We start from the raw sequence: 60,948 nt of genomic DNA on the forward strand, positions 1-60,948 counted from the left end.
AGCCAAGGGCCCCAAGGCCCAGACACACCTCGCACACCACTCAGTGCCTCCGTCCCCAGCCCAAGACCTCCAATCAAGCCCCATGGACACAGAAAGGAGATGTCCACTGCTAAAGAAATCATCGTCCCCCACGGAAAATCCACTTACTAATAATCCTTGAATTTTTATTAAAGCTTTCAAAGTGCAAGCTAGCACAGCTGCACATGGTGGTGCGCGGCTGTGGTTCCAGTGACTCAGGAGGCTGAGGCAGGAGGATCTCAAGTTTGAGGCAGCCCTTGGCAACTTAGCTGGATCCTATCTCAAAAGATTAATCAACACAAAGTACTGGATCTGGAGCTCTTTGACACAGTGTCCTAGTGATCCAAAAACTGACTGTCCCCATTCTCTGCCCAGGGGGAGCACCCTGGCCCCTGGTCTGCTCAGCAGCCACATGACCAGCTGGGGACAGGCAGCGTTCCAGCTGGACCCACCTTGGTTGCTGACTCCTGTCACGTGACTCCTGGGCCTGAGTTTCTGACTCTGAGCTCATTGGATTAGCTGAAAAGCTACAAGTCCCAGCTGGAGGACTGTGGCCTTTCCTTGGCCTCTGCCCTGCACACTCCAGGGGGTCCCTGTGCCCATCTCACCTGCCATCTCTTCAGCAGGCAGTGCCCACCAAGTCCTCCTGCTCAGGAGATGGTGCTGTGACATTGCTGAAAGTGGCTGGCACCCATGGAGAACTGAGATCACCTGGTTCAAGATCGGCCACCCAATGATGTCCTGTGTGGCCAGGTAGGGGACTGCCCACAGGGATCTGGTCAGTGCGAACATGAGGGAATTAGCTGAGCCCACCCCACTTTCTCCCTCCAGATTGAGGAAGGGAAGACCTTGAGGAGGGTCCCTCTGCAACCCCCAGGACACTGTTGTGGAGATGCTGAGACAGGCCAGTGTCCACGGGAGCAGCGTGGGCTGCAGAGCAAAGGGACGCTGTGGATCCTGCACAGGAGTCTCCCCGTTTGGTTCCAGTTCCCCTGTGTGCTCACCCCAAATCTCTCTTCCCAGGAGCCTGAAGAGGGCAGTGGGCTGGGCCCTCCTTCCCCCACAAGCCTGCTGAGCTGTCTCCCAGTCCCTCCCACCCCTTGCTGTCCCCTGACAGCAGGTTGTGACGTCGATGAGGGGTGTCAGAAGAGACACTTATTTGGAACTTGGGTGGGGTAGCACCCTGGTGCCTCAAAGAAGCAGCCCCTTCTCCCCAGGCAGTGAGGGTGGGGTTCCTGTGGGGCTGCAGTGAATGTGCTCTGACCTGGGGGAGAGGGAGGGAGGGTTTCTTTCCACACTTTTGGCCACGCAGGCTCCCTGGCTTTCCCGTGTGTGGGGAATGTGGCTCTGGTGGCCTGTTTCAGGTCGTGGTTGGCATCATACTGGGTGGAAATGTTCCCCTGCTCTGGAAGTTTCCTCCTCATTGTGGGGAGTGTGGTGTCCTCAGACCCCTCCCTCCTTGAAGCCCTCCCGTTGGCTCTGACCCTCCATCCTGCCTTCCAACCCCCACCAACACATCTGTGGTCATTTTTCTTCAGTTCTCAGGACTTGCTTGTTTCACTTTCTCTCCTCTCTCCCTGAATCATGGGGATTTTGGAATGTTCCCCTGACCACAGATGCCACCACATCCTCCTGAATGCACACTGAGTTTGACCTCTCTCCCCTCCAGCTGGTTTCCATGTCTAACTGTCTCTTGGAAGTGTGACCTGCACTCCTTGGAAGATGAAAATATTTATGTGAACTTTGATCTATGTTTTCCCCTCCTTGAAGCCTTGGGTAGGTGGAATTAAGGGAAAACGAAACTCAAAGCTAAATAAAAGGAGTCTGGACATCTAGCCAGCAACACACAACACTTCTGGACAGAAGGATGGCTTCGGTGAGTCCTCAGAAAGGGTTTTAAACTTTCATTTTAAAAGCAACAGTGACAGTCTGTTAGCAGGAATTATGGGTGCTGTCCTTGTGGGCCAGAGCTCAGGTAGGGAGGGACAGGGCAGGTGGGGGGCAGGTGGTCTGCAGGTCTGGGGCTCCCACACAGCAGGAAAGGAACCCTGGTCTGAGTCTAAGAGCCCAGAGGCTTCTGGGTCTCACAGCAGGTGGGTTTGGGTTCCCTGAGCGCTGGCAGCCCCTGACACCTGGCTGAAGGCTTTGCTTTACCCAAACCAGGCTGCAAGAATCACCTTGTGAAGGAGGAAGCGGGGACTGATATTCCAGCTGAGATCAGAGGGGAGTGTGCAAGGGGGGTTAGATTCCAGAGATGTAGTTCTGTTTTTAATTTAATAAATCCCACAATAATATGTGAATGTATTTTCCTTGTTGAAGAAACCAAATCAGAAAATCCAAGGGAGGTCACAGAGGAGAGGGACCAGGGGTGGGAGGAGGGGAGTGAGGGGAGTGTTGGGGAGTGACATGGGCCAAAACACACTGCACCTGGGTGTATGTGTGTACAGGCGGCGCACACGCATCATGTGTACAAGTGTAATGCACCAGTAATAACTTGTGGAAAGAGAATAAAATAAATAACGGAAAAAGAAGCCAACAGCAAGTCGAAGCCATGGGCATGAAGGACGGTGTCTCCCTGGCCTCTCCTTCCCTTGGGCAGCTGGGGCTGCGCTCTGCCAGGTGCATGTCTGTGCGGTGGCTCGTGCACACAGCTGCCTGTGAGTGCTGCTTTCTAGCTTTGCATGTTGTTGTAGTTTGTACTGGGTTCCCTGAGGACACTTCATCTAGACACGCTTCAATCTTTCCCTTTCCTTAAATGTCTTTACTAGAACCAGTTTCACTATATGTGTGCTTATTCTTTTTTTTTTTTTTCAGTACTAGGGATTGAAACCAGAACCTTGTGCATGCTAGGCAGGTGCTCTACCGCTGAGCTACCTCTGGCCTTTTTAAACTTCATAATGAGGCCATGTCTCCTTCGGTTGCCCAGGCTGGTCTCAAACTTGTGACCTCCTGTCAGTCTCTCAAGTCACTGCGATTACAGGCATTCTAGAGCACTGCCGGAAGTTATTATCATTTTGAGCTCAAATTAGCCCATCTTTGGTTGTGATGACTCTTGATCCTTGTTGCCAAGGACTTTAAATTCCACACTATCACCCACCAGACTTCCAGGGAGCTGGTATCCTCATTCTCTCTGCAGCAGCTCAGCTCCCTGGCAGGGGGCACTGGGCCCAGAGGCCTGACTCAGTTGAGTTTGAGGAGGGTACTGGTTGCCTCAGAATTTGCCAGAAATACAAATCACTCATGCAATCTTCAGAAGGGAACCGCTCTCCCTTTGACTCCCAAACACATCTTGTCTTTCTTTGCCTGACTTTGCCTGGAGCCCAGACTCCAGCTGCCCCAGCTCCTCAGGGCCCTCCTGGGATTGTTCAGGCATAAATGTTGGAAACCCTGAGATCTCGGTTTCCATCTGGCTCTTTTGATCTCTAGCCAGGTTCCCTAACCATCCTGAGACCCAGTCTTCTCATCTGTCCAGGAGGGTGGTGGTAGTTCTTATTGAAGGAGTGATGGACAATGGGGGGTCACATGTTCCCCAGTGTTTGGCATGCTGGGCTCTGTACGTGGGACTCTGGAACTCACAAGCATCACTCAGACCCAGGCCCATGACTGGTGGCCCTTAAGGAGGCCTTTTAGACTCCTTGGGAATCACATGGTCACGTGCAGATACACACAAGCTCTCTGCATGGAATGGGCTCTCTGCAGCTTGTGCACATGCCTGCCCACACTGCTGTGCTGCAGACCTGCTGCCATGGTCCCTCAAGACAACCTTGCCATCTCCTCCTTGTCCTTGAGCACCTTTCCAGACTAGCAAGCCCACGGTCAATGGAGAGGCTTCCCACTTGTGTGAGGAGAGGTCTCTCCACCATGTTTCCAACAGGTGATGAGCAGAGGGATTCTGTAGACCTGGGCTGGGGCTTCTAGTAGGTCAGGTTCTAGAACATTCCATGCGAAAGGCCACCTTCAATCTGTGCCTGCTTTTTTCTCTTGCAGGGTGGAACACAACTAAAAGTTGGAGACCTAATTGAAATTTCTCGCTTTGGCTATGAGCACTGGGCCATCTATGTGGGAAAGGGCTATGTGGTCCATCTGGCCCCACCAAGTAAGCATGGTTTCTCTGTTAAACTCCAGGGCTGAGACCAGGAGTATGAGCACAGGCACAGTTATGTGCTGGTGCTCAAGCCGGCTGGCAGAGCAGGCACTCAGTGGGCATTGACTGAATGAATCTCGCTGTCTCCTTCTGGCTGTATCTCCTGCTAGTCCTCCTCATCAGTGAGTTCGGGACAGAACATTGACCTGTGTCCATTTAGAGTGGGGCTCAGTGCCAGGTGAACCCCCTGTAGTTGATAAGCATCCCTCCAAAGATCCAATACCCTGTGTATGTGGAGTTCTGGAAGCTCACACAACAGAAGGAGTCACTCCTTCCGAGGGTTCACACCTGGCTGCAGGTGCAAAGGGCAGTGGTGTGGGCCTCCACCTCCCCAGCACCAGTCTGGAATCCCGGCCCCTCTGCCTCCTGACTGTGGGACCTGACGAGTGGCTGCACCTCACTCAGCCCAGCGGCACCTCAGAGGAGCAGGGTAGGACTTCCTGTCCCCAGGCCACGAGGGAGTGACATGAAGGAGGCCGTGGAAACCTGGTGCAGGGCCTGGCGGGTGTGGAGGCCGCCTCCCTTCTGTCTGAAGCATCCTGGCTTTAAGGGGCACGCTGAACCCCACTCACCTGCACAGAGGGTCACTGTCCAGTCATCAGACTCCCAGCAGAGCTGGTGTGGATAGCCCCTGGGTGTGTGAGCACAGGCAGGTTAGAGGATCTGAGCGTCTGTGGCACCTATGCCGTCCACACACTCCAGACTCTGAACGGAAGATGACAGAAGCTCAGCTCACAGCAGTGGTCACAGCCCGGGGTGGACAGCGTCATTGAAGGAGGGCATTCTCCCCGAGTCTGGCCACCAGGAGCCCGCCCTCCTTAGGCCGTGCTGCTGCCTGGGCTCCCTGGTGGGCCTAACCCTGGACAGCAGGTCCTGCTCACAGGAGAGGGAGGGCTGTCCAGCTTAGAGCTGGCTGTGGGGAATCAGGACAGTTCCCTGTTAGGGCTGCATGTCGTGGGCCCTTTGTTCTTGTTGGTTGCAGCCCTGAGGACTGAACCTGGGTGCTCCAACACCGAGCCCCACCCCCAGCTCTTTTTAAGATTTATTCTGAGTCAGGGTCTCACTGCATTGCTCAGTTGGCCTCAGACTGGCATCCTCCTGCCTCAGCCTCCCGAGTGTCTGAGATTACAGGTAGGTGCCCCCACACCATGCCTGACTGTGGGGTTTTGGTCTACATTCCGTCTTTGGTCTTATTTCCATTTCTGTTAAAAATCCCCAAGGTTACTCTTGATCCCTGGATCCCTGACCCCTGGATCCCTGGATGTTTGTCCTTCAGGGGACTTTGTAGATGGCAATCCAGGACTGACAGATCCTTCACATGGTTCAACTGAGTACAGTTTTGGTGGCTTAGTGCTCGTAGAGATCATCTGAAGAGCAAGTGGCTGCTGACAAACTTCATGTCTCTTGAGAACACACCTCATGTAGGGAATGTTATTAGTGCAACTAGGTGGAGAATAATACCAAGTGTGGAGAGAATATTCCAAACCAGGTCTGCAGCAACCCAGAGTTAACCAGTTGATTTGGGATCTGTCTTCACTGATTACATCTCTTTGCTCATACAAAGTACCCAGATCCATCCCTTAGATCTTTAACATTCTGGGTTATGACCCTGGGTTCATTTTCCTAGAAGCAGCGTTTGTCCTCAGTAAAGGCTTCACTTCCTTTCTGTTGAGCATTTAGGCTATGGAGGACCTTTTTGTTATGGAATATTGAAGCTCAACTGCTTGTGTTGGGCTGCCTTCCTGGCAGAGAATTTAATGTATTACTAGAACTTTACTGAGGCCTTATGGGATTATTGGTCAGGGATTTTTCTACTTCAGAGACTCTCTCTCACTTGAGTGAAAAGTGTACTAAAAAAACAATGGCATCCAGAGTTTCTCCTCATACTCCACTTTGGAAGTTTTTGAAAAACTCACTTACAGAGGAGTATTTTATGCAAAATGATGTCAAGGTGAAATTTGTTTGGCATTTCAAAGTCATATGTTGTTATTAGGGGTGAGTGATATCCCAGTCTGTAGCTGCCAGATCCTTAGATTGAAATCTTTGTACATCTGATTACCACAAATAATGAATAATCCAACGAGAAAGAGAGAGAGAGAGAGAGAGAGAGAGAGAGAGAGAGAGAGAGAGAGAGAAAGATGGATTCCAGTAGGTCCCATCACCCACCACCAACTGTATTATTAGTATCGTGATTATTTTGGCATTGGCACAATGTCATTTTGAACAACTGTGCTTTAAACCAGGGTAAAAGCTGGATACATTGTTACAAAGTTGATAGGCTTTTCCAAGAACTCTCCCCCAGTTAAATACGATTGATGCATTTGCCAGACAAGCCCTGCCCGTTGGTCTGTCCAGTGTGCACAGCTGCCATCTGCCTCCTCTGTAGGTCCTTCCACAGAAACACGCCATGTGCTCACAGAGTTCCATTGACTCTAACTACGGGTTCAGTGAGGGTCTTCATAGTATATATGAAGGAATCATTTTCACTTTCTAATTTTAGTTCTGCATCATCCAACACTGGACTCTGTATCTGCCACATGAATCTCATGGAAGGAACTAATGATAGAGTAAGTCCAGGACCTGCCCAAGTCAGGTCCCATGACCAAGATTTCCCAGGTACAGGGCAGGCAGGAAGTCCTTACAGCCACCTGAGCCAGGCCTGGTGTACTGCTGCCCTCCAACGCCGCCCCAGGGGGAATGAGGCTGGTCGAAGACGCCATCAAGGGAGGAGGCCAAAACTTTCTGAAAACCACTTACTTACTCTCCCCTTTTGGCAGTGAGCTGTCTGGCTCAGGGCCTGCTCTGAGCCACTGTGTCCCTGCCCAGCCTGAGTGCACTGTTTCCACAGGTGAAGTGGCAGGGGCTGGGTTGAGCAGCAGCATGTCCGTCACGGCTGACAGAGCCATAGTGAAGAAGGAGCTGCTGTCCGTGGTGGCCGGAGGAGACAAGTACCGGGTCAATAACAAGCACGATGACAAGTATGAGCCACTGCCACCCAACAAAATCGTCCAGAAGGCAGAGAAGTTGGTGGGGAAGGAAATCCCCTATTCAGTGACCAGCCAGAACTGCGAGCACTTTGTGAACGCGCTGCGCTATGAAGTTTCCCGCAGTGACCAGGTGTGTCCTCAGTCTGTGTCCCCCTCCCTGCAACCAGACCATTCCCCAGCTGACAGGGGCTGGGCACCTGCTGTGGGATGGCAGTGCCACCTGGGATGGAGATGCCAGAGGTTGGGGATCCGGGAAGCTGGCAGTGAGCAGTGGGATCCAGGGGAAGAGGAACCTGGTCATGTCAGGCATAGGAAACTCTTCAGATTTCTTGGGCCGCTGCTCCCTCTCCTTCCTCTGCCAGGGTAGCTCTGCAACCTGAGAGCAGCCACAGCCTCTGTGTAAATGAACAGGCGAGGCCGTGATAACACTTGGTTTATTTTTTTATTTATTTTTGTACAACGATGTGGCAGGCTAGATTTGACCAATGGGACTAGTCTTGGATTAGCAAGTCTTTGTTTAAAAGGACTTGAAGTGCTGGGACCGTAGGTCAATGGTAGTTCACTTGCTTAGAGTGCATGAGACTCTGAGTTCAGTTCCCAGAACCACAATAATGAATGAATGAATAAATAAATAAATAATAAAAAAACAAAACAAAAACCAAAATCTTTGACAAATTATGTTATACATTTTCAGGTGACAATCAAACATTTCAAAAATCATGAATGTAAAATATTTATAGGTGATGTAACATTGTGTATTTTGCATCCATAATTCCAGTACAGATTTTTCTTGACAAACCTGGTGTTGCACAATTGGCTTATTTAACATGAAAAGTGTCTTCTGCATAATTTTAATGGGCAAGCCTGTGTTACTGTAAACCTGTCAGTCAAAGCAGACAATTGTTCTGGTCAAAGACTGACAATTTGCCAGGGATATTGGGGCAATGTCCTTTCCGCAGCCTCCCCATGAGTGTCTGATGCTTTAAACACCCTCGGGTGTGTCTAGTCTTCCTCCTCCTCGACTCCCACTTCACGCCTGAGGCTCAGTCCTGCGTCCATTCCCTCTGACCAGGCACCTCCTGCCCTCTTTCCTAGGTGGGCTGACCTTTGGGATTCCCCCTCCCTGCCCATGGCCGTTCCCTCTGTGATGTGGATGACGAGGACAGGGCCCTTGGGTCTTCCCTGAGCTGCAGGTTCCTTGTACAAGTATCTCTGGTCAGCGTCCTGATGTGACCCCGCCCCCTGTCTTCTGTTGCAGGTGACTGACGCACTCACCATCGGTGCTTCCTCACTTCTCTTTGGTATTGCAGGATTTCTCGGGACGATACTGACCAGAAGCAATCACTAAAACTAATAAGTCCATGGCATTATCTTGGTGGCACCAGTTAGCTTGGGGGAGTTTGAGCAAATCGGTGAAAGTAGTTTGGCCTAGAGAGTTAACTCTTTGTAATCACGAGCACTTGATTTCATGAAGCTGAATCAAAGCACAGGAAGCTTTTTCCTGAGGGAGATGCTGCATCGCCCAAAATCTATTAAAGAACTGGTTGCACAATGTCATAGTCTCAATGTTTGTGTCCCCTGCCACCCCAAATTCATTTGTTGATGCCCTCACCCCCAATATGATGGTGTTTGGAGGTGGCGTCACTGGGGGGGGTCACTAGGTTTGGAGGAGGTGGTGAGGGTAGGACCCCTGTTGTGGGGACAGTGTCCCTGTAAGAAGAAGAGACCAGAGCTCTCTTTCCCTCCCTCTGCCATGTGCAGGCTTAGCGGAAGGGGGCCAAGTGTGAGCCAGGGAGGTCTCCAGACACCAGACCTGCCACACCTTGGTGTTGGATTTTTCAGTTGCTGTGGCTTCAGTACAGTTCGTCCCTTAGGAACCCATGCTGTAACACAATTCCCCTTAAGAGTTGGGACCAGATTAATATTAAGAGGCGGGACCAGGATCAATCCATTCATATGGATTAATAGGTTAATGGGTTGGTAGTCTGGTGGGTTATCTCCAAATGAGTTTCCTATCAAAGCCACCTTGGCTCCGTGTCTTAGCTTCTCCGTGTCTCTGTCCATGTGATTCCCTGCAAAGCCTCAGGACTCTGTCAGCCAGAAATACATCTCCAGATGTGACCTGTTGTCCTGGGACCACACCATGAGCCAAAACAAACATCTTTTCTTTATCTTTTACCCAGTCTGTGGTGTTTTGTTATTAGCCCCAGAAAACAGACTAAGACACCAGCCTCCAGAATCGCACTGCAAGCAGAAGTCTGTGGTTTAAGCCACGCCACCTGCAGCACACTGTCACAGCCTGTGCTGTAAACACGGACTTGGCCCTTCACGCTTTCCTGCTTCCTTCCTCTTGGAGGGTTGTTTCGTTTCGTTTTGTTTTGTTTCAATGTATTTAATGCTGTGGAGACATGCAAGGGACAGAGGGGAGACCGAGCTAACTGATGGGTAAGAACGGAAACCATCCGTTCAGCCAGGGCTGGAACCTTGTTGGCTGGAGTTGTGTGGAAGAGGCTTGGCCTTGAATGTGACCCCATCACCAGTGCCCCCTTCTTCTTGCCGCTCTTGATTTCAATAATGGTCGGCATCACTCTTCCCCTCCACTCTCCATGTCTCACTCCTGCCTGGTCTCTTCTGCCCCTCGGAGCTCCTGCTTCCTGCCACATCTGCTTGCCGTGACTCTTGGGCTCGGATCCCACACTCCCGTCTGCTCTGCTCTCCCTGCCCTAGACCAGCGCCACTGTGCTCGGCTACCATGTGCTCCCATGCTAGTTCCTGGGACTATCTATTTGGCCAAGTGCAACACGCAGCTTTGCCTACCCATTGGCTGCTCTTTCATCACATGATCCCCTGGGCAATGAGCTCTGCCCACTGCGGTCTGTCACATAATTCCCACCTGGCCACAGAAGCAGTTTCACTAGGAGAGGATTGCGGGTCAGTCCAGGTCCATGGCTAACACTCCTGGTACAGGGGCAGTGGAGAATCAGGTAGTGGGGTAAATCTGACTCCAACTTTGGCCCCTCAACAACTGCAGAGAGCTTCGATCTTGTACTAGAGGAGATTCATTGTCTGGAATTAGCAACTGGAGCTCACAGTCATAAGATCTGATTCCCCAAGGTAACACTGTTATTTGTAAAATAAAAAATGTGTGAATCAAACTTATTTCCTTTTTTTTTTTCATGTATCAAACGCTCCTTTTCTTAGCAGGTATCAGGAGTGGTGAGACAGAAGCAAAAGTGCTATGTCCCCCCCAGCTCATTCCTCCCCTGGCCAGACCCCTCTGTCTGTGCCTGTGGTGTGGAGAAAGAAGATCAGCTCCTGTGACTACTGTGCTTGCAGAGCCAGTTGTCATTTTTTCTTTTTATGCAGTGTGGGGATTGAACCCAGGGCCTTGCACATGCTAAGCAAGCACTCTACTACTGCGCCATATCCCTAACCCGACAGACCCAGTTCTGGGAACCTGAGTTTGTCACCCACTATAGCAAATTGTCTCGACCCACAGGACTACAACGGGAACCTGGAAGGGGGAGCGGGGATTGGGAGAGACAAGAGACACGAGAAATGGAGACAAGACAAAAACCTGATCAAGTCTCGTTTATTAAGGAAGTGAGTCCAGTTTATATTAAGTACAAAAGCCAATCAGAGGAAAGTAAGGAAGTATACTTGGCCAATCATGAAGCACCACGCAATCTAGCCTGATACACGCATAGTATTGTCTCACAGTTACATGTGCAGGAGAGGCACGCCCTGCCAGTATTTGGCAGGCGCCATCTTAGCTCAACATGTGGCAAGGCGGGGGTGTGGCCTGCCGGCTCCGGACAGCAAATCACGGTGAGCTATCACAGGTCACACACACAGCTCTATAATAATACTGATCCACCCGTCTGAATGAGTTCATGTTAGCTCTTGCCCAAATCTTGCCCTCAGTTAGTGAAACCATATTTCAGAGCCATTTATTGAACAGGTGATCACCAAGGAGTCACTGGGACATTCATCCATTTTGTCCTGAAAGCTGAATGAAGATACAATCCTCTGTCCTTCTGGGTGCTGTAGCCATACCTCACATGAAAGCTTCACTCAGTGCAGATTCTGTACTCAAATATCAGCATTAGGCAACTGGAAATCCATACAGATGCTGGCCACACCAGATGCATTCAAATGCCAATCCTAAAGGCACAGCTCCAAGCCTGACTCCTGTTCTGTCACCTCAGAGTTGGGGAGTCTCTACAATATTTTAGCCAATCCACATTTTATAACTAATAGTAATTTCACCTGGGAGATGTCATTTTCAACCTCCAACTGTGCTGGGTATCAAGTCCTTAATTTTTCCAAAGAAATTCCATCTCCAAAATTCAATTTACTAACTAGAAAAACATCTGGTGATCAGATGTTGCTATAGTTTGGATAAGAGATGCCCCTATCCCAGGAATGTGTTAATGCAGGAATGTTTGGAGGCACAATGATTAGATTGTGAAAGCTTATTCAATCCATACTGCTATGACAGAATTGATGGTGCTGTAGCTGTAGACAGGTGGGGTGTGGCTGGAGAAGGTGGGTCACTGAAGTCATGCCCTGGAAGGGTTGTTCTTCCCTGAGAACCCTTCCTTCTTCTCTCTTTCTCTGCTTCCTGGCTGCCATGAATGGAGCAAAGCTCCTTCATCATACCCTTCTGCCATGAGGTTCTTCCTCGTGTATCAAAATTAAGCGCGTGTAAAATTAAAATTTAAAAAATGGATCCAAATACTTTTAATTCACATGATTTAAAAAGGTTCAACTTAAATTGGGTAAACTAATAGGAGTAAAATGCCTTTGAAATTAACTCGCAAGTTTCTAGGTGGTCAAACTAATAAAATGTTGATGTTTATAAGTGTCTAATATCAATTGTTTCTAGGACTTTTCTTCAACAGGAAAGAACTGGCAAATACTGTTCAATACTGTTCATATAGACTCATGAAACAATATATGTAAGCTTAAAATGATATTTAAGGAAGTCAAAGATCAACATCAGAAATAAAACACTTAAGATTTGTGAGGGGCCACGCCTTACCTCAGATAAGGCTCTGCCTCCCAACTTGCTGCATGTTAGAGTTGCTCCAAAATGAGCCAGATTCAGGTTATTTAAAGTTAAGGTCAAAGGATTGGTTCTTGCTGTGGAATCACTGTGATCTCAAACAGGGGATATAATATAGAGCTGAAATGCTCAGCCAAAATTCAAGATAGCTATTATACAAGCTAAACGTACTTTTGCTCTTGCTAATTTCATTTTGTAAAACTGTTACCTGCTAGTTTTACAGAGGTACTGCTTCAAGAACACATAACCTAGGTAACTTGTGATAATAAGCCATCACCTCCAGAACAGATAGTATGTAGTGGTAACCTTTGGTACTAATACAGACTCCACTTAAAGAAAAGGGTAAATAACTTGTAAAGTTAAAGCCCAGTACTCTTACTTTATGACTGGTGAGACTGGCTTGCTGGATGGTTAAGATCAAACTTAAAGATTGAAATTAAATACAGAGACCAAGAAAAACCACTATTTGGCTCTTGCCCTCAGTCAGCCTGAACCCAGGGAACAAGAGGACTTTTCTAAGGAGTTTTGCAACTCTGGGTCACATGACCTCCCGATCAGGGAGATTGATGAGACCTCTGGAGGATGAAAAGCCAATCAGTGGCACCTGCTGCAGAGAAGGGTCATTGGAAAAGGGTGACATCCCTGATGCTTCCAAGGGAAGCCATCACATCAAGGAGACCCTACCTAGCAAATGGCACTATAGGAGCTAAGAAGCTGCTCTCAAGTTCCCCACAAGTGACCCCTGTGGGAACTCAGCTGACTCTTAACAAGACAGGAACAGGTCAATTTGACCAGCTTGATCTTAGACACCTAGCAAAAGAGTTAAAACCAAAATATAGCCATTCTTGGGCATTTAAAAGAAGCAACAGTTTCATGTAGCTTAAATAATACACTTGTGTTAGCCCACTAGAATAAAGACTGGAAGCTACAAAAGAGAGATTCTTAGGCAAATGTGCCTGATAACTACCAAGAGAAACTGCAAGAGTCACAAATTTTCAGTCAGCTTAAGACCTACAGACCTTCCTAAGCTACACAGGTAGGCTTAATTTACGTTTGCTAGTATGATTATCTAGCCCTAAGTAACAAGTATAGAAATCTCTACTAAAAACAGGTCATACCAATAAAAGGATATTTTACAAAATCAGATGACAATAAGTAGCTTAGTTATATTTTCTGGGGACATCTATGACAGTAAGAGTTAAATGTTGTGTTTACATTCCTGATAACTTGGACAATGTTAAGGTTCCCACGTGAAGGCCTTGTCCTCTCCAGCCTTTGTCAGGCCTTGTTATGGAAACAATTTCTCAGTTCTTCCACCTCCTGGTGAGGGATTATTGACTTCTGTCATCTTCATGATATTCATTGACATTTTCCAGATTCCACAACATTTATTATGTATTAATCTCATTTCAGTACGCATGTCTTTTTGTTCTTCTGTCATAGAAGCAACCACTCCCAGATGACTTTACAACCGGCTCTTCCCCAACCAGACTTCTACCATGGGCCCCTCCATTGACTCGGTTTCTAAAAGGGAACTCCAAACTGCTTGCCCCATGCTGCCCTCTTCCAGCTCAAAGCAGCCAGAGCAGACGTTGCCCCCTTTCCTTTCAGCAGTAAAGAGTTCCTAAGGCAAAAAGGAGGAATGAAGCCAGAATTGGGAATAGGCAGTTAGTGTAGAAATAAGGGATCAAGTCAAATGGAGGAAATGGAGGCCATGAAAGCCATCTGCCTCTGGAAGTTGGAGGCTGCCCCTGGGAAAATGTAATGTCAAGGATTGCAGAGCCCATTGATTACCAGACTTACCTGGCTGAATCACGTTGGCCCTTCCCCTGCCCGTTCACTTCTCACTTTATGCATCTCACCTGCAAAACTAGGCCTAATCACATAGGCAAGAAGGAGAGATAAGGGGTAAAGAACTGGAGAACAAAAGAGACCTTAACCTATAAAAGATGTAAGGTGTCCTCGCTTCTTGGGACTTTAGAACATCAGACGTGGTCCTCTTCTCCCTCCCGGGAGAGGTCTGTGTTATCACCTTTAAATAGAACCTGCTTAATCTGTTAAATCCTATACAATGTTAGGATTAGTCTGCATATTCTTCCTTTTAATTCTTACAGTTCTTAAATGTTTGTGGTCCATTTTCAACAAGAAACTCATGAGGATTCAGGTCAATCAGGTCCTCCTGAAGGAATCCCTTGTCCAAAGTAATAAAAATGGGGGAAATGTTGGGAGAAATCCTAGTTCTTGGCTTTCAGCAGTTACTGTCTATAAACTTGCAGAGAGGAGCATTCCACTCTGACCACTTAGGAAAGTAAACAACTGCCCCCAAATTGACCTAGTGTATAGGGGAAACTGTATAGGGGTCTGGTGGTCTGATCCCCCGTGGCACATTGTGATTGGGCAAAAAGTTTATAAAATATATGGTTTTTCCTGCAATAAATGAGTTTGCAGGCTGCTTGCCACAAGCCTGCTCCTACCCAACTCCCGGGGTCTGGGTCTTGACACCGCAGCTCTTACCTGCACCTGAGATAGCCTAGCACCCCCTACAGGGATATGGAAGTATTTTGACACCTTCCCTCAAGAGTGGATGGAAGCTCTTGGCTTCTCTGTTTCATGTTTCAGATATGATATAAAAATATATCTAAAATCTGTTGGACCCATTTCCCAGATCCACTTTTAATACACCCAATGATGTGGACTGGAGAATCGATCCCAGTATTTACTGATGATATTCATATGATGAGAGGTTTTACAGATACTCACATTACACCCATCCATGTGACCGAATTTGACTATATTGGCTGCAATGGAAACTTATCTATATGCTGGTCCCATGATAGACTCTGGCTGTCTACAGGTAACCTTTGAGGAAAAGACAGCATAGGGAGCTCTTAGGCCAACCAATCATACTTGCCCTTGGAACATAGAATTGATGTTCAAACAGTTATTAGAATAGGACTTTCTTATAAAAAGCTAGTCATTTCTATAAAATATCCACCAATATCTTACTGCTTTAATTGTTCTGCAATAGAATCTGGCACCTTTCCTAAATGGATAGAATATACAAATGTCTTGCCAATACTACATAATATTTTTAAAGGTGGTGAATATGTTTTTGGATTGATCTTCAAAAATTGATAAAAGACAGTTATATCAAATATCTTCCTCTAGAAGATTCAAAGCCACAAAGGCCTAAAGTGGCAACATTACCACCAAATGTTTCATTTTTACTTCTTAAAAAGAATTTGTAAGCAACCATGTTTAATCTAAATTTTTAATATAATGAAAGAGCTAAGGAACTAAGCAAATAATTGAGTTATTTAAAACTATTTTCAGAATGCAAAATAAGATTAGATACACAATCATTCTGATTTTTGAAACTCCATGTAATTTGGACTATTCCCTATTGTTTGGATATTACTTTGCATTGATGGTAGCCATATACTAAAGACCAAATTAGAATCCAACAGACTGATTGATATTATACTATAAAGATGAATAATTCACATTTATATTCACAGTTATTTCTTATTTGATGATAATTTGGGTCCTATATATATTTTTCTTTTTTTATTTAATTATTTATTTTAAATTTTTTTAAAGGCTGCATTTTCATTCGTTGTACACAAATGGGGTACATCATTTCGTTTCTATGGTTGTATACAATGTAAATTCATACCATTCATGTAATCATACATATACATAGGGTAATGATGTCTGTCTCATTCTACCATTTTTAATACCTGCCCTCATTTTAATGTGTTCTTTTAGGTTTCTATCTGTTCCCACATTAATTATATCTAGGGGCATAATTCCTTCTGTTAAGATACTATGACCCCTGAAAGTTGAGTATTAATAAAATGATTGAGATCAAATTAAATGCTTCAACAGCTATTATTAAAAATATCAGTGTTTAAATATCTCCAATTTAAACAAAGGCTTAAATGCCATAATGATTGTAATCATGTCTGTGTTGCTACAACTAAATATCATGCTTCTCAATGGGACTAAGATAATTAAGAATCATCTAATGGACATTTGAAATAGCAGTAATAATAGTTTGGATCTTATAAAATCACATCACTACATCCAGAATATTCAAAAGGTAGAGTTGATCTCATGGACTCTGTAATTCTGGTTGATCAAGTACTTCCTAAATTGAATGGTATGTTATTGAAATGACTCTTTTGCTACTAATTCTTTTTGTATCATGATAAGAGGTTGCCATACCCTCAGAACCAAGATCTGGGACCTTTAAGCAGCTCTCAGAACCAAGAGGTGGAACCTCAAAATAGCTACCCATCATTTATATTTTAAAAAATAAATAAGGGGAAGACTTGGGGAGCCAACCTTATTTAGCAGAATCAGATGTGGTTGAGCCATGGGACACAGAGGCCTGACTTCTAGGAATTGGCAACCACAGAGGACTGTCCCAGATTGCTGGTGGGTATGTGGCACTGTGTGGGAGTGGTTCCCTGTGTGGTTCCATGGTAGCTTCCCTGGGCAGATGGTTCCCCTAACTCCACCTCAGCCTGTTCATCACAGAAGAGGCCCCTCCCCATTCTGGGCCCTTTACCTGTGCAACTATAAATAAAAGAGTTGGGCTACTCCATGTTGTTAGAGGCCAGATCAGGTATGGCCAGACCCTTCATGTTCCCTCTCATTTAAAAAGAGTGTTGACTCTTGTGTGTTTATTGATTAGATAAGTTTATGGGTAACTGATTGATTGGTTATCATCCTCCAGTGGTTAACCCTTTTCTCATCCACATGGGACATGCTGAGAGACCCCCACAGATACAGGCTGGAAAAGCTTTACAATGTTGTAGAGTGATTCTGGTGGGAGCTCAGAAGACCCTCAGAAGGGACAGATGGATATTCCATAGACTCTGGAAAGTTGCTAGATTTAGATCCTCCTTTAGTCATGCGGTAGGGCTTGTGAGAAAAGATAGGGACTGGGAACTGTCATGGCAGACATCAAGGATCAGGAGAGCAGAGGAACTGTGTGAGGGGTGGTGAACTGCATCTCTACTAGAGTCACCACGGCTGCTCCTAACACAAGATCTCTGTGGCTACTTCAAGGAGTCACTGTTTCCTGGTGTCTGCTCCTCCAAAGAGAGCCTGCAGTTAATAACTTGGGGTCCTTCTGTCATCATGAGAAATTCCACCTGAAAGCAAGCACTTCCAGTTCAGAGTTCACAGCTCTCTCACCCTCCAGGGCCTGGCCTGGAGGTCCTCCTCACTGTCCTGTCCCCAGTGGATAAGGACCCAGCCTCTTCCTCTTCCCTCCCCTCCCTTGTGTTCAGTTTGGAGTTCTCAATCCTGAGGGCTCCATTTCCTGAATTGTGGCCACTTCTCAGTTTTGGGCTTATCTGGGCTCATCCTGACGAAGGGTCGCAGGAATCCTTTTGGGTCAACTTCCTGGATCAGGACATCTGTTCCTGATATGGGGTTAGTAGCAAGAGTGTTTGTGCCTGGCTTCCTGGGGTCAGAGATCTGAGTCCTACTTGGTCCTGTCTTTCAGTCTGGGTTCTACCTGAGCTTCACCCCTGCAGGGGGAGGACCAAGGCAGAAGCTGAGGGGAGACGTAGGAGCCCACAGCCACAGGGATGCTCTTCAAGTCCACTGTGCTCTGCTCACAAGTGCAGCCTGGAAACTTCTACCTCCAGCCCGCCTCAGACCGGACTTCCGGTTCTTGTCTACATTGCTACCTGGATTTTTAATGGGGCACCTGAAACCTCCCATAAACTGTATGAGTTCTTCGTTTCTTTCCTTTCTCATTTCCCCTCCCTCCTGGTTAAGGGATGACCTAAATCTAGCAACTTTCCAGAATCCGTAAATGTACCTATCTATTCCTGCAGAAACTCTGCATGTTTTCTGGATGTCTGGATCAGAAAGGAGGAAAGTAACAATGACGGAGCCCCTCTTGGGTGGTTAGGGTAAGTTCCAGCTCTGTGACCTTGAAAAAAGTGCATGACCCTGAGAGCGCACTTCCTTCACCTGTAACAAGTGGTAATGAGTCACTTCTGGTGGTGCATCCCACTCAGCAGGGGGGTTAGCCTGGATAGGGGAGCTTTGGGAAGAGGAGAGAGATACAGGGACTGAAGGAGGAGGTCGTCAGAGTGAAGGTGGTCAGGAGGTCAGCCTCGGGTGGGTTCCTTAGCACTTCCTCGAAGCCCTTCCCTCAGGGAAAATGTTGGCACCAACAGATGGCTCACTTTATGTCCCCCCTCATGTTTTTCTCTCTGGGAAGCTCCTGCCAGACGCCTTCAGACTTTTTCAGAGGATAGACTGCTCTGTCCCTTTGCACATCTCTCCTGCCCAAAAAAGGTAAGAGGCTAATGTCCTCTGAGAAAGCTGCCTGATATGGCAACTTTCCATTAGGGGATATTTACCCCAAGGGCAGTCAGTTGACTTGGTGCTAAAAGAGGTGGTTCCTATAAGCCATCTTTACCTCTGAACATCAGATATTTTTCTAGTAAGCCTACTGAGTGCTGGGGATGGGTTTTCCGTGAAAAAATTAAAACTTGATTATCAGTATAATTGGAGACTAGAAAGACTAAAATGACCACTGACTAGTGATATTAGTGTTAGTCACGAGATCTGAGTTGGCTAAAATATTTTAGAGATCTGATGTGTTAGCTTTTCATTGCTGTGACAATTACCTGAGAAAAATAACGTAGAGGAGAAGAGATTTATTTTGGCTCAGGATTTCAGTCGGGGACAACTTGCTCCATTGCTTTGGGCCTGAAGTGAGCAGATCATCATGGCAGAAGTGCATGGCAGAGGAAAGCGTATTGGTTCATGGCATCTAAGAAGGAGACACAGATAGATAGATCAATGGAGAGAAAGCAGAGGGTCCCTAGAAGAGCACACCCAGTGATCTACTTCCTTCAACTAGGTCTGATCTAGTCCACTCAGTTACCAATGGATTAATCCACTGAGGAAGACATAACCCTCAAAATCTAATCACGTCCCCAGAGTTCCACCTCTGAACATTGCTGTGTTGAGGCACAAAACTTCAACCCATGAGTTTTGGGGGGATATTTCATATACAAACCACAGAATTATGCCCCTAGCTCTGAAAGGCCCAGATCCATCTTAAATTGCAAATTTATTTCACTTCTAAGAGTCACCAAAATCTCCACAGTTTCAGCATGCCTCAAAAGTCCAAGAAAACTCTCCTCTGAGACCAAAAACAAACTCCTAGCTGTTATGCTCCTATAAAAATAAAAAATCAAGTTACTTACTTCTAACATACAATGGTACAGAGTGAATGCTCCCATTCCAAAGACAGGAATAGTAGTAGCCTAAGAAGAAGGAATGGTACCAAAGCAAGATGGAAACCCAGCAGGGCAACATTCAATCCTGAGGCTCCATGTTCAGCATCTGCAGCATACTGTGGGAAGATATGCACTGGAAAGGGCTTTGGCAGCTACAGTCCTTGCCTGCTGCAGACCACATAGGCTCTCTCTTGGCCTGGCTCTGCTCACTGCCTGCAGCTTTCCTAGGCAGATGTTCCACAATCCTGGCATGTCGAACTTCCTGGGGACTGTTCTAGCCAACTTTATATTGTTGTGACCTAAATATCTGACAAAACAACTTAGAGGAGGAACCACCCATTTTGGCTATAGTTCAGAGGTTTAGTCCATGGTGGGCTGACTCCATTGTTCTGGGCCCAAGGTGAGGCAGGACATCATGGTAGAAGGTCCTGGTGGAAGAGTGCAGTTCCATTCATGGCAGCCACCAAGCAGAGAGAGCAGGGAGAAGGGGGTTGCAGGAAAGAGCACCCTTTCCAAGGCACACCCCCAATGACCCACCTGCTCCACCATGCCCCACCTGTCTACACTTACCACTCAGTTCACTTAAACTAGAACAGACTGATTAGGTTACAGCGATCAGAAGTCAATCATTTCATCTCTGAATATTCCTGCATTGATAGAGAAGCTTTTGAGGAACCCCTTAAATCAAGCCATAACATTTTACCCCAGGCCCCAAAAGTGCACATCCATCTCACAGCGCAAAATGCATTTAGTCAATCTCCAAGGATCCCATAGTCTTTTCCGTCCCAGAATTGCCCAAAAGTCCAAGTCCAAAGTCTCCTCTGAGACTGAAGGCAAACTCTTGGTCGTGAGCCCCTGTAAAAAATCAAAAGCAAGTTCCACATATCCAACATACAGAGGCACCGAGTAAACATTCTCATCCCAAAGAGGAGGAATGGAGACCCAGAAAGAAGGAACAGGACCGGAACAAGACTGAGACCCAGCTGGGCAGACAGGTCTTGCAACTCCAATATGGTACCTCCAGTGCGCGGTGGCGATATGTTCACATGAGACTTCAGGGACCCTTTGGCCTGCCTGGTGGCAGCACGCACGGGCTTTCTTTTAGTCTTGCATCCCAAACGTCTTGGGGTCTGTTTCAGGCAGCTTGGCATTGCTGAGATCAAAATATCTGACAAAAGCAACTTGGAGGAGCACCAGCTCCTTAGGCTATTTCACTGGGTCTGCAGGACATCATTTCTCGGCAGCAGCCCATGGGACTGTTAATCCCTGGGGTTTCCATCCCAGCTTCGGTTTCACTTTCACATACCAACCTCTCAGAGGCCGCCTGCAGTACTTTTCCTGTCTCCCAGGCCTTCCTCTGAAATCTCTGTGGAAACCTCCGTGACCCCTGAACGCCAGCCTCTTGAATTTCTGCAGAAGTAGCACCACGAGGATGAGGCTAGGATTGTGCAGTGGCTGAGGTCCTGAGCTCACGGCTGCAGCAGCCTCTAAGGGCCTGGTGACTGAGGACAGCGAAACTTCAGCTTTCTAGGCACCCCGTGCATGCAGGGCACCCTCATGTTTCTTCTCTAAGGAATTTCCTTTTGTGAGAAACACGCTCACCTGTCCAAGCCCAAAGAATGGACTAAGAGACTCCAGAACAGCAAAAAGCTAGGCTGGACTTTAATGACAGTCTTGCAAGATCGGGTGCCTGGTGCTCAGGGATTCACAGATTGGGCGCAACCAGCGTTTTATCCCCCAGAGCTCAAGATCCCTCCCTGGCTCCTCCCTGGCTAAGTGCCACGGGTGCACAATCTTCCCCAACATCACCTCCGTCTTATTGTCCCTCCTGGGTATTCAAAGAAATATTCCTGTAGTTGTCCCTACGGCCCTTCGTTCTCTTGAGGAGGGAAAACTCCCTTGGATCCAGTGCCTTCTGGCATGCACACACTTTATCTCTGTTGTGAGTCCCTGTAAAAATCAAAAGCAAGTTCCGTTGATCCAACATACAGAGCACAGAGTAAGCATCCTCATCCCAAAGGGGAGGAAGAGAGACCCAGAAAGAAGGAACAGGACCAAAACAAAGACTGGACCCCTGACCTGCTACAGGTCGGGTTCCTTCCTTCTCACCTCCTGTTTGTCAAGGAGCTACCAATGTGTACACTCTGGTGTTAACTGCTTGTCACTTTCCACTCTGGTGGCCCCTCCAGCTGCCTTTCTTACCTCAAAGCATTTTACACTTAAAGCTAAATACTGTATTCTGAAAATGGACTAGTGGATGGTTATTTCTCACACCTCCTCAGCCCTTGAGCTGCAGTGAATGCCATCTTGCCAATTCCTGAGATGCCCGTCAGGTATCTTTCCTATTGTCTCTATGTGAAGTATGTAGCATCTCTTTAGTGCCTATAATCTCTTTGACAACCACTTTATTGGCCCCAGTTTTACAAACACTTTTCTGGTCAACTTGTAAGTTTTAAAATCTCTCATCTGTGCTTTTGAAATCTCCCGAATCTCACAGTACACCTAGTTAAAGCTGCCAGCAATATCCATGCCCCTGACTGAATGCTGTGCTGCCTTGAAATTTCCTCCAGTAAATTAATTAGCCCATCACCCTTAAATTACCTTCCTGCAGAGTCTCAGGACATGGGTAAGATGTAGAAAAATTTTTACCAGAAAATAACACAAATGGCCTCTAGCCCAATTCCCAGTGGAATCCTTCTTTCCCTCCTGAGCACAGGCTGCGTTCCTTCAGGGCTCTGTTCTTCTGAGTGCCCAGCAGAATCATCCACGAAGCTCTGCCGACAGCATTCTAGAGCCTTCCCATCCTGCATCACTAACCTTTTCAAGATTCCTCCTGCAATCCAGCTCCACAGTTTTCTGAACCACACGGTCAGGTAAGTCACAGCAATGGTCTCAGTTCTCGGTACCAAGTTTTGTATTAGTCGGCTTTGTGTCACTGTGACCAAAGTATCTGACAAAAACAACTCAGAGAAGGAACAGTCGATTTCCCCTCCTAGTCCAGAGGTTGAGTCCAGGGTGGGCTGGCGCCATGGCTCTGGGTCCCAGGCGAGGCAGGAGATCACGCAGAGGTGGTGGTGGAAGAGCACCGCGCCATTCGAGGCAGCCAGCAAGCAGACAGGGGAGACGGGCTGGCAGGGAAGCGCACCCTCCAGGGCAGCCCCAGCGACCCACCTGCTCCACCAGGCTGCGCCTGCCTCCAGTTCCCACCCGGGTAGTCCATTCCCTGCAGGATGGACTGATGGAGTGAAAGCTCTCACAGTCCAACCATTTCACCTCTGCATATTCCTGCAGGAGCACGGAACTTCTGGGGGACCCTCATGTCCAAATGACAACGGGGTCTCTGTTTCAGCTTCAGTGTGGCTCCCACAGCTACCCACATCCTCCTCCCCAACCCCAGGGCTCCCAGCCTGGCCTGCCAGGCTTTCCTCTGAATCTCAGTGGGAGCCTCCTCCGCCCATCACTCTTGCCTTCTTCATTTCTGCAACATGAGCACCAGACAGATGATGCCAAGATTTGCCAGCAGCAGGAGCAGCAGCTGGGCCCCCTCCAACCATGGCGGTACCATCCCCTGCATCCCTGGATGCCTGAACAGGGAAATGATCCTGGGGAAACAACCTCAGAGGCGGCCCTGAGGGAGCTGCCCTGCGGAGACCCTGCCTTGAGTCTCTCCTCAGAGGAGAGTCTTCCCCGTTAGTTGACACTCCTACCCTTGAGCCTGGGGTGGGTGGCCTCTTCTGACTCCTGAGATGCCCCCAGCGCATCTGTCTGATTTTCAGGATGCAAAGTGTTTGATTCCCCTTTCACAGGGCTGGTACCTTCACGAACCACACACACCTTCCTTGGCCTGGATTTAACATGCACTTTTCTGGCCAAACTGCAAACTTTTCAAACGTTCTGTTCTCATGGTAAACCTGGCTCAGTCCATGAGTCCCTCTGTGGTGTGGGCATGGGCAGCAGTTCGTTCTCCCAATTGAAAATGGATGTGCGTTTATGGCAATTGGCTGTATTTTTCATTTCCAAGATTTCTGATCTTGTTTTGTGTGTCATTATCTCCATCTCACCCAAGGCTCCTTTGTAAGATGAAAGTTGTTCTTTCATTTATTTCCTTCAACACTCTAAAATGGCTTAAAGATCTAGTTGGTCTGACTGCTCAATGCAGTTGTGACAGTTTGACATATTTGACTCCATGGAAATGTTGTAGGCCAGGCTAAATGGGCATTGACTAGACAGACATCATTTAACCTTGAGACTCCATGTTATGCAGGAACTGCTTCTCCCATGGGAACGCCCCACCTCTGTACCCGTCAACAGTTGCTTAGCATGACTTGATTGGCGATACAAAATGAAGAAATGGCAATTCTTGTATAATGAAAAATTGTTCTCTTTTTGATTCCTAGTTCCCTAAACAATATACCATGTTAACGGTGATGTCAACAGTGATTGTGTGGATGTTAGTAACCATTCTTTAGTTTGTACCTAAGTAAGGTCATTTTGACCCACTTCCCCCTCTGCTAATGATTTCAGATCCCATGACATTAGTTTGTAATTTTAAATTATAGCAACAGACCCTTATGATTGATGTACTGATTTATGGTATAAAAACCCCTGCAACCCTATGGTCAGGGCTGTTCTCCCAATAGCCATTTTTGGGGCACGCTGTGAGACAATCAGCCAGCTGGCTTAATAAAGACTCTCACATTTGGACTTGTCATTGGTGATCGGTCTATTCTTAAGTTGCACCCCATAACACAGTTAGCTTCATCTGGAATGAATTCATTTTCTGATTGCTGGTTTGATTTCTGTCTTTCTTTTTTTTCTGTAGTATACTTTCTATTATTTTAAAGTACATTCCTGGAGCTGGGGTTGTGGCTCAGTGGCAGAGCACTTGCCTAGCATGTGTGAGGCACTGGGTTTGATTCTTAGCTCCACATAAAAATAAATGAATATAATAAAGATCTATCAACATCTAAATATATATATATATATGTATATTCCATCAACTTATTTTTTTTATTGATTCTTTTTAGTTACACATAACATTAGGATTCACTTTGACAAGATTATAAAAGTTTAATCCCCAGTATAGTTAGAGAAAATAAAAAGAGCTTGGTTTCCTTCTTAACAGCAATTCGCGAGAAGCCCGCTGCCTCAAATCCAGCTTCACTTCTTCCTCTTACTCCCTGTGAGATCCTGACCCTGTTACTTGGTTAAAATGGAGACAATGATAACATCTATTTCTTTGGCCTGTCACGAGGTTTAAGTTAGCTTGGACACATTTCCCTTCTGCTGAAGCAGGGCTGCGGGTGTGTTTCTGTGACCCACTGCCCCACCTGTCACCTCTGTGACTGCCCCAGTTTCCGTCAGGGAGCCCATTTGCATGACTGACAGCGGTTTTGCTTCTGACCTTAGAGTTCACAGCTGAAAGTCCTCAAGAGTGGTAAAGGGAAGTACTTGAGAGGTGCTTCTTCCTGAGGCTTCAGATGAGTGCCTTGTGTGAACTCTGAGTTACTTCTGTATTGTCACATTTTGGGGAAAACGTCACTTTTGGAATTATTTTCTTTTTACAAAACTGAGGCAGAGTGGGAAGCAGCCCCTGCCCTGCCACCTGGATGCTGGTCTAGCCCTTAGAACTAGGCCATGCTATCCTCTTATTGAACGTTAATTATCTCAGGGAACATCAGTCTCAGGCAAGGCCCCTCTGAGACTCTGATAAAGTGAGAGAAAACAGGAACACTTCATAATTTTGTCTAAGCACGGATTAAAAACAAGTTCACTGTGTGAACCACCAAACACCAGCATGGCTCTCTTGGCCAAAAGGAATGATTGCTTTTGTTTTTCTTTTTCATCAACTGAAATGTCATCCTCAGGCGAGTTTGCCTCTGGCTCAGCAGAGCTTATCGAGTCCCCTGTTAGAAAGCGATCTGACAGTTCCCAGGCTAGAGCACACCCAGCTTCCTCCCCAAATCACCCATCGAAACCCAAACCCCAGGATAGGCTTCCCAACACCCACTTACTGAGACATCCACGGTTTCTCCATGGAATTTCCCCTCGTTGCAACGAGCAATAGAGCCAACTACAGGTGTGTTCTCAGTAGGGGCGACTGTCAGGGATGATTTACACACAGGGCAACTTCCCCTAATTTTCAGTCTGACTGTATAATCATGTAATCACCACTTGCCCCAAACAGTCCACACTCACCTCCTGAAAACCACTGAGCCGATTTCTGTTCCCATGGTTTTGCCTTTTCTAGAATATTGGCTCATGGAATTACCAGGGTGCAATTTTTCGTTTGTAGCTTCTATCCAAACAGGGAAACTTAGAAGGGAATTGAGAGCAGAAGTTATGACTGATGACCTTCGCTGATGAGATTCCCACAGTTGGCTAATGCCTCTCTACCCAGAGGGTAAGAGAAAGAGACACATTAAAAATGTAGTTCAGCAGCCAAACATTACAGACGTTGAAGCTGTGTGTGTGTGTGTGTGTGTGTGTGTGTGTGCATGTGTTCACGTTTTCCAGATAACAGCTCAGACCATGAGATCTGTTCATCTCTTCAAGTCAGGAAACCACATCTGTCACAGCCGCTATGACCTGAGTCACAACTGGGTGAAACTTAGGACCATGCATGGCTCTCCTCCCAGATGTGCTCATCTTCTGCACAGACCACATCGGAGGGTCAGGAAGGGCTGGTGGGAATCTCCACCCTGCATTTTTCTCCTTTTTTGGTTCCAGGGATTGAACCCAGGGGCACGTCCCCAGCCCTTTTATAGATTTGATTGAGAGACAGGGTCTCTCTGAGCTGCTCGGGGCCTCACTAAGTTGCTGAGACTGACTTTGAACTTGCAATCCTCCTGCCTAGGCCTCCCGAGCCGCTGGGATTACAGGAGTCCACCACCAGGCCTGGCCACCCTACATTTCTCAGGTCCTTGATGGTGGCCCTCATCTCTGCATCTCTCCAGGGATGTGATACTGCTTCGGATTTTTTATTATCCTCCCTCAGGTAGAGGCAGCTCGGACAGCTTTCATTTGGCCTTTCCCATCAGAGTAGCCCTCCTTCCCCGCCTAGGAAACAAGCGTGGGAATTCTACCAACTACGAGGCAGGGCTATCCCAATTATGCATTCTGGAACAGGAAAAATTATTATGAGAGATTTGGGGACCTACCAGACCCACTCTGAGTGGGACCTGGGCTAAAACTCCATTCATCATCTGACTGCTATAAGCCCCTACTGGCTGGGGGCCACAGTGATGCTCTGGATTTCCTGAAATCAATGTCAGTTTAGAACCAGTACATTTAAGCTGAATAAGGTCCCCTTACGCAAGTCGGTAAGGTCCTCTTGGGGAGTCCTCTCCTATCTGTGGTCCTTCTTGGTGTGGGATTACAGGTGGGGTTTGGGGAAGCTACCACGGGAGCCCTCTTGGCATTTTATTTTAATACAATACACTAATGCTGCAGTATTAGCACTACATACAGATTCAGCTTTCTCACATTCAGACCGCGGTACTGGTGACATTTCTGCAGTTTGCACATGGGGACCTGGCCTCACAGAGTTTAGGTAATATGTCCAACACAGATGAGGAGTGAACTCGGGCATGTCCCATCCCTGATGAGCACCTTTAAGTCTGGAAAAATCTTCCAGAGGATTATCTGCATGGGACCGTGGGTAGGAAACTGGGTCTAAAATTCCCTTCAGCCAGTTTAGGTTCTAACACTGCCCCTGGCCAGCTGGGACACCTTCACAGAGCCACTCTACACAATTTAGACTCAGTTATCTTATCCGGAAATATGGGACAGTTGGCCCTGATTGATCTAAACCACAGGGTTCTTTTGAAAATTAAATGAGAGGGAACATAAGTTGTCAGGAGCAGTGAGTAAGAGAGGAACCAAGTTCAGTTCCAACAAGTGGATTTTATTCACGCAATGCACACTCACCTAACATTCCTAATAACAGCAAGTCACAAATAAAGATTCACTCCTTGTTCACCTAGAGTCCAATCCCATAGACTCACTCAATGCAACTTCTCTTAGCCAAGAGGTCGGTCAGCAAGACTGAGGGGACTCTTCTGAGCGGTAGCCTCTCTCGGCTCCTCAGATGTCCTCGGGTGTCCAATCAGCTGGAGCCTGGGTGGCAGTCGTCGATATGGGAGAGGTGGTCAGTCGTTGGCCTCGGTGACAACAGTGGATCAGCAATCAATGATAGTGTGGACAGCAGCCAGGGCAGTCAAGAGACAGAGCGACGTGGAGTCCTCTGGTCACGGTGCTGCTGACAGTTTGCTCCAAATGTCCAGGGGTGTAAGTAGTGATTTTCAACCCGGTCATGCCCGGGTCTTCATTGATAAAGACCAGAACACGGCTATACTAGGAGCCCCCACTCAGATCATAGATAAGGGTTCATGTCGGCATTGTTCTGGAGTGTCATCCTGCCACACAGCAAGTTTGTCACCAGGCACCTTTTATGATTTTAGTTTTACAAGTCCAGGCAAATACCAAATACAGCTTCTTATTACTACATAACACACTGCTATAGCAACCCTATCCTTTCCTTGTCTCATGACACAGGTAAAAACTGGGAAACTGCTGATCTGAGGCTGGTTGGCACAGTTGCTCCTTCCCCAAACCTGTGGGGTGATCAGGGCCGTGTATCCATCCCACCCCTGCTCTGTGGAGGCTCAGAGGGGGCACGTGACCTACACCCACCTCATCCTGGTTCTCTTCCCACATGGCTGCACACGGCATGGTCCCACCAGATGGAGGTATGCATGGGTCCTACTCCCTAGTTTGCAGAGTGCCCACCTCCTCCTTCTGCCCGCTATCATCTCCTAGGTGAGCCCCATCTTTTAGACCCCCTCCCTCAGCTGGCTGGTCACTAATTTTCACCATGGCTGAGCAGTTGAGGCTTGGAGGGTTAGCCCTCCTGCTATGCCCGTAGTATGGGGATGAAAATGAGACCCAGTTCTGGCCAGTGAAAGGTGGAAGCAAATCAGTCGTGGGAGGAAGGATTTTACTTCCTGAGAAAGGAGTCAAAGGGGGGAAACATCCTGCTCTCCTTTTTGTGGACACTGCTAGGTGAAATGTGCCACCCGAGGCTGCTGCGGCCATAGTGGCCCATGCAGGGTAGCATGGTAGACACGGGTCAATGTGACTGGAGGAGCTGGTCTTTGGTGGTGAGCTGCTAATGGGCCTGCTCATCAGATTCCCGCCTTCTCTTAGAGACAAGGAAAGCCCAGGTGCTGAAGCTCTTCTCAGTTTACTCCTGTGTCTGTGCAGCCAGATGCCTCCGCCTGGGCCCAGGTGATCTGCGGTGCTCCCTGCCTGCAGTGCCTTTTCTGTGGGGACGGGGCCCTCGGGTGGGCCCCATGCTCTCAGCCCAGCCCTGCTGGTGGTTTTGGGAAGACAAGGTCCCATGTGAATGGAGACGGGGAGACAGCATCCCCTGCCTCTGAGTCACCCTGGACTAGGATCGGCTGCCAGGGCGTCTCTCTGGAAAGATCTTGGGTTTCTCGAAAGAGGGCAGAGTGCAGGACCTCTCTTCCTGGTGGTCAGCTCCTGCTGCTCCCAAAGTGGCTTTGAAACACCAAGGATTCCATGATTTCATTAATCCTTAAACCTTTCCACTTACGGCCAATATCGAATTTTTAAATAATCTTCTACTCTCCTGGTCTTCCTTCTATTTATTTATTGTTTCTCCTTGATGCTTTATAGATACACATAAAGGCGAAACTCACGGTGGTATATTCATAATTTGGTCCATCTCATTCCATAGTTTTCCCTTGTCCAGGTCCTCCTCCCTCCAGCTCTGTCCCCTTTCCTCTCCACCACTGATCTCCCCTCTATTTCCATGGGTTCTCCTTTCCCCCCTTTTCTTTTGATTTAACTTCCATGTATGAGAGAAAACTTTCCAGCCTTGACTTTTTGAATCTGTCTTGTATTACTCAGCATGATGCTCTTGCAAGGCATCCATTTAACCAGCAAATGCCAAAATTCCAGTCTTCTTTATGGTACAGCAGAAGAGGAACCAGGGAGAGGAGGAGGGAGGAAGAGGAAGCACTGGATCTGGGAAGGAACAAGTTCCACCCCCGCCTATGGGATCACGTTCACAGGAACCCGACAGTGAGCATGACTGTAACGTGTTAGCAAAAGCACTTCTAAAAAACCAGAGTTAATTTTAAATATAAACAAAATAACAACAATAGTAATGAAATGGTCAGAACCAGAGTCTGAGGCACTCCCTAGGTGGAGCCTTCTGGGTGCCCTGCTGTGTCCTGGTCCATGATGAGCTTCTGTCAAAATGGAGAAGGAGCTGAGCGGTGAATCCTTCTGCCCAGATCCCACTAGTCCCAAACAGATCTGAAGCCCAGGTGGGCCCAGGGAGGGGACAGTCAGGGTAAAACCGCCTCCTCTAGGGATGCGTGCACGGAGGCGGAGGGCGGCCTGGGGATCTGCAGGAGGGCCAGCTGGGAGAGAGCGATCGGCCGGGAGGGAGGGAGGCCAGCAGGGGCTGTGTCACCAGAGTGTTAGTGGAAGGCCAGATGCAATGAGCTGATGAATTCAGGAGAGGCTTCCTGAGCCAGCTGGAGGGGACGTGGGCGTTGAAGGCAGCAGGGAAGGAGAAGGAGGGTGACAGAGCCCAGGGTTGATGGAAGAGCCAGGACTGAGTCACGGGGGAGGGGGTGCGTGCACTGAGGACTGGCCCTGGAAAAGGAGGGAACAGAAAGAGGAGAGGGGACAGAAGGCAGGCTCCATTGCGCGGGGAGGAAGGGGATCTGCATCGGGGCTCCCCCAGTCCTGGGGAGAGAGTGGCCATGGAGAGAAGCAGCGACCACAGCGTGGCCATGGCGTGGGGTGATGTGGGCTGCTTTCTGGCTGGGGGTCCGGGTTGAGGCCAGGAGAGCGGAGGCTGGGCTGTGAGAAACAGTGAAGCCCGTGTTAGGGAGTGTGGGCTGCCGATTGTTTAGTCTGCATCTGAAAAGAGTATTTATTTATGGGGGGTTGTGTGCCAACTCTAGGAATTGCATATCCCGGGGTGGGGCGGGGACAGTCTGTTCAGTCAGCAATGCCTCCATGTCAAAGCCTTGGAACAAGAAATGAAAGGTACACAACAACCACGTGGCCTGAGGGTCAGCAGGCGAAGAGGGTTCAACAGTCCACGTTGGACTTTGGCCGCGTGGGGTGAGTTTCTCCAGCACAGACGATGCCTCTTGCTGATTCACGTGTGCTGATCTTTCATGCAGGACACATGCCGCTAGAAGCATTTGTAAAAATGCCATCATAGCCACAACCTAAACGTACACCAGGAACAAACCCTGTCTCAGGTGCCCCTTAAAGGGGTCCTTGGATAGTGACAGCAAAGCTGGTGATCTCACCAGTCACCCAGTCTCTTCCATTTCAGGTACCACCTGTCGCCATGGGGTAGTTCAGAAGTTCCCAAAGGTCTGTGGTTTCTTAGAACTCTGTCTATTTCTTAGAACTCTGTCGACACTGTCTGTGGTTTTCTGTTGCATTTATGTGAACACCCACAACCTGGAAACCTGGTTGGTTGAGATTGATTGCGTTTCTACAGACACTGGGCTGTCTATGGAGGTGACGGTTATTGTGGTCCACTTCACCACAACAGGTACATATGAATTATTTGTTTAAACACTAGTTTTGAGAAGAGTGAACAAATGTGCAATTAATGACTGTGCTTATTAGCTTCTGTTTCCCTTCAAATTATAATACTCCAGATTTTTATTCACCAAAGAATGGAACGGGACTCTACTCCTTGACAACTCTGTTGACCTTCTCTTACGTGTCCAGGATCACACCAGGTGACAGGAAGTAAGATAATGGTAAGACCATTCTCACTTGCAATTGAGTCATAAGGTTTCTGCATAATAGCACAGAAATAGCCAGACTTTGGAAGTTGTTTCAGATCTTGCCTTACAACTTCTGGTTCTTGGTTATGCTAACTTTTCTGTCTCAAAATTTGTATTATACAACAGAGGTAAACCTTTGAAGCTGGAAGGTAAATTTTCAAAACCTTGTGTGAGTGAGATCTGTGCCCAAAGATTCATAAGGAGCAAGTATTGTATAATGTCATTGTCTGTAATGAATAACAAGGATAAACAACTTAAGTGTCTAAAAGGTGGAGTTTTGTCAAATGAATAAAGGCACCTTGATAGAGGGGACTATCATGGTGGCCATACACTGCATAGCCTAGCCTCACTCTTGTTGCTATGGGAACGTATTCTCCACATACCGTTAAGTATTTAGGTGATAAATGTTGTTTATCAAATAAGTGTGCACATGTTAAATTTAATAGGAAATGAGAGTAGAAGAGAAGTTTGGGAAGGGATGGTCACACTCAGAAACTAATAACAAACTCTTTGTTCATTCTCCTTCCCCTCTGTTGTCAGCTTTGTGTCACTATAACAAATACCTGAGGAAATCAAATTATAAAGAGAAAAGGGTTATTTTGGTTCACAGTTTTGGAGAGCCATGATCAATGGGCCTAGCTGCCTTTGGGCCTCTGTCAGGTCAGCACAGTATGAGAGAATGGGACAGAGAAAAACTGCTCCTTCAGTGGGCAGGAAGTTAAAAAAAAAAAAAAATAGGGAGAGGAAGAGACTGGGAACTTGTTCTCCTCTTCAAAAGAACATTCTCAATGACCTAAAGATCTTCCACTGGGTTCCATCTCTCAAAATTGCCATCACACTAGCACCTCCAAGATGTGGGCCTTTGAGAAACTGTTAAAGTCCAAATCATAACATTCTGTCCCTGGCACCCAAAAGGTCATGACCATCTCACAATACAAAATGCCCGTGGTCCATTCCCAAGAGTTCCCAAAATCTTAACTACTCCAGCGTTGTGCAAAAGTCCAAGAACATAGTCTCCTGAGACTCAAAAGGCAAACTCAGCTCTGAACCCCTGTAAAAATAAAATAAAACAAGTTCCAAACTTCGGAGAAACAATGGTGGAACAGGCATAAGGTAGGCATTCCCATTCCAAAAGGGAGGACTAGGGGACTAGAAAGGAGAGACCTGACAAAACAAGGCTGAAACCCAGCAGGGTAAACTCTTCATCCTGTAGCTGCTGGCAGGCATCCAGAGCCCACAGCAGTGGTGTGTGGACTCCCAAGGGCGTCGTAGCCCCTCCCCTGGGGCTCTGCTGGCTGCTGGCCTCTTGGTCACTCTCGTGGGCTGCTACACATGCTGCCTGCGGCTTCCCTTGGCAGGTGGTCCTCACTGCTGGCACCTCTTTCCGCTTGGGATCTCCATTGTGGCTCAGCTTCACTCTCTCCACCCCACATGTGTCCCTGTGAGGGGCTGCTTGCAGGAACTGTGCTCTCTCCATACTGCCTGGACTCCCAGGGTCCTTGGAAATCTTGCTGGGAGCCTGCATGACCCCATGCTTTACTCACATTTCTAAAATTGTGACAAAATGCCTGAGAGAAGCAACTTAAAAGGAGGAATGTTCTATTTCGGCTCACAGTTTCAGAGGATTCAGTTCACGGTTGGTGGGTTACATTGATTTGGGGTTTGGGCAAGGCAGAGCATCGTGGTGGGGAGTGGCAAACAGAGCAGAAGAAGCCAAGGTCCCAATAGCCCCTTCAAGGACATACCCCCAATGACCTAACAGACTTCTACAAGGCTTTTCTCTTAAAGGTACCACCACCTCTCCATAGCGCCTCCTTGTGGATTAAGACTGAAAAACGGGCATTTGAGGGACATTGAAGAGGGTTTAGCACCCTCCTTTCCCTAACTTAGACCACTGAGCATGACATCTTTTTTTTTTTTTTGGTGGAGCTGGGGATCGAACCCAGGGCCTTGTGCTTTGAAGGCCCTCGAGGCTGGTTCCCACCCACTCCCAGCTGCATCTCAGGTGCACTAGCATCCTCCTTCTCAAACCTGGACAGCACCTCCTCATCTAGCCTGTCTGCTCTCAGCTACCTAGATTTCCTCCAGATTCTGAGCCAACGGTGGCTTGGGAACACTGAACTCAGCCGACTGAGCTATCTCCCCAGTCCGCATGACATCATCTTAAGGAGCATCTTTCTGTGACCCCAGGTCAGTCTGCCTCCTCTGAATCTTGCAATAAGAGACAACATGAAAATGCAAAAGTCAAGGCCAAATGTCAGCTTCTGAAGGAGGTGGCGGAAACACACAGTTACATGGTCAACAATTACTTGGACTCAAGTTTGGGCCACGGCTGTCCACGAGATCATCAGTTTGGAGAAGAAGAGAGTTGGTGAATCATGTCACTACAAACTTTCATTTTCGAACTGTGAACACCTTGCCACTGAACTGAGATATGGCAAGCGCGTCAGCAAGCAGGTAAAACCCCAATGGGGCAATTGCTTTCAGAGCTGTGTTTACAGAGAGATGAAAATAACTGTTGGCAAACCCCAGAGGTCCCTCCCGACATCTCTTACATAGATTCCAAGGGTTAGGCATTCAAATAGTGGGCTCATTCATAGAGAGAATGCGATTCCCTTGATTTACTCCTGGGCACTGGGACCCAGAGAGTCCTGATAACTTGTCCAAGAGGACACTTCAGAATCTGAACCCATTTGTTTTATCCCCAGAATCCATGCCACACCCACTGAATCCCATTGTTTTCTCTTCTCTGTATTTTTGGTGGGTAAAATCCTTTATTCAAGACTACGCAGAGTAGTCCAGGGGATGCTCGTTGCCTACAGATCAGGGAAAACTGCCTCCGGTCTGGCACTTACGCTGAGCAGTTAGAAGATCTGCTGCACGATCACCTTATTGGCTGAGATTTGCTTTTCTCAGGTAGGAAGTGGGCACGTGGCTTTGTCCCATCCACTTAACAGGTCACCGTGAGGATTGAAGGAGGGAACAGAGCTATGGAAATTGGGAAGCTCTGCTCAGATGTGAGCTGATGCACTAACAGTTGCTCCTCCCGCAGCCCTGCAGGCTGGTCAGGGCGAGCACTTCTTATCTGCATCCTGAGGAAGATGAAGCCAAGGCCAGGCAACTCCTCCAGTCACATGATTTACTGAAAGCTGAACGGCACAGGCCTCATCACCTCGAGGCTGGTTCCCACCCACTCCCAGCTGCCTCTCAGGTACACTAGCATCCTCCTTCTCAAACCTGGACAGCACCTCCTCATCTAGCCTGTCTGCTCTCAGCTACCTAGATTTCCTCCAGATTCTGAGCCAACGGTGACTTGGGAACACTGAGCTCAAATCACCATTTGTTTTCTAACCTCTGACTGTTTTCACACAGGCTGATCCCTCATTCCAGGTCAGGTACCTTGGGTGCAGAATGGGTAATTGGAGGATGGATCTCTGAGATCCCAAGTTGCTCTGACGACAAGAGAACCTTTGCTTCTGAGCCCAGCTGTGAAGGCAGCTCCTCAGAAGTCCTCTGGGCTGTCATGGAGAGTCAGAGCTGAGCCCAGATCCAGAGAATGTTCCTTGTCCCCTGAGGGATATTTCCACTATTTGATTGTAGACTTATGAATCATTGAAAAGGAAGCAAGCACTGTTAATTGGCCACTCACTGAGCTCTTTCAACTTCACAACCTGGAAAAAGACTCCCAAAATCTGAGATTCAATTCCTCCCTCTTTAGTTAGGGGTAATAATGACTGATTCACCATGTTTGCTGAGATGATATAAGTAAGATACCTTAGAACAATCCCTGCCCCATAGCAGATGCTCAATAAATTTGTTCAATGTATTTTACTTCTACCTTGCTTTAATCTATTCTTGAGGTGGGTAGAGGACTAGAACTCCTGGGTAATTCCAACCTCTTTTACATGATTCCAATATCCCTGACGACAGACATCTTCCACCAATCTCCAGTGCCCTTTTCTGGTCAGCTCTTGTAACAGAGTCTAGGCTTCACCTACCTGTGACCATTATGTGAAGACACAGTCACTTGACATGTCCAAATTTGGGTGAATCAAGTTGGCCCTTGTTTGATTCCAGTGAGTTATGTTTTCCTCTACCCAGCTCCTTGCAATTTTCCTTTCATGCTTCGAGTGTGTTTTCAGCAGTGGCAAGTCCCCTGTGATCTTCCAGGCTCATCCTACAGGCTGCTGGTTTGCTGCCTTTACCACCAGCAGCTTTCCCAGAGAGCACCCAGATGGAGTCCTCCTCCAGAGGCTTCGCTGTGGCCTCGCCATTCTGGCTCTGGGAGAGGGGTCATGTCCATACATTGCTCATGATCCCAAAGATGCAGCAAGCCCGTTCCTTAGTTCCCATAACACAGCACAACCAACCTGAAGTTAATGGAGAGAATTTACTAGAAGCACTGAGCTACCAGGAAGGAAAAACAACTAAAGGAATACATTACTTTGGCTACCGCTTAATGTAAGTATGCTCTGAATCCCAGGCCCAGATCAGGTAGTCTGTTTCCAGTCCTGAAGGTGAACCTTGAATGGTTCCTGCTCTGCCCACGTGTCCAGGGGCCCAGCTCACCTTCCACGACCCAGTGCTTCCTGCCATGGCTGTGTCATTGGAGTCAGGGCTCCATGGCACCTGGCCACGTGGAGAGGAAGACCTCTTCTCTTTCAGTACCTCAGCTGCTCCAAGGCCTGATATTTCCCAGGGCACCTACAACATGAGTATCTATTTTCCTCATTGGAACACTAAGTCCTTCCAAAGAAAATTCTGTTCACTCCATGATCGGATCAGAGCTCTCAGTACTCCAAGTACCTCTTTTATTTGTAGCACTTACCATATTTGTGATTTAATTTTTATTGTGTTTTTGTGAGTTACATCTCTTCTTCCTACAGAATTGTTCTTCCCTCTAGTCAGCTATTCAGACTCCTTTCTTCACTGTTGTAGGTCCAGAATCTACTGCCTTACATATAAAGTTATTCTAGATAAAAGCATCTAGAAAGGTTGAACAAATCTACAATTGAACTTAAGAGAAAAAAGAAAAAGGAAACAATCAAGTGCCAGGAATGAAGAAAAAAATAAAAGTCAAAATATTAAGCTTATGAGCTGGACCCTGGGTATCAGAAAGGCAAGGAGGCGGATGAATGTTAGTCTAGATACTGACTCCGATATGCAGTTTGGAATTAGGCTTTGATTGTCTGTGTGAGGGAGGAAAACCAGCTGTAGACAAGGAGATTTACAGAATGAGAACTGAGATCTCTAAATAAAGCTGGGTTCCCCCTCCCAAAAAGTTCTTTAGTGGAAGGAGAGGAGGAAAAATGCTCACAGAGTTCAGGGAAGAAAAACGTACAGGTCTTTTATGATAAATTGCAAAACCAAGCTTTTTCCATGTGCAAGAGGGAAGTCTATAATTTCAGTACCCACCGGAGGATCCCCCAGTAGGTAAAGCCCTCAGTCATCCTACAGATGTAAGTACAGGGCATTCTGCACTCCCAGAGAAAAAAATCCGATGCACATAATGAGAAGTACAAACTACACCTACATAAAACTGAATAATGGGAGACAGGAGAACAAGTCAATGGGGAATTCATCCCTCATTAATTTGAGATAAAAGGACGTTCTAGCATATGTACATCGATGGCTTGTGCATTCATATCTCTATATGACAGCAGAACTGCTGGGCCCCTGTGGAGGGGATGTACATTTAGCTCTAATGTACATAGACAAACCATGTTCCAAAGTGTTTAAATTGATTGACATCCCTGCAAGCAATCTCCGTGAATTCTGGATGATTCATTTTCTTTTCTTTTTACCCATTTTTAAATTAGAACTTCATAGTCATACATAGTAATTGGGTTCATCCCGACAAACTCATAAATGCATTGAGTTCGATTTCAGTTCATGATCCCCCATCCCCTCTCTTTGCCCTCCTGGCCTCCCTCCCCTCCCCATTCTCCTTCCTCTACTCTGCTAGACTTCTTTTTCCTCCTCCACTTATTTGTATTAGGTTCATTGTTTTTACTTACGCATGATGGTGAGATTCCCTGTGGTGTATTTAGATATGCACATGATTTTTAAAGAGTTCACTGAGCGTTACCTCCCCTCACCCATCCCACCACTCTGCCTCTCAATCTCCTTCTTCTACACTAATGGTCTTCTCTATATCTTTATGACATCCTATCCTTCCCTCCTTTTTAGTATAAAGGCATTCCACTTGTTGATTGTTAGTTTCATGTCCTTTGCTTTGTGGGTTGTTAAGGAAGTCTGTGCCCACAACCTATATGATGGAGTGTAGCCCGACGCTTTCTTCTAAACTAATTCCTGATCCATTTCAATTTGTCTTTTGTGCCTGGTGAAACATAGGGATCTAGTTTCATTTTCCTACATGTAGATATCACAGCACCATTTGTTAAAAAGACTATCTTTTCTCCAAAATATATTTTTGGCACCATGTGAAGTATCGGATGGCTGCGGGTATGTGGATTTAACTCTGTCTTCTGTTCCACGGTCTTCAGGTCTATTTTGATGCCAATACTATGCTGTTTTAGTTACTACAGCTCTATAGTATAATTTCAGATCAGGTAGTATGGTGCTTCCTGCTTCACTTTTCTTGCTCAGTATTGCTTTTGTTATTTTACGTCTCTTATTCTTTCAAGTAAATTTAAGAATTGTTTTTTCTAATTTGGTGAAGAATGTCATTGGTATTTTAATGGGAGTTGCATTAAATCTGTATATTGCTTTTGGTTGTATGCTCATTTTGACTATATTAACACTGCCTATACAAGAACCTGGAAGGTCTTTCCATCTTCTAAGGTCTTCGTCAATTACTTTCTTCAGTTTTGTATAATTTTCATTGTAGATCTCTTGTACTTTCTTGGTTAAATTACTTCCCAATTATTTCATTCTTTTTTATATTATTTTTATATTTATTTTTTATATTATTTATTCTAATTAGTTATACATGACAACAGATGCATTTATACATTTTGATAGATCATACAAAAATAGAGTGTAATCTCTCATTTTTCTGATTATACATATCGCAGGATCACATCAGTCATGTACATATATGTACATGAGGTAATAATGTCTGTTTCACTCTACTATCAGTCTTTCCCCCATAGCCCTCCCCTCCCCTTCACTCCCCTCTATCTAATATAAAGTAACTCTATTCTTCCCTATCCCCTCCCTCCCTTATTGTGAATTAACATCCACATGTGAGAGAAAACATTTGGCCTTTGGTTTTTTGGGTTCGGCTTACTTCACTCAGCATGATATTCTCTAACTCCATCCATTTATCAGCAAATGTATCCATTCTTCCATTGGAGGGCATCTAGGTTGGTTCCACAGTTTAGCTATTGTGAATTGAGCTGCTATAAACATTGATGTGTGGATAGGATGGTTTTGCTGATTTCTTCCTCAGCTGAATCAGTGTTGGAGCATAAGAAAGCTATTGGTTTCTGGATGTTGATCTTGTACCCTGCTATTTTGATGAACTCATGTATAAGCTCTAGAAACCTCTGGTGGAGTTTCTTGGTCTTCTAGATAACAGATCGTGTCATCAGCAAATGGGTAGTTTTACTTCTTTTCCTATTTACAGTGCTTTGATTTCCTTTTCTTGCCTGATTGCTCAGGTTAATGTTTCAAGAACTATATTGAAAAAAAAAAATACTGAGAGTGGACAGCCTTGTCTTCTTCCCAATCTTAGAGGAAATACTTTTAGTTGTTCGCCATTCTGTATAATGTTGGCCTTGAGTCTGCCATAAATAGTCGTTATTATATTGAGGTAAGTTCCTTCGATTCCTAGCTTCTCTAGTGTTTTCAATATGAATGGATGCCGAATTTCATCAAAGGCCTTTTCTGCATCTATCGAGATGATCATGTGATTCTTGTCCTTAATTTTGTTTACGTAGTGAAGTACATTTATTGATTTGTTTACGTTGAACCAAACTTGCAACCCTGGAATGAAACATGGTCATGGTGTATAATTGTTTTGATATGGTTTGTGAATATTTTATTAAGGATTTTTACATTTATGTTCATTAAGGACATTGGTCTGTAGTTTTCTTTCCCTGGTGTGTCTTTGATTGGTTTTGTTATCAGGGTTACACTGGCTTCATAGAATATATTTGGGAGTGTTTCCTCTTTTTTCTTTTTTCAATGCTTCCCAGAAGTCCATTCAGCCATCAATGGATTAATCCACTGTTGAGGACACTTCCAAAAGCTCCTCCTCTGAACATTAACACATTAGGTGCCAAGCCTTCAACCCAGGAGGCTTCAGGGACCCTCCATGTCTAAACCATAATACCTCTGAAACCTGAGGAAGAGAATATGAGAAATGGACTGGAGCCCATGTCTTAAGGGATGGCACCTGAATGCCCCTGTGGCGGTTAGCCTCTGGGTTGGATTCAAGTTTCCTGATGCTGACCTTTGAGCAAGGGAATCCTGCCTTGAGTGGACCTTTCATGCAAGCTGTGCACACAGCACCCAAAAGGTGAGAGGCTGGGTCTCCATTAGCCTCCCAAGACAGGCTGGATAAACAGCCCAGTGCCTCCTTGGTGATCACCTGTTTAACAAATCTCCATGTGTTTAGTGGAAGTTGATCTGAGCTGTGCTTTCAGTGTTAACTGAGGGTGAGGCTGGGGCACTGGCTGACATGAACTCGTTCAGATTCTGCAGTGGGTATCAGCATTTCCAAACAGAAAGCCAAGAGCTGCATGTGCACCAAGATAACTCAGCTTGATTTTACCTGAGTGGGTTACAGACACAGGCTACCAGAGCTGAGTGTGCAAGCACAGTGGCCACTCACAAGTGTTTTTAAATCTTGAGGAAAAGACCATCTGACACCGGGAAGGTTTTCATCAGAGGAGAAATCTCAGTACATTCAGAAAACATGTTTATAACATCCACTCCTCTTCCCCTGTCCTTTTTTTTTTTTTTTAAACAAAAGAAGTCAATCTTTACTGGCTACCAAACTGCCAGAGGAATGCCCGAATGGAGACCACTGCATCCTTAGATGATGAGAGTGATTCTAGGAAAGAGAGCAGGATCTACACCCAATGAGGAAGACCAAGCAGAACATCCGTCAGCACTAGTGCATGAGTTACCTCTTCCACTCATCAGTTCAGTGGACAGACAGGACGGGAACAAGGTGCAGAGGTGGTAAACAGAAGTAGCACAGACTCCGGGCATGGCGACACACGCCTGGAATCCCAGGGGCTCAGGAGGCTGAGGCGGGAGGATCCCAAGTACAAAGCCACCCTCTGCAACTTAGCAAGGTCCTGAGTAACTCAGCAAGACCTGTCTCTAAATAAAATATTACAAAGTGCTGGGGATGTGGCTCAGTGCTTAAGTGCCCCTGGGTTCAGTCCTCGGTACCTATAAGAAAAGAAGTAAAACAGCCAGTGAAGGGATTTGAGACACGGTTTTAGGATCAGCATATATGAAGGGAAGATGGCAATTAAGGGACATTTAATAGTAGGCAGTGAGAGTTCATCTTTCAGTTTACTTTGCAAGTTAGAGCAATGCTTTAAGTTAAACTTGACAAACCTACTCTCATGCCTTAGTAATTTTTAAATTACTCATACCATGAAGTAGTAGGGGAGGGAAAGGAAATAAAGCAGCTTTCAGGAAGAGGACACACAAGGAAAAAGTGTCCAAGGAGAAGACCTGGTGGCAGGTAAAGTTTTAAATATCAAGGCCACTGCAAATGAGACTCAGAAAACTGAAGTTATCATGTCTGCATCCCCTTTGTCCTCAATTAGCTACTGTGAACATTACAGTCCAGCCAACCCAGACACGGCAGTGGTTTAGGGTTGGATGACGAGTCTCCCGTACTTGCTTCAACCACAAGAAGATGGAAAACCCAGAGTTCCTTTCCACGTAAAGCACAGGACAAAACTGACCCCATTTGCATATTCAAGGAGACAATGAGTGTTTTCCTGGCTTTTGGATTTTGCTATCCATATCCATAGATGACGGGGATCAAGCTCGTTATCCCTGGGCAGGCAGGAATCTTGGGTTCCTTCAAGGTCAGGCTTCTGCAGAGCAGCACTGAGAAACTAGACCCGAGCCAGACCTCATCAAGGTCAGGCTGATTCCTGTGTAAGCAGGAAACCTGACAGTGACACGTCTGTGGCCTGGTACCTAAGCTCCCACCAAAAAAAAAAAAAAAAGAAAAATCCCAGAAACCTGGAGGACCAAAGGGTGCTTGAGGGGCTGTGGATCTGAGTGCCTTCCCTGGGCTGGGGGGCCAGCTTCCCTAACCCTGTAGGTTCAGGCAACCCTCCAGACAACAGCCTCGCTCTGGTTCCCTCTGTTGGGGCCTCCTCCCTGTTTGAGAGCTCCTCTTTCTTCTTTCTGTTACTCTAATAAATCCTGTTACTGCACAATCACCCTCGTGTCCAAGATTTCATGCTTCGAATTCACGAGACAAAGAACCCAGCCCCATGGTCCTTGCTACACAGCCTTTTGGTTTTTTTCGATGTTTTCGTTATGCATGGCGATACGCTGGACTATGACATAATTCTAGAAGCAGGGAACATGAGTTGCTCTAACTCAGTCCCCAGTATTCCCCTTCCCTTCCTCTCCTCCAACCCTGCATTCCCTTCCCTCTATTTTACTGACCTTTCTGCTCTTTACCTAGAGTCTTATTTTATCAGTGTCTCGTGGATGTACTTGGTGGTGGGATTCACTGTGGTGTATCCACAGCCTACACGGGAACGTCAGGTCAGACTCGCTCCATGGACTCTCCCTGCCCTTCTCTTTCTTTCATTCCCCTTTGTCCACTCCTCTGATCTTTCTGCTGTTCTCTTTTTAAACCCCCCACCCCCACCATTTTGGATTACCCCCTGCATCTCAATGACCTTTGACCTGTGCCTCTTGGGGGCTGGCCTCCTTCACTTGGCATGGGAGCCTCCAGCTCCGTCCATTTACCTACGTGGGTTTCATGCTGATGAGAACTGGACCCTGTACAGCTGAGATGCAGAGGTGAGCAGGGCAAGTCCACTTAGCAAAGTCATAGAAAGGACTCTGCTTTACATTTTTTGTTGGAAGGAAATTACAGTAAAGGCAGCAAGGAGTCACAGATGGAAGAACAAATAAAACAGTGGATTGGATAGGGAGGATGAGAACAAAAATATCTGTTTAAGAGTTAAAACTGAGCAGAGTGGTTTATTTTGTAGCAAGAAAAGAAACGGGTGGTAGGGGGCAAGGGTGGAACAGGAGAAAGCTGGGCAACTTTTGCCCTTTCCCCTGTCCCCCCTCCTCTGCTAACAATCTGCTTGTCACTATCAGGTTCTTGTACCGCGTCTTCAGAAGGCTCTCCTCAGCTCAGGTGAGCGACGCCTCTTCATGGTTTGTATTAGAGTTTCTCATAGCCTCCAAAATCAATACGAGGCTCCCTTGCATCTGTGCTCCTGTGAGTACAAGGCTTTTGTCCTTCCTAGCAGCCCCAAACCTGCAGGCCAGCAAGCCCTCCAGGGCAGCCAGTCCACCTGTTTCATCCCTCAGGCAGCACTGTCCCTGGTGCTGACAGCCAGAGCCAGGGTTACAATCCATGCAAGTGGCTAATTTTAAAATCGGCGGGCAAAGGGAAGGACCATAGTTCAAATGGCTGCAGTCGGATCTTATATCCCAAGTAAGGCTGAATACTGTGTTCTGAGAATGGGCTTCGGACCTCCCTCTTCTCCCGACTCCTTTCCTAGCCCCAGTCTGTCCACATCGGCACTGACGTGCCATCTGTTTCTAAGCCACATCCTGATGTTTCCCAAATGTTTACCTTTGTCACATCATCTCCTCCTCCTGACCTGCTGCACCGTATCTGCAGCTCCGTCCTCTCACCTTGTGACTCAAATGGTTTGATCTTATTTGCTTTTGTTTTATTGTTTTGTTTTTTAATGTGGCGCTGTGGTCTCACAGTCGGTTGCTATGGAGGGAATAAAGGTGGTGAAAGGCTCCCGGGGAAAAGGGAAGAGCTCGCAGGTCTTCCCCACTCCTAGTCCCGCATCCTGAGCAGCTAGAGAAGCAGGCGGCAGGTCCTCGCCTTCGGGAGGAGCGGCTCAGGGTCTCTCCCCGGCCCAGGAATGGGTCCCTCTCTCCAAGGCCAACTCCTCACCCAGTGGTCTTGTGCTGGAGGACCCGGGAAGCTTGCGGAAAAGGAGGGTGGCGAGGACGCAGGCGACCTGGGAATGTCCTGGGGGTGGCGGCGTCCCAGGGCGACCGTGGCTCAGCAGCCTCTCCCAGACGCTTGGCCCGCCCGGTGCGGGGAATCCGTGGAGAAGAAATGGCCTCTTGTCCCCGCTCAGAACTGCTCAGCCCACCTTCCCATGGGCCAGGGAGGGGGCTCCTGGATTGGGACAGGACAAACCTTCCAAATTGAAGCCGCAGCCTCTGAGAAATCGAGGATCAGGCCGGCAGACCTGGGTCTGGAGAAGTTCTTCCTGCAGGCACTGGCCCCCTCCTCGCTGGGGCTGCACATGGCAGAGGGAGGGAGAGAGAGCTCTGGTCTCTTCTTCTTCTTCTTAGAGGGACACTGTCCCCACAAGAGGGGCCTCACCCTCACCACCTCCACCAAACCTAATGAACCCCCAATGACACCACCTTCAAACACCATCGCATTGGGGGTCAGGCATCAACAAATGAATTTGGGGTGGCAGGGGACACAAACACTGAGACCATGACATGGTGCCAACACCTCTTTAATAGAATTCATGCTCTGCAGCATCTCCAGCATCTCCCTCAGGAAAACGCGTCCTCGGCTTTGATTCAGCTCCACTAAACCAAGTGCTGTGATTACAGAGGAGGTAACTGTCTAAACCAAACTGTCAGGGACCAAGAAGTTCTCATTCTGAGAACATTCTGACGTTTACAATAAGCAGCAGCGCCCCTCCTCGCCTCCTGGCTGATAATTCTGACAGTATGGTGCCTATGGCGCCATCCCTGCTTCTCTTCCGGGACTACACCTTCCCGACGGCGCGAACTTCAGCCTATCAGGAGCCCAATAGAAGAACACAGCCAACCAGCCTGCACCTCGTCATACCCCTCATTCCCTCAGCATAAATACCCGTGAGAACAATAAAAATTTGCAGCTTGACCAGAATTCCTGTCTTGCTGTCGCTCCCTGTGTCTCTTGTCCCTTTCATTCCTTCTCTCTTAGGTTCGCCGTTCTCCCGTTGATGTCCCGTGGGTGGGACAGTTGGTGCCCAACGTGGTTGATTGGAACCTTTGAGAAGCGAACGCCGCCCTCCGGGGAAGCCTTGGCCAAGCGGGATTCGGGATCGCCTCAGTAAACGCGACCGGGAGTCAGATCCAGGAGGAGAGTGAGGCTGGCGCAAGGTGAGTGACGCACCATGGGACAAGCAGTTTCGTCACATGATTTGTTTCTGACGGGTCTCCAGGAGGCCCTCAAGACTCGGGGAGCGCGTGTTAAGAAAAAGGATTTAAGATCATTCTTTTCATACATAGAGGTTTTGTGTCCTTGGTTTCCCCTCGAGGGGTCAATTGCTGGTAAAAGGTGGCTCAGAGTAGGAGACTGCCTCAAAGATTATTATGAGACTTTTGGTCCTCAAAAGGTACCCGTCACTGCCTTTTCTTATTGGAATTTAATTAATGAGATTCTTAAAAGTTCACCCTTTGACAGTGGTACTTTAAAACTTGTAAAAATTGGGGAGCAGGCAATGCAATCCACCTCTCGCCCCCTCTCGGCATGCCCTTTGGTTAGTATTCAAATGCCCCCTACTCAGCCTTTTCAGGACCCTGGGACCCTCCCAGACCCCAGGAACCTCCCAGACCCCACCTTACCAAAGGAGTCCCCTAAAAATCCCCCTAAGATTTATCCGGTTTTAAATCCCCATACCAAAGGAGTCCCCTAAAAATCCCCCTAAGATTTATCCGGTTTTAAATCCCCATGATGAGTTGACCCCAGAGGATGAGGCTACCCTGGAGGAGGCAGCGGCTCAATACCATTCTCCAAACCTGCCACCTCTTAAAAATCCACCTCCCTCTTATACACCCCCTGCCTTTTGTGCTCCGGCCCTTCAGGGACCTACTGCCCCCCCAGACATTTTTTCCCCGCTTCCCTTGCCTAATCTAACCCCTTTACGCAAGTCTCTCCAACATAGGTGGGAACAAATCCAACTTTTAAAATAACTAAAAGCCCTTGGTGCCGAACTTCGCTCACTGGCCTTGGGCATGGAGTTAACACAAACTGGCCCAAAACCCCTCAATACTCGTAAGGTGAAGCCACGTGGTCAGCCTGTTCTTGCCTTTCCAGTTACTCGCAGTCAAGCAGATCAGCCCGCCCAAACTGAGGGAGAGAATTTAAAAGGAAGTCAGGAAGAGTAATCAGGGGAGGAACAAGAGGTAAAACCAGAGGGAGAACAAGAGGAGGACCAGGAATCAGGGGATGAGGAGGAGCCCACCTCTGGACAGAGTGGAGCCCTTGGTTCTTATAAAGGCTGAGTCTCTGCTTTCTTGAAAGACTTAAAAAGGCTTGTATGCAGTATGGCCCCACTGCACCTTATACACTGGCCTTGCTAGAGAACCATAGTACACAATGGCTCACCCCTAACGATTGGAAATTTTTGGCCCAAGCCACCCTCAGTGCGGGTGACTTCCTGTTGTGGAACGCAGACTTTAGGGAATACTGTCGGAAAACTGCTCAAAAAAATTCAACCAAGGCTTTCTCTAAATCCTGGACCTATGTTAAACTAGTGGGTAATGCGCCACTTGATACTAACCTTAAATAGGCCCACTTCTCTACTGGGCTCCTAGCACAGGTTCAAACTGCTGGTTGGCATGCTTGGAGACAGCTCCCTCAAAAGAGCTTGGCCACCACCTCCCTAGCAAAAATTCGTCAGGGTCCTGACGAGTCTTACAGTGACTTTGTTGCCCGGCTTAATCTAGCTGCGGAGCACTTACTTGGACCAAGTGAAAGCGAGAGCTCCTTTGTAAAATATCTTGCCTTTGAAAATGCCAACCCGATATGTCAAGATATTCTTCGGCTCCACAAAGATAAAGGGGACCTTTCTGACTTCATTAGGCTGTGTGCCGGGGTAGGAACGGCCCATGCCATGGGTCTCGCTATTGGCGCTGCCTTCACCAAGGCCCTTCACAACCTTGGCCCACGTATTTGCTTTACTTGCAAACAACCTGGCCATTTTGCACGAGACTGCCCAACAGGGAGACTGGGTCAAGGACCCATATCTCCTCAAACAGGGCTAAACCACCTCCGCTCACCCTTTGCCCTAAATGTGGTAAAGGTCGCCACTGGGCCAAGGAGTGTAGATCCAAGACCAATGCCCTTGGACAGCCTATTCCCTCTAACTTCTTGGGAAACTCCTCTCGGGGCCAGCCCCTGGCCCCAACCACCCCCAGAACAAACCCAGGGGCAATAAGGTTTGTTCCCTCTCAGACTCCCAACCCAATCCAGGCCCCCTGTCCTTCTCCACAATCACCTCCCTCCAACGCGCTACCCCAGGCAGCGCAGGATTGGACCTCTGTGCCTCCACCGATACAATATTAGACTCTATGCAAGGACCTCAAATAATACCCACTGGGGTTGTAGGCCCCCCTCCACCTCATATGTGTGCTCTTATTCTTGGGAGAGCTCCTACCACCTTACAAGGTGTTCAGGTCTTCCCTGGCATCATTGATGATGATTACACTGGAGAAATTAAAATACTGGCCACAGCTGTTAACGGAGTAGCTGCCATCCCTGCAGGAACAAAAATTGCACAATTAATACTCCTTCCCCTCAATTCAGGAAACACTCCCGCCGCCCCAAATTCACCATGAAACACAGCCTCTTTAGGTTCCTCTGATGTGTATTGGGTCCAACCTATCTCCCACAAAAGACCCACTCTTACCTTATTTATTGAAGGAAAGAAATTCCAAGGAATCCTAGATACTGGTTCAGATGCCACAGTTATTTCTCAAAAATATTGGCCATCAGAATGGCGCCTCACCTCATCACTAACTGACCTTAAAGGAATAGGGCAATCAAAAAACCCCATAGTTAGCTCCAGGGTGCTTAATTGGACTGACACAAAAGATAACACAGGAAATAAAGGAACTGTTACCCGCTTCGTTGTTCCTGATCTCCCTGTCAACCTTTGGGGACGAGACATTCTAAGCCAAATGAAAGTTATTCTTGCTAGTCCCGACTCTTTAGTCACTCATCAAATGCTTCGTATGGGCTTTATCCCTGGTACAGGCCTTGGGAGGCTAGGACAAGGACAGGTTGAGCCTGTACAGCCCATACAAAAAACAGACAAATTTGAACTTGGGTATTTGGATTTTTAGTATCGGTCCCTGACCCTCCTGTACCCCATGCAGACAAAATTATTTGGGAAACTCAAACTCCTGTGTGGGTGGATCAGTGGCCCCTTACCCAAGAAAAATTAGAGGCTGCCTCCATGTTAGTACAGGAACAGTTGACAGCCGGCCATGTGGAACCCTCAACCTCACCCTGGAACACTCCTATTTTTGTTATTAAGAAGAAATCAGGCAAATGGCGCCTTTTACAGGATTTGCGCGCTATCAATAAGGTTATGCGCCCGATGGGGGCATTACAGCCAGGCATCCCTACACCAGTAGCTATTCCTAGGGACTATTATAAAATGGTCATCGACTTAAAACATTGCTTTTTTACTATTCCTTTACATCCTGAGGACAGACCCTATTTTGCTTTCAGCCTTCCCTGCTTCAATTTTCAGGGCCCTATGCAAAGATTTCAATGGAAGGTCCTTCCCCAGGGTATGGCTAACAGCCCTAGTCTTTGCCAAAAATATGTTGCTCAAGCAGTAGACCCTGTGAGAGAGCGGTGGCCACAAGTTTATATATTACATTATATGGATGATTTGTTAATTGCTGCACCTAATACCTATGATCTTAACAATTGTTATTTGGATCTCTATAAGGCCCTCACTGCCTTGGGACTTCAGATAGCCCCTGATAAGGTTCAGACATAGGACCCCTACACCTACTTGGGCCTCAAACTTCAAACTAATCAAATTCAAATCCCTAATATACAATTGCGTGTGGACCATCTCCACACTCTTAACGATTTCCAAAAACTACTAGGGGATATCCAATGGCTAAGACCATATTTAAAACTACCCACCTATGTGCTTTTGCCTCTTAATGATATTTTAAGGGGAGATTCTGACCCTTCTTCTCCTCGAGAGCTTACTCCTGAGGCGCGGCAAGCATTAATTCAAGTCACAGAAGTCATTGCTCAACAATTTGTTACACAAATATCTTATAACCTTCCTTTGGTTTTGGTTATATTACACACCCCTCATACACCCATGGGACTATTCTGGCAGCGGGATCCACATTTTAAAAATAAAGGTTGCCCCTTGCTTTGGGTTCATTTGCCTGCCACATCCTCTAAAGTTATTGCTGTCTATCCTGCTCAGGTAGCTTCTATCATATCCAGACAATTGATCTCTGATGTACAGATACTCTCGAGCACCATACAAGATCTTCAAGATCAGGTGGATTCCTTAGCAGAAGTGGTCCTACAAAATAGGAGAGGTTTAGACCTTCTAACTGCCGAACAGGGAGGCATTTGTCTGGCTTTGCAGAAAAAATGCTGTTTCTATGCCAACAAGTCAGGAATTGTTAAGGACAAGATCAAACAGCTGCAGGAAGACTTAGAAAAACGCCGACGAGCACTGGCTGATAATTCACTAGGGACTGGATTCAGTGGACTCCTTCCCTATCTCCTTCCCTTCCTAGGTCCCCTCCTCTGCTTGCTGCTTATCATATCTATAGGTCCTTTGATATTCAACAAGATCATGGCTTTTCTTAGAGCTCAAATTGAGGTTATACAGGTGAAACCTATTCAGGTTCATTACCATCGACTGGAGATGATGGATCGTGATGGTGATCTTAAAAAACCATCACCCCTGTGAGCTGAACTGGACAGCCAATGACGGTTAAGATTCATGAGAGCTCATTCCAACCTAAGACAGGAAATGAGGGCTAGAGCCTCATTATCCAATGACGGGTAAGGATGTTGCTCTATCACGGACAACCTAAGACAGGCGCAGTTCCCGAGGGATTGTCACTCCAGCTCTGTACCTGTTCAGGCAAGCCATGCCCCTGCCTCACCACATAGCCTCTATTACTCCCTTAAAATATGGCTATCGAAATATGGTCAATAATTTTATATAAGAAGCAGCAAGGACCATGGACTCCCTCCAGTCACCACTGCCACTGAGCAGGGCTCTGCTGCAGTTGTGCAGAGGTGACAGGCACTTCAAAGGAGATGAGGGAGCAGGGATGGGGGAGCGGGGGTCCCTAGAGTCAGGAAGGTGAAAACTGAGGAAGGGTGGTCCCTGTCAATGCAGCGAGGGCGGCTGAGTGTGCCCCCGACAGGCGTTGAAGTCAGATCCTACCGTCCTGCAGAGATGGCAGGAGGCCCTGGCTTTTCCGAGGAGTACATTCCAAAGGCATGACTCCCAGACCTTGGAGAAAGACATCGTGAAGTGCAAGGCCTCTATGTCTGCGGGATCTTGCTTCCTACCAATCTGCCTCTCGCAGAGTCAGAGGAGGATCCATAATTACAAGGCCATTTTAGTAAATGCTCAGATGGGAGGTCTTGGGTCTATCATCTGTTGTTGGTTGGAAAAAATAGTACATTCTCTTGACAGGCAGAACTTTGTCAAGCGGGCAGTGGAAAGGGGATCGGGGCTCCTCAGGACAGACAGAGTTCCACGTTGCCAGAGGCCATGCTAGAGTCTAGAGGCCTCTCAGAGCCAGGGGTGGACAGTCATTAGGGGCCCAGAGTTCTGCAGTTCTCCCAGCCCAGTCTGTAGAGAGGAAGAAGGAGAAAGAGAGCTGGAGACGGACCCAGGAGGACCTTCCTACAGAGACAGATCAGAAGAGAAGGGAGGAGAGAGCGGGAGAAGACAGGCTAGTCACTGCGATACCCGAAGAAGAGGGTCACAAGGAGGGACCCTGGCCAGGCAGAAACTCAGTGGAACAGCCAGCACGAGGCCCAGCCTTGCTTGGTTGAACCCTCAGAAGCACAGCAGAGCCCACCACCCCTGAAACACCTGGGGGCGGGCGTCCTTGGGGCTTCTGTACAGCCTGTGGAAGTGGAAGCAGCCCACCCACCCCTCCTCACAGCACACCACCCCTGGGTCCAGACACACGTCCACCCTCCCCTGCTGACTGAGGGGAACCCACTCAAGCTGGGCTCACTGCACCCCAGTGCCCAGGGCTGATCGGCAGGTCTCAGTTCTCAGCCTGGGCTCAGGCTGGGCCTCACTTCCAGAAGGCATGGATGTTCCCTGCCCACCTCCCTCCTCACCACAGCCCTCCTCCTGTCCTGCCAGAGGAGAGCCACAGCCTCCCCTGTCCTCAATCTGTGGGGCCGTGGTCAGGGGCAAACACCCCTGGACACCAAAGAGGAAGGATTCTAGAACACACAGCTCTCCAACAAGAGGCCTCCAGAAACAAATACACAGGCCTGTGGAGGGAGGTCCCCTGCAGGTCCTCCTCCCACTGAGGATGAGGACTCCAAAGTGAGGTGGTGTCATGGCGATGGGCATTGACACCTTCAATTGAACCGAAAAATTGCCAGCTTGTTGTTGTTGTTTTGTTTGTTTTTGGTATTAGGGATTGAACCCAGGGGCTCTTAACCACTGAGCCACATCCCCAGCCCTTTTTTGTATTTTATTGACAGACATAGTCTCACTAAGTTGCTTAGGGACTCAACAAGTTGCTGGTTTTGAAATTTTGATTCTCCTGCCTCAGCCTCCTGAGCCACTGGGATTATAGTCCTACACCAATGAGCCTGGTAAATTGTCTATTGGACTGAAATAATTATCTGATTTGACCAACAGTGTTACAGAAAGAATCTGGCTTGACTCTTTAATTTATGCAGAAGACATTTTTCACTCATTAAATAAGCTAACTGTGTAACACCAGGTTGTCAAGAAAATAGGTACTGAAATCATGGATGCATATGCACAGATACATCATTTGTAAGTGTTTTACATTCATGATTTTTGAAATGTTTAATTGTCACCTGAAAATGTCTAACCTAATTTTTCTAAGTGTTTGTTTGTTTGTATTTGAGTTACTGGGACTTGAACTCAGGGTCTCATGCACTCTAGACCCCTGTTCTGCCGCTGAGCTACGGCTCAGCCCTTCAAGTTCTTTTGGACCAACACTTGCTAAACTCCGTCCCATTGGTCAAATCTAGCCTGCCACCTGTTTCTACCAAAATAAATGAATGAAAAGAAATCAAGTGTTATCGGAACACAGCCTTGCCTGTTCATTTACACAGAGGCTGTGGCTGCTCTCAGATTACGGAGCTCCCTGGCAGAGGAAGGAGAGGGAGCAGCGGCCCAAGAAATCTGAAGAGTTTCCTATGCCTGACATGACCAGGTTCCTCTTCCCCTGGATCCCACTGCTCACTGCCAGCTTCCCGGATCCCCGACCTCTGGCATCTCCATCCCAGGTGGCACTGCCATCCCACAGCAGGTGACCAGCCCCTGTCAGCTGGGGAATGGTCAGGTTCCAGGGAGGGGGACACAGACTGAGGACACACCTGGTCACTGCAGGAAACTCCATAGCGCAGCGCGTTCACAAAGTGCTCACAGTTGTCGTGGGTCACTGAATAGGGGATTTCCTTCCCCACCATTTTCTTGGCCTGTTGGATGATTTTGTTGGGTGGCAGTGGCTCATACTTGTCATCGTGCTTGTTATTGACCCGGTACTTGTCTCCTCCGGCCACCACGGACAGCAGCTCCTTCTTCACTATGGCTCTGTCAGCCACGATGGACATGCTGCTGCTCAACCCAGCCCCTGCCACTTCACCTGTGGAAACAGTGCACTCAGGCTGGGCAGGGACACAGTGGCTCAGAGCTGGCCCTGAGCCAGACAGCTCACTGCCAAATGGGGAGAGTAAGTGGTTTTCAGAAAGTTTTGGCCTCCTCCCTTGATGGCGTCTTCGACCAGCCTCATTCCCCCTGGGGCGGCGTTGGAAGGCAGCAGTACACCAGGCCTCGCTCAGGTGGCTGTAAAGACTTCCTGCCTGCCCTGTACCTGGGAAATCTTGATGTCATGGGACCTGACTTGGGCAGGTCCTGGACTTACTCTATCATTAGTTCCTTCCATGAGATTCATGTGGCAGATACAGAGTCCAGTGTTGAATGATGCAGAACTAAAATTAGAAAGTGAAAATGATTCCTTCATATGTACTATGAAGACCCTCACTGAACCCATAGTTAGAGTCAATGGAACTCTGTGAGCACATGGCGTGTTTCTGTGGAAGGACCTACAGAGGAGGCAGATGGCAGCTGTGCACACTGGACAGACCAACAGGCAGGGCTTCCAGAGCTGAGTGTGAAGGGAAGCTCTGGGTGACGTCATTTGTCAGCAAACCCATGTCTTACGTCAGAGACTGTGCATTACAGAAATCCCTGACCAATATCTCTACAGGGCCTGGAAAGAGCTCTAATGAAACAATACCTTCTCTGTAAGGAAGGCAGCCTGACATAGCAGGTTAGCTTCAACAGTCCATAACAAAGCAGCTTTTGATCACCTAACTGTTCAACATGAAGGAACTGAAGCCTTTACTGAGGAAAAATGCTGCTTCTAAGAAAATAAAAGCAGGGTTGTTGCCCAGAACCTAAATATCTAAAGGTTGGATCCAGGTACTTCTTGTGAACAAGGAGACGTGAACAGTGGACACAGATCCCAAATCAGCTGGTTGACTCTGGCTCCCAGAGACCTGGTTTGGAATGTTCTCTCCACACTTGGTATTATTCTCCACCTAGTTGCACTAATAACATTCCCTACATGAGGTGTGTTCTCAAGAGACACGAAGTTTGTCAGCAGCCACTTGCTCTTCAGATGATCTCTATGAGCACTAAGCCACCAAAACTGTACTCAGTTGAACCATGTGAAGGATCTGTCAGTCCTGCATTGCCATCTACAAAGTCCCCTGAAGGACAAACATCCAGGGATCCAGGGATCAGGGATCCAGGAATCAAGAGTAACCCTGGGGATTTTTAACAGAAATGGAAATAAGACCAGAGATGGAATGTAGACCAAAACCCCACAGCCAGGCATGGTGTGGGGGCACCTGCCTGTAATCTCAGACACTCAGGAGACTGAGGCAGGAGGATGCCGGTCTGAGGCCAACTGAGCAATGCAGTGAGACCCTGACTCAGAATAAATCTTAAAAAGAGCTGGGGGTGGGGCTCGGTATTGGAGCACCCAGGTTCAGTCCTCAGAGCTGCAACCAACAAGAACAAAGGGCCCACGACATGCAGCCCTAACAGGGAACTGTCCTGATTCCCCACAGCCAGCTCTAAGCTCCACAGCCCTCCCTCTCCTGTGAGCAGGACCTGCTGTCCAGGGTTAGGCCCACCAGGGAGCCCAGGCAGCAGCACAGCCTAAGGAGGGTGGGCTCCTGCTGGCCAGACTCGGGGAGAATGCCCTCGTTCAATGACGCTGTCCACCCCGGGCTGTGACCACTGCTGTGAGCTGAGCGTCTGTCATCTTCCGTTCAGAGTCTGGAGTGTGTGGACGGCGTAGGTGCCACAGACGCTCAGATCCTCTAACCTGCCTGTCTGCTCACACACCCAGGGGCTATCCACACCAGCTCTGCTGGGAGTCTGATGACTGGACAGTGACCCTCTGTGCAGGTGAGTGGGGTTCAGCGTGCCCCTTAAAGCCAGGATGCTTCAGACAGAAGGGAGGCGGCCTCCACACCCGCCAGGCCCTGCACCAGGTTTCCACGGCCTCCTTCATGTCACTCCCTCGTGGCCTGGGGACAGGAAGTCCTACCCTGCTCCTTTGAGGTGCCGCTGGGCTGAGTGAGGTGCAGCCACTCGTCAGGTCCCACAGTCAGGAGGCAGAGGGGCCGGGATTCCGGACTGGTGCTGGGGAGGTGGAGGCCCACACCACTGCCCTTTGCACCTGCAGCCAGGTGTGAACCCTTGGAAGGAGTGACTCCTTCTGTTGTGTGAGCTTCCAGAACTCCACATACACAGGGTATTGGATCTTTGGAGGGATGCTTATCAACTACAGGGGGTTCACCTGGCACTGAGCCCCACTCTAAATGGACACAGGTCAATGTTCTGTCCCGAACTCACTGATGAGGAGGACTAGCAGGAGATACAGCCAGAAGGAGAGAGCGAGATTCATTCAGACAATGCCCACTGAGTGCCTGCTCTGCCAGCCGGCTTGAGCACCAGCACATAACTGTGCCTGTGTTCATACTCTTGGTCTCAGCCCTGGAGTTTAACAGAGAAACCATGCTTACTTGGTGGAGCCAGATGGACCACATAGCCCTTTCCCACATAGATGGCCCAGTGCTCATAGCCAAAGCGAGAAATTTCAATTAGGTCTCCAACTTTTAGTTGTGTTCCACCCTGCAAGAGAAAAAGCAGGCACAGATTGAAGGGGGCCTTTCGCATGGAATGTTCTAGAACCTGACCTACTAGAAGCCCCAGCCCAGGTCTACAGAATCCCTCTGCTCATCACCTTTTGGAACCATGGTGGAGAGACCTCTCCTCACACAGGTGGGAAGCCTCTCCATTGACCGTGGGCTTGCTAGTCTGGAAAGGTGCTCAAGGACAAGGAGGAGATGGCAAGGTTGTCTTTAGGGACCATGGCAGCAGGTCTGCAGCACAGCAGTGTGGGCAGGCATGTGCACAAGCTGCAGAGAGCACATTCCATGCACAGAGCTTGTGTGTATCTGCACGTGACCATGTGATTCCCAAGGAGTCTAAAAGGCCTCCTTAAGGGCCACCAGCCATGGGCCTGGGTCTGAGTGATGCTTGTGAGTTCCAGAGTCCCACGTACAGAGCCCAGCATGCCAAACACTGGGGAATACGTCACCCCCACCCCATTGCCCATCACTACTTCAATATGAACTACCACCACCCTCCTGGACAGATGAGAAGACTGGGTCTCAGGATGGTTAGGGAACCTGGCTAGAGATCAAAAGAGCCAGATGGAAACTGAGATCTCAGGGTTTCCAACATTTATGCCTGAACAATCCCAGGAGGGCCCCGAGGAGCTGGGGCAGCTGGAGTCTGGGCTCCAGGCAAAATCAGGCAAAGAAAGACAGGATGTGTTTGGGAGTCAGAGGGAGAGCGGTTCCCTTCTGAAGTTTGCATGAGTGATTTGTATTTCTGGCAAATTCTGAGGCAACCAGTACCCTCCTCAAACTCAACTGAGTCAGGCCTCTGGGCCCAGTGCCCCCTGCCAGGGAGTTGAGCTGCTGCAGAGAGAATGAGGATGCCAGCTCCCTGGAAGTCTGGTGGGTGATAGCGTGGAATTTAAAGTTCTTGGCAACAAGAATATAGAGTCATCACGACCAAAGATGGGCTAATTTGAGCTCAAAATGATAATAACTTCCGGCAGTGCTCTAGAATGCCTGTAATCCCAGTGACTTGAGAGACTGACAGGAGGTCACAAGTTTGAGACCAGCCTGGGCAACCGAAGGAGACATGGCTTCATTATGAAGTTTAAAAAGGCCAGAGGTAGCTCAGCGGTAGAGCACCTGCCTAGCATGCACAAGGTTCTGGTTTCAATCCCTAGTACTGAAAAAAAAAAAAAAATAAGCACACATATAGTGAAACTGGTTCTAGTAAAGACATTTAAGGAAAGGGAAAGATTGAAGCGTGTCTAGATGAAGTGTCCTCAGGGAACCCAATACAAACTACAACAACATGCAAAGCTAGAAAGCAGCACTCACAGGCAGCTGTGTGCACGAGCCACCGCACAGACATGCACCTGGCAGAGCGCAGCCCCAGCTGCCCAAGGGAAGAAGAGGCCAGGGAGACACCGTCCTTCATGCCCATGGCTTCGACTTGCTGTTGGTTTCTTTTTCCGTTATTTATTTTACTCTCTTTCCACAAGTTATTACTGGTGCATTACACATGTATACACGATGGGTGTGTGCTGCCTGTACACACATGCTCCCAAGGTGCAGTGTGTTTTGGCCCATGTCACTCCCCAACTCTCCCCTCACTCCCCTCCTCCCACCCCTGGTCCCTCTCCTCTGTGACCTCCCTTGGATTTTCTGATTTAGTTTCTTCAACAAGGAAAATATATTCACATATTATTGTGGGATTTATTAAATTAAAAACAGAACTACATCTCTGGAATCTAACCCCCCTTGCACACTCCCCTCTGGTCTCAGCTGGAATATCAGTCCCCGCTTCCTCCTTCACAAGGTGATTCTTGCAGCCTGGTTTGGGTAAAGCAAAGCCTTCAGCCAGGTGTCAGGGGCTGCCAGCGCTCAGGGAACCCAAACCCACCTGCTGTGAGAGCCAGGAGCCTCTGGGCTCTTAGACTCAGACCAGGGTTCCTTTCCTGCTGTGTGGGAGCCCCAGACCTGCAGACCACCTGCCCCCACCTGCCCTGTCCCTCGCTACCTGAGCTCTGGCCCACAAGGACAGCACCCGTAATTCCTGCTAACAGACTGTCACTGTTGCTTTTAAAATGAAAGTTTAAAACCCTTTCTGAGGACTCACCGAAGCCATCCTTCTGTCCAGAAGTGTTGTGTGTTGCTGGCTAGATGTCCGGACTCCTTTTATTTAGCTTTGAGTTTCGTTTTCCTTTAACTCCACGTACCCAAGCCTTCAAGGAGGGGATGTAGATCAAAGTTAAGATAAAAATTTTAAAGTCAAACAAGAGCAGGTCACATGTCTAGGAGACAGTTAGAAATGGAAACCAGCTGGAGGGGAGAGAGGTCAAACTCAGTGTGCATTCAGGAGGATGTGGTGGCATCTGTGGTCAGGGGAACATTCCAAAATCCCCATGATTCAGGGAGAGAGGAGAGAAAGTGAAACAAGCACGTCCTAAGAACTGAAGAAAAATGACCACAGGTGTGTTGGTGGGGGTTGGAAGGCAGGATGGAGGGTCAGAGCCAACGGGAGGGCTTCAAGGAGGGAGGGGTCTGAGGACACCACACTCCCCACAATGAGGAGGAACCTTCCAGAGCAGGGGAACATTTCCACCCAGTATGATGCCAACCACGACCTGGAACAGGCCACCAGAGCCACATTCCCCACACACTGGAAAGCCAGGGAGCCTGCGTGGCCAGAAGTGTGGAAAGAAACCCTCCCTCCCTCTCCCCCAGGTCAGAGCACATTCACTGCAGCCCCACAGGAACCCCACCCTCACTGCCTGGGGAGAAGGGGCTGCTTCTTCGAGGCACCAGGGTGCTACCCACCCAAGGCCCAAATAAGTGTCTCTCTTCTGACAGCCCTCATCGACGTCACATCCTGCTGTCAGGGGACAGCAAGTGGTGGGAGGGACTGGGAGACAGCTCAGCAGGCTTGTGGGGGAAGGAGGGCCCAGCCCACTGCCCTCTTCAGGCTCCTGGGAAGAGAGATTTGGGGTGAGCACACAGGGGAACTGGAACCAAACGGGGAGACTCCTGTGCAGGATCCACGACGTCCCTGCAGACCCTTTGCTCTGCAGCCCACGCTGCTCCCGTGGACACTGGCCTGTCTCAGCATCTCCACAACAGTGTCCTTGCAGAGAGATCCTCCTCAAGGTCTTCCCTTCCTCAATCTGGAGGGAGAGAGTGGGGTGGGCTCAGCTAATTCCCTCATGTTCGCACTGACCAGATCCCTGTGGGCAGTCCCCTACCTGGCCACACAGGACATCATTGGGTGGCGGATCTTGAACCAGGTGATCTCAGTTCTCCATGGGTGCCAGCCACTTTCAGCAATGTCACAGCACCATCTCCTGAGCAGGAGGACTTGGTGGGCACTGCCTGCTGAAGAGATGGCAGGTGAGATGGGTCAGGGACCCCTGGAGTGTGCAGGGCAGAGGCCGAGGAAAGGCCACAGTCCTCCAGCTGGGACTTGTAGCACTTCAGCTAATCCAATGAGCTCAGAGTCAGAAACTCAGGCCCAGGAGTCACGTGACAGGAGTCAGCAACCAAGGTGGGTCCAGCTGGAACGCTGCCTGTCCCCAGCTGGTCATGTGGCTGCTGAGCAGACCGGGGGCCAGGGTGCTCCCCCTCGGCAGAGAATGGGGACAGTCAGCTTTTGGGTTCACTAGGACACTGTGTCAACGAGCTCCAGATCCAGTACTTTGTGTTGATTAATATTTTGAGATAGGATCCAGCCAAGTTGCCAAGGGCTGCCTCAAACTTGAGATCCTCCTGCCTCAGCCTCCTGAGTCACTGGAACCACAGCCGCGCACCACCATGTGCAGCTGTGCTAGCTTGCACTTTGAAAGCTTTAATAAAAATTCAAGGATTATATGTAAGTGGATTTTCCGTGGGGGACGATGATTTCTTTAGCAGTGGACATCTCCTTTCTGTGTCCATGGGGCTTGATTGGAGGTCTTGGGCTGGGGACGGAGGCACTGAGTGGCGTGCAAGGTGTGTCTGGGCCTTGGGGCCCTTGCCTCACCCTCAGTCCACGTTCAGCCCGACTCTGGCTTCTGGCTGCTGAGCTGATTCTCCCTTGCCTGCCTCTCTGTGATGAGAGCGGGGATGTCTCCAAGCCCCAGGGGACACCTCTGTCCCTCTTCTTCCTTCCACAAGCTTCTCCTCCCAGTTCCGGATGATTCTCACCTCATTGTGTGATCCTCGCTTTTCTGTGTTGGAGAAGTTCTCAGCAGGTTGAATCCCCTCCTCATGGAAATCAGAAAAGGAAGAAGCCAGCTTCCTCTCATGATTGGAAGTGGAACTGTTCCTGGAAAGGGGAAGTGGTGGGCTCTATTTCCTGTCCCCAGGGACATCTCCTGCCCTGTGTCCTCATGGAGCCAGAGGCTCAGCCTCAGAGCTCAGCTCTTTTTCTTCCCAGTGCCCTGGCCATGACCTTGGGCAACTGGAGATGGAAGGAAATTCCCTCCGCTGTCTCTGCCCTTGCTGTGGCTTGACGGACAGGCTGCCTCTGCTGAGGTGCAGGAGGGGTGGGGCTTGAGGCCTGGCTGCAGCCCAGGGCACGTCAGGGCCTGGGTGGATGTTGGAGGCACAGGGAGGGAGGCCCAGCACTCAGGGTTTTCCTCCTGGAGGCTGAGGGAGCTGAGACAGGCACAGGGAATTGGGGCTCATCATGATCCTGCATGATGGGCTCCGGGGCCTGCGTCCCAGAGAGGGGCAGTTGAGTCAGAAGGGCAGTGGGGCAGCCTGGGGGGAGGGAGTGTGGAGGGGCTGGAAGAGGAAAGGTGGGCGTGGGGGGTGGAGGAAGGGTGCCTGGAGGGCAGAGGGTAGAGGGCAGAGGGCCGAAGCCAGAGGGAGCCTGAGGTGAGTGGAGGCCAGGCCTTGGTGGACCTGGGGGCAGAGCCCAGGAGGGGAGGAGGGAGGGAGTGTTGGTCAGGAAGGGCTTGTGGGTCTGGAGACCAGGTTTGGGGTACCCGGGACAGGAGGTGGACGCTGGTAGGAGGCCATGGGATTCTGGACACAGGAATGCAACTAGCCTGAGTTAAGGTAGCAGACGGAGATGGAGGAGGAGAGGGACCGGGAAGCTCCTGTGTACACTGCCTGGACTCCGTGTGGGCTGCGGGCGGAGGGGAGAGGGGTGTGGGGCAGGTGGAGGTTGCAGGAAGACCCTCCTTGGTATTGAGGAGCCTGCCATGAGGGTTGGGAGGAGATCGCATCCATCAGGGAGGCAGAAGGAGGGAGGAGGAAGAAAGAAGGCATTGATTCCTGACGCTGGGGGCCCTGGGCAGAGAGCCCAGAGGGAGGGAAGAGGGGGAACAGGAGCAGAGCGGCCCTGGGTGACTCCTGAGGGCGGTGCCAGAGGAGGACCCGCTCAGCCTCTGCACACAGTGACCGCGAGCACATCAGCCACCTCTCTGAGCCCCAGTCTCTGCACGTCCCTGGGAGAGAGTCCACCCCTCTTCCTCCAGTTGGCAGGTGGATGGGACCATGGGAGGGAGAGCCCCTAAATAAGGCGCTGCATCTCTGGGGACAACCGTGTGACTCCCCAGGTTCCTGGCCCTGACCGACCTCCTGTTGGGTGAGGTGAGAGTCTTTCAATGTGCACGAGCCAGGCATCAGCTACCAGAGGAGGGCATCCTGAGGCCACCCAGAGTCCCTGGCTCACAGGAAGACCCCAGCACAGAGTGACACTCACAGCTGAGGTTTAGTAGAGCAAAGGCCACAAAGCCAGATGGGGAAAGGCCTGTGGGGGGACTCCTGAGGAAGCCAGGCGCCAGCTTCCAGGAGCCTCTGCAGTGGGTTCACACGGAACCCTGGATTCGTGACCGGTCCCGTCGTGACAACTCGTGGGCAGCATTTGTACCCGAGAGGATCCCGAGCGTGCAAGTCCAGGGTCCCAGTCCCGGGAGAGTCGGGTAGTTGCTCCCTGCTGTGCTGAAGCTTGGACTCCCAGCAGGCAGCGTTCAGCATGAACCATTCTTCATGCACATCGTTGGGCGCAGTGAGTCCTCCTGAGCACCCAGGGCACGGTGTATGCCACCGCGGACAGCTGTTTACCTGCCGAGTTTCCGGATTCGGTCAAAAGTCAACCTTGTGGGTAGGTCTTCAGCTGTCTCTGACCTGGTTGTTAAACCATATGTTTAAGACATAGCAGTCCCAAGTGTGTAGGCATGCACAGCTCCATCCTTGTGGAGTTAAAAAAAAATGTCTGAAAAATGAAACAGGCAA

The 60,948-nt window shown here is 48.5% G+C and overlaps 2 protein-coding genes across 2 annotated transcripts; one reads left to right on the forward strand and one right to left on the reverse strand.

Moving 5' to 3' along the window:
• The first annotated feature begins 1,751 nt into the window (after nt 1-1,751).
• Nucleotides 1,752-9,291, forward strand: LOC124959921 (phospholipase A and acyltransferase 2-like). Its single transcript, XM_047518402.1, has 4 exons — nt 1,752-1,894; nt 4,006-4,114; nt 7,011-7,279; nt 8,408-9,291. The coding sequence occupies exons 1-4, from the start codon at nt 1,886-1,888 to the stop codon at nt 8,495-8,497; spliced, it is 477 nt and encodes a 158-aa protein (XP_047374358.1). The 5' UTR covers nt 1,752-1,885; the 3' UTR covers nt 8,498-9,291.
• Nucleotides 9,292-51,659: 42,368 nt separating this feature from the next.
• Nucleotides 51,660-56,933, reverse strand: LOC124958442 (phospholipase A and acyltransferase 2-like). The gene is made up of 4 exons (XM_047516473.1): nt 56,849-56,933; nt 54,628-54,736; nt 51,904-52,172; nt 51,660-51,854 (listed from the first exon to the last, which is right to left on the reverse strand). Exons 1-4 carry the CDS (start codon nt 56,855-56,857, stop codon nt 51,660-51,662), a joined length of 582 nt encoding a protein of 193 aa, XP_047372429.1. The 5' UTR covers nt 56,858-56,933.
• Between the last annotated feature and the right edge of the window lie 4,015 nt (nt 56,934-60,948).

The sequence above is a fragment of the Sciurus carolinensis genome, chromosome 11, assembly GCF_902686445.1.
Source record: "Sciurus carolinensis chromosome 11, mSciCar1.2, whole genome shotgun sequence".
NCBI classification, from domain to species: domain Eukaryota; kingdom Metazoa; phylum Chordata; class Mammalia; order Rodentia; family Sciuridae; genus Sciurus; species Sciurus carolinensis.

Coding starts and splice junctions, on each gene's coding strand:
- LOC124959921 (XM_047518402.1), top strand. Junction 4,115..7,010: donor GGTCCATCTGGCCCCACCAA/GTAAGCATGGTT, acceptor CTGTTTCCACAG/GTGAAGTGGCAGGGGCTGGG. Junction 7,280..8,407: donor AAGTTTCCCGCAGTGACCAG/GTGTGTCCTCAG, acceptor CTTCTGTTGCAG/GTGACTGACGCACTCACCAT.
- LOC124958442 (XM_047516473.1), bottom strand. Junction 52,173..54,627: donor GGTCCATCTGGCTCCACCAA/GTAAGCATGGTT, acceptor CTGTTTCCACAG/GTGAAGTGGCAGGGGCTGGG. Junction 51,855..51,903: donor GAGTTTCCTGCAGTGACCAG/GTGTGTCCTCAG, acceptor ACCATTCCCCAG/CTGACAGGGGCTGGTCACCT.